This window comes from Ochotona princeps, chromosome X (genome assembly GCF_030435755.1).
Source record: "Ochotona princeps isolate mOchPri1 chromosome X, mOchPri1.hap1, whole genome shotgun sequence".
In the NCBI taxonomy this organism is placed as follows: Eukaryota; Metazoa; Chordata; class Mammalia; order Lagomorpha; family Ochotonidae; genus Ochotona; species Ochotona princeps.
In genome coordinates, this window is record NC_080865.1 from 55,734,117 (window position 1) to 55,806,205 (window position 72,089).

Below are 72,089 nucleotides of genomic sequence, written 5' to 3' on the forward strand. Positions count from 1 at the left end.
GGGACCCTGCACCCACATGGGAGACCCGGAAGTGCTCCTTGGCTTCTGGCTTCGGATTGGTACAGCACCAGTCATTGCAGTAACTTGCGGAGTGAACCATCGGAGGGAAAGATCTTCCTCTCTGTCTCTCCTCTTTTCTGTATATCTGCCTTTCCAAAATAAATAAACCTTCATAAAAAAGTAGCAAATGAAAATAAATATTCTTTGTTTCTTTGCAACTTCCCATACTCAGTTGGTTCCTTCAGCGGATGCAGTTAGGCTGCATTTTTTTGTTCCATGTATTGTTAGAGTCCCAACTTCTTCTGGTATGTGATTATTTTATATCTTTACAGCTTAATCAGTAGGAGAAAGATATTGAGCCTTCCAAAGATTAGATTTTGTTAAGAAAAAAAAGTGAATATGACATAAAAAAATATAACGTAGCTATTGTTTATTAAGGACTGTTTAGCGTAATACATAATATCATAAGTGTTATCTGAAAAAAAATATTTGTGCAGTGGGACTATTAGCCTGAGTAGTAGATAAGTCTGCCACTTACATATCCTCCCTTATATAATAACAGCATTTGCAATAATCATTGACCACAAAAGAACAGTGAAAATTTCTTGTGTTGAACTTTCTATATCTAATCATATAAATTGCAAGAATAAAAAGCAAAACATCTTTAGCTGTATGAAAATGAAAATAACAAGGATTATTAGCTTTTACTTATATTCATCATTATTATTTAATAAAAAGGAAAAAAGTCAATGTACTAGTGTATTGAAGTAATAGATAAAGCTAATTTTTGTTTTGATCAAAGGAAATCAATAAATAGTTTTGCTTATCTTCTACAGATATTCATGTTCAATATTTTAGTCAAATGCATCATTTTTCACACTCAAATAATGTCCTCTGTTCCTCTTCAAATTATGTATTTTGCATGAAGTCCCAGATAAACTTACAGCAATCATCTTAAACTATGAATAAATTTGGTAGAGATTCATGCAAATCTAATTTCACAAAAATATCAAGAATTATAAAAAAGATAGTGACTTTATTAAGGGTCAGTTCTAAAGGCTTTAAATGTTTCCTTAGAAAAATTTGATAAAATTGCTCTTAATTCTTCTTTAAATATTTGCTGTAATCCCTCAGTGAAACCATTTTGCCTCATCATTTTATCTACTGAGAAGTTTTAAATTACTAAATTAAACTCATTCAGTTATCTCTCTACCCATTTTCTGTTCCCTCATTAAGCCAATGTAACTTGTGTGCTTTTAGGAGTTTGCCCATTTCATCTACAATATCTAATTTGCTATCATAAAATTACTCATATTTATCTTTTATCAGTGTTTAATTGGCAAAGTTCCATTTTATTTCTGCTTTTTGTTTCTATCTGAGTGTTCTTTCTTTGTTTGCTACTCAATCTCGCAATAAGAATTTATCAATTTTGTTGATCTTTTCAAATAATCTACTGTTTTTTATTGCCATTTTCTTCTCTTTTTTGCTTTATCTCTGCTCCAATTTCTTCATTTTACTAAATTCCATTTTAATTTTATTCATCTTGCTTCTAGAGGTTTCATTTTAGAATATTTATTTGGAGCTCTTGTCATTTTTGTGATAAATATAGCTATGAATATTTCTTGAAACACTGTTCTCACCACATTCTTGTATTTACTTTTTTTTTTTTTTTTAAAGATTTTATTGTTATTGGAAAGCCGGATATACAAAGAGGAGGAGAGACAGAGAGGAAGATCTTCCATCCGATGTTTCACTCCCCAAGTGAGCCGCAACGGGCCGGTGCGCGCCAATCCGATGCCGGGACCAGGAACCTCTTCCAGGTCTCCCACGCTGGTGCAGTGTCCCAAAGCTTTGGGCCGTCCTCGACTGCTTTCCCAGGCCACAAGCAGGGAGCTGGATGGGAAGTGGAGCTGCCGGGATTAGAACCGGCAACCATATGGGATCCCGGGGCGTTGAAGGCGAGGACTTTAGCCGCTAGGCCATGCCGCCGGGCCCTCTTGTTTTTACTTTTCAATGGACTTGAAATAGTTCAACTTTTCTCTTGATTTTAGCTCCATGGAAGCATTATTAGCAGTTTAAGAGTATTGCTGGGGCACATTTCTGGCATAGTGTATACAGCCAAATCTTGGGACAGCTGTATCACATGTTTGAGCGTGAATTCAGGTCCAGCCTGTCTAAATGTCTTTTCCAGGTTCCTTCTGATGAATGTAGGGGGCAGCAGATGATGGTTCAGGTACATGTGTTCTCGCTACTCACACAGGAGACCTAGATGCCAACCATAGTGACTGTAGTGGGGTTTGGGGAACTGAACAGATGCCCTGGAAGATTTTTCTTTTTCTCTCTCCTCTCTATCATGCTGCCTTTCAATTACATAACACTTTACATTTCGAAGAGTGTATTATTTACTAGTGTAGCATGAATCCTAACTTATTCAGACATATGCCCTTCCTTATGTTAGTAGTTAATGAATTTATGTTACTGGCTGATGGTTTGAAAATAGACATTGCTCCTATTATAGTGTCTTGGAGGGGTTCTACTCAAGGGCCCTTGGGACATTGAGTACTGCCCTCAGAAGGTAGTTCTCATGAGAAAGCTGATATATGTATGTATGTATTTTTGAATTTTTGAATTATGTGTTACAATTTCATATAGACTGAGATTGCCCCCCAAACTCCCATCCCCGACAGATTTTCCCCATTTTACTACAGTCATATAATCCTTCATAAGGAATCATAATTCCGTCAGTCTCTTATTTAAGTGTATCCCAACATTGCTGGTACAGACAAAGTCAGAGAGTCCAGCATCCCATTGTCCATACATTTACAACAGGTTCATTGGGAATCCATCTTTCATCTGGAAGCAGAGATGCATGTTGCATTATACCCCCACATCTGGATATGGTAGACCCCAATACTCCATCATACACTTCCATAATTGAGAAGCCATGAAACAAGGTCAACCACTGGTATGAGTTAGAACAACAGCCTCAACAACAACAATGGAAACAACAACAACAAATTACAGCTCCATGAAAAAACACGCCACTGAGTAACCAACATATGGGTGACAAAAAGGAGATAGAAGAGTTTCTTGGGAAAAATGATGCCTCCATATAATCCATGAGAAAGTTGACTTTAAAATGCAAACATGGGGCCCGGCGGTGTGGTCTAGCGGCTAAAGTCCTCGCCTTCAACGCCCCGGGATCCCATATGGGAGCTGGTTCTAATCCCCGCAAATCCACTTCCCATCCAGCTCCCTGCTTGTGGCCTGGGAAAGCAGTCGAGGACGGCCCAAGGCTTTGGGCATTGGGACCCTGCACCCACGTGGGAGACCTGGAAGAGGTTCCTGGTTCCCAGCATCGGATCGGCGTGCACCAGCCCGTTGCGGCTCACTTGGGGAGTGAAACATCGGATGGAAGATCTTCCTCTCTGCCTCTCCTCCTCCTCTTTGTATATCTGGCTTTCCAATAATAATAAATCTTTAAAAAAAATAAATAAAATGTAAACATGATTCATGCTTTCCAAGTCAACCTGTAACTATGCCTCTGCATTCTGCCAGATTTCACGCTCATCAGATATCTGACCAATGGGGCTGCCAGATTTTGACCTGTGAATCTTCAAAACCAGGAACCAAGGAAATCTTGCATTTTATAAATTAGTTTCTCTTAGTTATCTCATTTAAAATAACAAAGTTAACAGAAAATTGTGATCATAGAAGAAAGGGTGTTGCTATTACTTGCTTCTATAAAATTGGCCTCCTGGAAAATTTTGAGAGTTTGATGGAGCTCTCCAGGGAAAGTTCAAGATGTTGGTAAGCAGAATATGTGTATGGTTCTGATGCAGATTCAGAATAACTGAACCCTTATATGAGTGTGGAGAGTAAAGGCCAGGCTGATGAGGTTTCAGAGGTAAATGGAAATTATGTTGGACTTCCACTAAAGGTCATCCTTGTTACATGGTGGCAGAGAACCTGGCTTTTTTTGTTACCCAGCCCTGAGCTTTTTGTGAGAGGTTAAAATGAAGCTGTAGATTACCTTTTATTTTCCATTGGCCAAGGAGATTTCCAAGCAGCAAAGCATTCAGGCTGCATCATGGGTGTGATTGGCTGTTATTTTGTAAGTTTTACAGTGAGAATCAAACGCAGAAAGGAGAAGAGCAGAAGGATTTGAAAATTTTACAGCCTTACACCAGAAGAAAGGTTTTGGAATGCCATGTGCTAAAGAAATTCTGATGAAAGAGATAAGCACAGGTGAAAGGGTGCCATGTTCTAATAGACAAAGCATTGGAACAAAGACCGTGAAGTCATTTCAGAGATCTTTGAGGCAGAGCCTCCCTTCTTAGCCTCTTCTGATGTTTAAAAGTTTTTAAAGAATTGTTTCAAAGGGTTCCCAAGACAGAAATCTTTTCTAGGATAGAGACCCTGTGCTCCTTGCTCACTTGGGACCAGCAACAAGTTCTAGCTTGCTGTGCTAGTGCTTAGAGGCCACCACAGCTTTCATTTAAGCAAATGTCCACATGATGCTAGTTTTGAAAGTGTATATAGATTGCAAAAGTTACGGGGTCATGAAATCTTCTATTACTGTTCCAAAGAAAACCTTAAAGGCTGTGCAGAGTAATGCTTCAAGGTTGGAGCCCCTTCACGGAACCTCTAATGAGGTTAATCATTGTGAGCTACGAAAATGAGAGCCAGAAAGCTAATTTCGGCAGTATGAGATACCTGCCAGGAAAAGTTCCAAGCAGTGTGCCAGGTATGTTTGGGAAAGCCTTAGACATGAGTATGTAACCTCAGAAAGCAGCCATGTGGACAAAGACCAACAGAGTCTTAGAGACATAGCAGCTACAAGCTAGATAACAAAGAATATACTAGAAAATATGAGTAACCAGGATTGGAGCCACTGCAGAGAGCCTCAACTAGGACAAAGCTAACTGGAATATATGTTGGAACTGCTGCAAGAGCCCCATTTGGGTGATGTGTATTAGAGTTGCAGAGAAGAGACTTCAGACTCTGAGAATTGATGTGCAGGCTGTGATAAGCAAAAACATAAGGGCAGGGCTTCTGTAACTGACACCATCAGAATGTGCCAGTATGCTGGATATGAAGCTTTAGGATTTAAATTTGCCCTGCTGGTTTTTATTTTTGCTTTGGTCCAAGTAACCTTTCTATGTCCATATTTCCCCTTTTGGATGGAAACATCTATCCTGTGCCCATCCCACCATTATATCTTGGAAGTATGTAACTTGTTTTGGATTGTGCTGCTGAACAAGTGAGAACATTGCTTTGAATTTAAGATTACACTTTGGATTTGTAAATTGATGTTGGACTCAGTTAAGACCTTGGAATTTTGGGGAACCAGAGAAGGAATGTTACAGATTGAACATGATTTGGCTTCCAAGTTTATGTAGACATTCAAACTCCCAAGTCTTATATCAATGGCTAGTAGAATAACATATTAGGGTATAATTAATTAATTATTGATTAATTATTAAGACTTGAGATGATGATGACGTCTGGCAGTTAGACGTAGTAGGAGGTTTTTAGGTCCTTGGGTGCTTGACTTGTAAAGTACTTCTCAAAAGATTTGGTTATTGAAGTCAAGTGTTCTCAGTGTGTTTGTGTTTCCTAGCTCTCCAGGTGATTGTTCCTCTGTTCACTGCCAGACTTTGCCCTCATTAGATTACAGACCAGTGGGAACACCCAAACATAGGTTGTGCACTTTCAAAACTATGAGCACAAGTATACTTCCTTCCTTCTAACTTAGTTTCTCAGAGGTACTTAACAGATGCGAATGCATCTAATTTCCGCGTATTTGTGTATTTTCCAGAGTTCCTTGCTGTGTTGATTTCTAGTTTTGCTTCACTCTGAGTAGAAAAGAGAACTTGAATGAGTTTTAATCTTATAAAATTTATCAAGACTTCCTTTATGATAATATATGGTATATCTTGGTGAATACATCTGAGAGAAAAAAAAATACTTTGCTAGTGTTGTGTTGGCATTCTCTTAGGTCAAGTAGGTCTGTAGTGTTCAAGAAGTCTTCTTTTTCTTTAGCATGTTTTTAAACAATTTATTTGAAATGCAGTTACATAGAGAGGAGAAAGCATGCATATCAGAGGCAGAGAGAGAATTTGAGACCCAGGCAAGCCTGAACTGTGTCCTTGTGCAGGCATGCATGTGGGCAGCTGGATGGCTTAAACCCAAGCTGGGTAGCCTGGGTGCCATTGATACCCAGACTAAGACCTCCTGGTAGAACATACTAACAATTTGGTGTGTGGGCTTACAAAGGGTCTAGGGGATGGTGAACATAGGGGCTAGTAGGGACCTGAGAGCTCATGTGTCGGTGAGGATGACTACTGAGGGACTTCTATAGACAAGGTCACTATACTTGCAGGTAAGTGAGGGGGATGAGACGATGGCTTGAAGGGGTAATGGGAGGAACCTTAAAAATCAAACTGAAAGAGGAGGAGTCAAGATGGCCGACATAGTTAGACTGATGTAACTGAGGGTCCTAAAAGTTAGGGATGGGAGCAGTCTGAAGTGAGCCTGAGAGGAAAAGAGCCATGGGGTACACTGTGGGAAATCCCCCAGTCTTGCCAAGACTGAGACAGGTGGCACACGGCAGCAAAACAAATGCGAAAGACTGGAACAGCAACCTGAGAAGGACAAAGAGGGAGCCCTGAGCTGCGGAGACTTGAGCGAAATTGGGCAAGTGAAATTTGGGGAGCAAACCTTGGTGAGCTACTAACACAGGGAAGTGCCCACCCTTAGCAGGAGGTGACGGGCAGGCAGACCTTGGCACAAAATGTGGTGAAAGGTGCTTTGGATCTGCTGGCTTGGATCTGGGCAGGCTTGGATCTGGGCAGGCTTGGATCTGGGCAGTTGGGCCAGAGAGGGCTGCTAGGCACAGAAACAAAGAGCCTGGGCGATCCTGGGAACTTGAGCTCCCCAGCACTGGGCAGTGCCAATTGCAGGGCCACGAGAACTCCACAGAAGGGATGCTCAAAAGCTACCATAAATATCGCCCGGTTTTAAAGAGCCCAAGAGACCGCAGACTGAAAAATTAGGGGGAGGGTAATCCAGGCCCCACAAAGAAGAAAAAAAAATCTAGGTCAGCAAGACCTCAGGTCACACACTAGGTGGCAGCAGAAGTCAAGGGTTTGAAGCCAGCAATACCTTATATCACATAGACATGGGGCGAGGTCACAGGAAAATAAATGAGTCATTGGCTCATTTCCCTTAGCATTATGGTTTCCAGTTTGGCCCATTTGGCTACAAAGAACTGCATTTTGTTTTCCCAAAAGGTTAAATACCACATGTTTGCCTTAATTTAAGATGACACGATGTTATGTATAACATGTTATGTTAGGTTTGTTATATGTTGTGTATAAACTAAAATTGAAATGTCAATGAGGTGGTCACAGAAGGTGGATAAGAACTCGCATTTACTTTTACCATATTGGTTACTCATTACTATGTCAATTCATTCCATAATGATGTAAATTTGTGCTGAAGGTATGTTGGAGCTTTTAATTGATCGGGATGATACTCTGCTGGCTCTGTCTTCAGACCAGAGAGGGTATACCTAAGAAGCCATTGAACCTGACTGGACAATAAGATGATGGACTCTATGTTTGGTATATGCTTGCAATGGGGGAATCTCAACTGAACTTGAACTGTGGTTATGCAACAAGGTGGAGGAATCCACCATGGTGGGAGGGTTTGGGGAGGGGTGGGGAGAATCCAAGTACCTATGAAACTGTGTTACATAATACAATGTAATTAATGAATTAAAAATAATAAAAAAAGAAACTATGAAAAAAAAAAGAAAAAAAGAAAATAAATGAGTCAGAGGAAGGAGCCAGTGCCACCCCAGAAGTCACCAAAAGGCCTGGTCAATCACAGAGATTACAGATGAAGAAATTGACGACCTATCACACAAGGAGTTCAGAAAAATATTTGTAAAACTCTTCAGAGACAACGAAAAATGTTTGGAGGAACTTAACGAATTCAAAAACCACATGATCACAGAAACAAAATTATTCAAAAATGAGATCCTTGACCTGAAGCACAGAGTTGAAAGTTTATCCAACAGAATTATTGCAGCAGAAGACAGGATATCCGAATTGGAAGATTCCCAGAATGAAAGCAGGCAGATTATTAATCAACTGTTAGAAAAATTTGAACAAAACCACCAAGGCTTTACAGGAAATGAACGACAACATGAAGAAGTCAAATATCAGAATTATAGGCCTTCCAGAAGGAGTGGAAAGACAGACAGGTATACAACCGATGCAAAAGGAAATTATACAGGAGAACTTCCAAAACACTTGGAACATGAGCCCAGTCCAAATCCAGGAAGGCCAGAGGATGCCCCACAGATTTGATCCCAAGAGATCTTCACCCAGACACGTGGTAATCAAGCTCCCCTCCAACGAATACAAAGAAAGATTCCTGAGGCTAGCACAAAGCATAGACAAGCTTACATTTAGAGGCAGGTCCATCAGGATCACTGCTGACTTCTCAGAACAGACACTCCAAGCAAGAAGGGAATGGAATAAACTTTTTCAAATACTGAAACAGAACAACTGTCAACCAAGAATAATGTACCCAGCAAAGATCTCATTTGTATTCGAGAATGAAATTAGATACTTTCATAGCAAGGAGAAACTAGAAGAATATGCCAGCACAAAACCAGCACTACGAAATCTCCTTAGAAATGTGCTACTCCCAGAGAAAAAGGAAGCAAACCATAAGCAAGGATGGCAAATGGGAAGACCTCCCCACTAGACCCACGCAAGGTAAGATAATCAGATACCAACACCCACAAAAACACACGCAGGCATGAAGGGACAAAATCACAATCTCAATATTAACCCTTAATACAAACGGCCTAAATTCATCAGTCAAAAGACATCGATTAACAGATTGATCAGCGAACAGGACCCAACTATCTGCTGCCTACAAGAGACACATCTAACCAGAAAAGATGCTAAGAAACTGAAAGTGCAAGGATGGAAAAAGATAATTCAAGCCAAAACACGAGAAAAAAAGGCTGGTGTAGTGTTGCTAATTTGAGATGATATAGACTTCAACATGACAAACATAAAAAAGGACACACAAGGATATTTTATATTGTTGGAAGGAATTATCCATCAGGAAGTGATTACCATCCTTAACATTTATGCTCCAAGTCCAGATGCACCCAGCTACGTGAAACAATTACTTATAGACTTAAAGGGAGATATAGATGAACATACGATAATCCTGGGAGATCTGAACACCCCATTAACACCAACAGATAGATTAATGAGACAAAAGCTCAACAGAGAAGCTACAGAGCTCACACAAACAATAGAACAGCTGGACTTAGTATACATATATAGAACATTTCATCCTAAGGCTGCAAATCATGCATTTTTTTTTCAGCAGTGCATGGCACTTTCTCCAGGATAAACTACATTATAGGGCACAAAGCAAGTCTAACTAACTTCAAAAAAATCAGAATCATACCATGTACCTTCTCAGACCACCACGGAATGAAACTGGAAATCAGCAATTCAAAATGCCCCAGGAAATATGTAAGCTCTTGGAGGTTGAACAATATGCTATTAAATGAACAATTGGTTAGAGAAGAAATTAAGGAGGAGATCAAAATATTTATGGAAACCAATGAACACTCAGATACAACAATCCAAAACTTGTGGGACACCGCCAAAGCAGGGTTATGTGGTAAGCTTATTGCAATTGGTGCTCATGTCAAGGCCCAAGAAAGGCATCAAATACAGGAGTTAAAGACACACCTCCAAGAATTGGAAAAACAGCAGCAAAATGACACCAAAAACAATAAGAAACAAGAAATTATCAAAACAAGGGAGGAAATAAATCATATAGAAATTAAAAAACTTCTACACAAAAATCAATGAGTCAAAAAGCTGGTTTCTTGAGAAGATAAACAAAATAGACACCTCACTAGCCCGCCTCACAAAAAAAAAAAAAAAAAAAAAAAAAAAACAAGAGAAAGTGAGAATTAACAGCATCAAAGATGAAAAAGGCAACATAACAACAGACACTGCAACCATCAAGAAAATAATTAGAAATTACTACAAAGAACTGTTCTCCAACAAATCAGAAAATCACCAGGAAATGGAAAGGTTCCTAGACTCCAACCACTTATCAAAACTTACCTCAGAGGCAACAGAAGACCTGAATAAACCCATAACCAAAGCAGAGATAGAGTCAGTAATTAAAGATCTCCCAAAAAGGAAAAGCCCAGGCCCAGGTGGCTTCACCGCAGAATTCTACAAAACATTCCAAACAGAGCTAACCCCATTCCTCTACAAGCTCTTAAAAACAATAGAAAAGGAAGCAACCCTCCCAAACACATTCTATGAAGCCAACATCACCTTAATCCCCAAACCGGATAGAGAATTAACAGAGAAGGAAAACTACAGACCTATCTCCCTGAGGAACATTGAGACTAAGATTCTCAACAAAATCCTAGCCAATAGAATTCAAAAAAACATCAGACAGATCATTCATCCCTACCAAGTAGGATTCATCCTTGGAATGCAGGGATCGTTCAACATATGGAAATCCACAAATGTGATACATCACATCCAAAAACTGAAAACAAAAAATCATGTAAATACTATCAATAGATGCAGAAAAAGCTTTTGACAAAATGCAACACCACTTCATGTTAAAAACCCTAACCAAGGTAGGCATAGAAGGAACAATCCACAACATAATCAAAGCAATATATGTAAAACCCAAAGCCAGCATCATACTGAATGGAGAAAAACTTGATCCCTTCCCACTGAGATCTGGAACAAGACAAGGCTGCCCACTATCACCACTGCTATTCAGCATAGTCCTAGAGGTGCTTGCAGAGGCCATAAGACAAGAGAAAGAAATTAAAGGAATTCAAATGGGAAATGAAGAATTCAAGCTTTCACTATACGCAGATGACATGATCCTTTACATAAAAGAACCAAGAGACTCAATACAGAGGCTGCTAGAATTTATATGAGAACTTGGGAGAGTGGTAGGGTACAAAATAAATGAACAAAAACCAACAGCTATAGTGTATGCAAACAGCCCCATGATGGAAAAAAGATCTAACCTGCAAGGTACCATCCAAAATAACAGAGAAAACTATGAAGTATCTAGGCATATATCTAACCAAAAATGTAGGAGACCTTTTTGAAGGAAACTACAAAATACTTTAAAAAAGGATTTGAAGGAGAGCTCAAAAGATGGAGCAACATCCCATGTTCCTGGACAGGCAAAATCAATATCATTAAAATGTATACTACCAAAAGCAATATATACATTGAATGCAATCCCATTCAAATTACCCGAAACATTCTTCATCGAACTGGAAAAAATGATACAAAGGTTCATTTGGAAACACAAAAAACCATGAATGGCTAGAACCATTCTGAAGAACAGGAAGTTTACAGGGGGAATCACTGTCACCGACCTCTGGACATACTATAGGACAGTGGTACTCAAAACAGTCTGGTACTGGCACAGTGAAAGACAGGAGAATCAATGGAGCTGAATAGAAACAACAGAAGGGAACCCACATAGATACAGCCAAATAATCTTTGACAAAAAGGTAGACGACAGTTCAAGCAAATGGGAAGGTCTCTTCAATAAATGCTGTTGGGACAACTGGTTGATAGCCTGCAGAAACAAGAAGATAGATCCACATCTTTCACCATACACTAAGACCAAATCAAAATGGATAAAAGACCCAAACCTACATCCAGAACCCTTCAAACATTTAGAAGAAAATGTTAGAAACACCCTGCAAGATTTAGGTGTTGGCCCTGACTTCCTAAAAAGGACACCAAAAGCACTAGTAATCCAGACCAAAATAAACAAATGGGACTTCACCAAACTAAGAAGCTTCTGTACAGCAAGGGAAACAATCAACAAAGTAAAAAAGCAACCCACAGAATGGGAGAAGATCTTTGCACACTGCGTAATTGATGAAGGCTAATCTCTAGAATATACAAAGAATTTCAGAATAACCAAAACACCAAAACAAACAAACCATTGAAGAAGTGGGCATGGGAAATGGGCAGACATTTCACAAAGGAACAAACCCAAAAGGCAAACAAACACATGAAAAAAAGCTCAAGTTCCCTGGCAATAAGGAAAATCCAAATTAAGACAACAATGAGGTACCACCTAACACCAGTAAGAATGGCCCACAAACAAAAAACTGTGAACAACACTCACTGGCAAGGATGTGGGGAAAAGGGAACCCTACTCCACTGCTGGTAGGACTGCATACTTGTACAGCCTCTATGGAACTCAGTATGGAGAACACTCAAACAAATGAAAACCTGCATACCATATGATCCAGCAATAGCACTCCGAGGAATATATCCAAAACACCTGTTTCATGAGAAACCAACATGCACTCCTATGTTCATAGCAGCACAATCAATAATTGTAAAAACTTGGAAGCAACCAAAATGCCCATCAACAGAAGACTGGATAAGAAAGCTATGGTTCATCTACTCCATGGAATACTACTCAGCTATTAAAAAAAATCAAAATGTATTTTTTTTTTTTTTTGTGGTCAAATGGACCCAACTGGAAACCATTATGCTAAGGGAAATGAGCCAATCCCAAAAGGTTAAATACCACATGTTTGCCTTAATATAAGATGAAATGATGTCATCCAGAAAACAGTACCTGTATATTGTAACATTATTTCAACCTCAAACAGCCTGTATCTAATTCAATAAGATAATGTGATGTAATCTATGAATCAACAATCAATGTGAGTCAGACTGCTTATGATCTACATCTAAGAACTGTAAAACTTAATATACTTTTAACACCCTATGTTATTCCGAATTGGGGAGGGAGAGCAGAGAAATCTCCCATTTCCATAGAATGTGTGAGGAAGACACGAAGTATAACCTATCAGGATCATAACTGGTAACTCATAGACAACAGACTCGAATCAGCATTAGACAATAGTAAAACTACAAAGGCATATGGGGGGAATCAGGAGCAATCCTGACAACCTCTTAACAGGAGGTCATATGCATAGACCGGGGGGGGAGGGACCCTAGAGCGGAGCAGGTAGACAAGAGGAGGCTTGTATCCCAACCCTGAAGACTCCTAGATCCTCACCAAGGACTATCAGTATGAGCGCTGAGTTCTACATCCCAACTGCCAAGGAGACCACGGGGAATTGGAGTGCCTTCGGAGGCCAAGAACTGTGAGGTCACCCACCCCCATTTGGATCTACCACATGGGATGGAAGAAGTCCAAATCCTGCTTTGCAGGATCCGTGTCATCGAAATGACAACCAGGAGCACTAAGCGGTCTGCAGAAACAGAAGAACAGTAAAGTTCGTCCGGGACTAGGGAGGGGAGCTTTCTCTGGTCCTTGCCTGGTTCTGACTTTGGGTCCACACCCTCTCTTGCAATGACCCTCAGGATCACTCCAGAAACCCCTCAAAACAAAGAAACAAGCAAAAAATCTAGACTAGATAGACAGAGAACAACAAGGAAAGCTTAGAATCAGACAGGAAACGGTCAGCGAGGATACACTTATGCCTCGCTGGGTGGGACACAAAGATTTTTTACTCCTCACTAGGGTATTGAAGATTTCTCTGTACACCCCTCCTAAAACTGTTCATCTAAACAGTTGACACATGTCTTGTTAGAGTTACAGAGTTAGACTACCCGAAAAACAGCCAGGTTCAGCAAAATCATGCTTCAACTCTATAAACTGCTAAATACTAAAATTAAAATAGACATGAGACAGCTGAATAGTAATCTATAGCCATTTTAAGGTGTATAGAACCTGGTTGTATATAAACTAATAATTGAAATATCAATGAAGAAGTCACAGGATGTGGTTCAGAACTTGCATTCTTTTTTTTTTTTTTTGACCTATTGGTTACTCAACACCATGTTAACTAATTCCATAGTGTAATAAATTGTTACTGATGTTATGTCGGGGCTTTTAATTGATTGGGATGATACTCTGCCGGCTCTACCTTCAGAACAGAGATGGTCTCACCAAGAAACCGTTGAACTTATCTGGACAATAAGATGCTGGACTTTATGCTTGGTAAATACCTCCAATGAAAAAATCTCAACTGAATTTGAACTGTGGTAATGCAACAAGGTGAAGGAATCCACAATTGGGGAAGGGTTTGGGGAGGGGTCGCGGAATCCCTATGCCTATAAAACTGTGTCACATAATGCAATGTAATCAATAAAAAAAAAGTCAAACTGAAACACCAGCATGTGTAGGAGACCTGAAATGGGATAGTTAGCATCAACTATCACTGAATACCATTCACTGCTGCACACTAAAGCTAGGGCTAGAAGCCTACCTTTTAGCAGTAGAACATAGTACCCACTGGTAAGAGTCTGAACAGGGAAAGGACAATGTTAGGCTGATCTGTGACACTAACCAGTATTCGTGAGAATCAGGTCTGAGGGCAGAATATGTGTGGCGGTATGTGGATTCACCCCTGTGGAACTGCAATCTCATTGGCATATGCAAGATCTGTGCCTGGAATAGGCTTGGATGGGAAGCTACGAGGGCACCCCAGTTTGGTTTGGATTTCTGCTGCTGAACGTGAGTGCCAGAAAGAGGCAGCAACCTGGGCTGGACATGGCTGCAGTTTCCCTCGGCATTGATGTGGACTGTGTCTGAGGAACATTAGACTGGGCCAGACTCCAGCACCCACTTTGGTGGTGTAGAATTGGCTGGATTAGGTCTCAGCTCCCACTGAACAACATGAGAGCTGTGTCTCAGCATGGACAAAGTATGGCTGGCCTGTAACACCAAATAGTAAGAATCAGAATGAGTTTGGACCAGCTGGTGAGGGATACTGTTCTTGCAAGGAAAAGAGATGGAGTAAGTCAACCGGGGACAAGGACCCACAAGTGTGAGTGAGATCTGACACTGGGAGGAGAACTGATAGAGGAGCTTGGGGAACTCCTTTGTCAGGAAACAGTCCCATTGGGTGAGCTCAAGAACAAAGCAAGGAGCAACCCAGAACAAGCCAGGTTACAGTATCCACCGTCATACATGTGGCTCAGGTCTGGGGATGGGCCTAGCTGGGTCAGTTCATAACAACCACTGGCAGATCTGAGAACCTGGACAGGGTGCAGGATGGGCTGGGTCAGGCTGCAATATCAGCCAATCCACATTAAGGCTGAGATTGGGGACTGGTTAGGCAAGGCTAACCTGCAGCACCCACCAGCAGGAGCTGGAACTAGGGGCAGGCTGGTCAGAGCTAGGCTGCAACACCCACTGGTAGATGCCTAGGTGAGATGAGCCATGCCAGTCTGAGCACGTTGGGTGTCAGATCCAGGAGCCCCACGGGGAACGGTGTCCTTGGGCTTCTGTAGAATGATTGCTGGGTCCATTAGTCCATGGGGGTGGGAGTAGAAGGGGGTGACCGGCGGTTCCCAGGTTACCAGTCGCAAGTACTCAGGCCCACCTGCATGATAGGTGCCAGATGTGTGAGCCCTGGGTGCAGGGAGTTGGGTGGGGTTTCTGTTGGGCAGTCCAGGGTACCAGTGGTGCTAGGGGAAGCTCACATGGTTGCCTGGTGGCAAGCTTATGGGAACTTGGAGTGTGGGCTTGCTGGCATCTGGGTATGGCATAGGTGGGGGCATGAGGGGGCCTGGGGTCCCATCTCCAGGATTTGTGATCTGAATGTGGAGTGCACGTGTCAGAACTGGGCTTCCTTTGTGTAAAAGAAGGAGCAATGGACATTTGGCCAAAATGCAATAAAGGATATTGCAGCCCATTAGGGCCAGCAGAAGACGTATGTTATCATAGCAGAACAATGAATAAATTGGACAACTACCCTAGCCAAGTGTTGACAATAAACATCTGGGCCAATAGAGACTTGACATTGGAAGGGATTCTTCATCCTTGGATTGACAAGATCAACAGCATTTCAGAATTTTCAAAATTACTTGGGCAGAACCGTTAGAACATGCATCATATTGGGTTCCTTGGGTTGATATCTGACTGTTTCCCATCCCTGGATACTGGGGTGATTGGGAGGCTGGGGATGGCTTTTCCCCTTTTATCCCCTCTCCTCTGAGAAATGGAAAGAAGAAATAGAAAAATTGAAAACAGTGATTACACCCACTTTTTCCCCAACCCTCAATCCTTCTCACACTAATCAACTATGTAAACATCATCAGAAATTTAAATAAAAAATAATAATAATAAAGAAGAAGAAAGTGAGAGAGATTGATTTTTTTTTCATCTGCTGGCTCACTTCCTAAATGGGTACAATCGCTAAGGCTGGGCCAGGTGAAATCCAGGAGTCAGAGAATCCATCCTGATCTCCCAGATCGGTGTCAAGATTCTAAGAATTGAATCATCTTCTTTTGCCTGCCAGGTGCATTACCAGGGAGCTGGATTGGATGTGGAACATTTGAGACTAAACTGGGGCTCATATGATATGCTAATGTCTTGGGTGGCAACTTAACCAACTACTCCACAACGCCAGCAGTAGTATTAAGTTGACTACTTTCCCTTTCATTTATTTCAGTGAATTCTTTCTTTATTTTGGATTTCTGCAGTCTGCACATGTACCTCAATCATGCTTGCTTGTTGAGGTGGCTTTTTTTTTTTTTAACAATTTTATTATTATTCTCATTTAATTGATATAGTTACTTGAATCCTATTTTGTGTGATTGTCAGTATAACTACTATAGCTTTCTTTTTGCTATTTGCATAGAATAATTTTGTACCATTTGAATTTTGATTGATTTTATTCCTTATATCTAAAGTCTTGTGATAAGTATAGAGTTGATACTTTTATGATTAATGAGTTTATCACATTTATTTTAAGCTAATTGCTCATATGAGATGGCTTGTTGTTGCCACTTTGTTATTAGTCATCTACATATTTTAAAGATATGAATACATTTGTTCCCTTTATTTCTCCTTTTGTGTCTACTTGATTTTGAACCGTGATTTTTATTTCCTTATTTCCTTTTATAAATGTCTAAATATTTTTGTGGTTACTATATGGATTTTATAAAATAAACTTTAAAAATTTAATTTTATACCAAATTAATTTGAGATTTATAAGGGGACTTCTGAAAATTAATGAAAAAAAGATTTTAAAAGTTTATTTTGATGCAATGGTGAAGTTGAAATCCACATGATAGAGGGTCTTCAAAAAATTTTAGAAAATGTATGGAGGTGCATAGCATTGGGAAGATGCCAAATATCTTATGGGGACGTTTTGGAAATTGAGAGACTTTGCATTATTTTTCATGTCACCGTAACTTTTATGAAAGTCTGAGAATCACAAATGTGATGACTTCAAAAAGTATTCAAACAAATTACAAGATAAACCGTTGTTTAAAACTTGACCAATATTATTTTTTCACTGAGCTTTATTGTTCATAGACAGTTTTTATATTTATAATTACATATGGCATTTTAAAAAGGATTTGAGTTTAATCATTTTTCTAATTTTAGAATAATCAAGAACAGATCCCTTTAATATCTGAATCCCAGTTTAACCTCACTTGCTTTTATTGCTATGTCATTATTTTGTGCATATTTTTCTGGCAACTTTTAAATAGTATATGACAAAAATCTACTTTCCTTCTTTCCTTTTTCTTTTTTCTTGAAATACCTCTTTAATAGAACTTATAGTCTCATAAATGTACATTTTGATACTTAATATTTCATTTTTTGAGTCTCAGGTTTCATTCCAGGTTGCAATAGATAAGTGTTTGCCCTTCAAAAATACATGCTTACATCTAAATGCCATTATTATAGCAGTAAGAACTAGGAATTTTTAGAGATAGTTGGGCCATAAAAGCTTCATTTTTATGAATCAGTTGATACCATTATAATGGGAGTAGATCATTAAAAAGAGTAATTTTGATTCCCATTTCTTTCTCTTTCTCACCATTGCCTTGCCCTTCTTCCGTATGACTTTTGCTATTATGAGGCAGCAAAACAATTTTGCCAAATGCTAACATTTACGCTAACATTTCTGTCTTGGACCTTATGACGTCCAGAACTGTAATAAGTAAACTTCTATTCATTTCATATATTCTAGTCTTAGGTGTTTCTGTTTCTTTACAAATACTAAATGAACTAAGACATGAATAAGAAGTAAGTCAATGTAGAAAAAGAAATCTTCAGGAAGTTCTGTAAAGTGATACCTTATATTGGTTTAAAAAAAAAAATTCCCTATCATTATTGCATTTATAAATTGAAATTAAACCATGATTAAGCTAGAAAATAAAGTAACCACTTTCCATTGACATATAACAAGGGGATTTTTATAAAAAAAGAGATGAAGCATTGGTCTTAGAACATAATCTATATGGGGTCGTCAGGTGAGAATTTGGTACAATATCAATGTTCCTAATTTAGTTCCATTCCCTTGATACTTTTGTGTCAAAAGCAAAAATTATACTAAAATACCATCAAATGGGATAACATTTTAAATTTTGAAATATGAAGTTGATTGCTACAGAAAATTGATTTTTTTTATCGGTTCACAATTGAGATTTTGTTGGTGTTGAGAATCAGTGAATGGACATTTCCATTGGTATACAATGCTTAACATATGTAGCAAGAGTCTAACAAGCCATGAATTGTCATTTTTGAAGTTATTCCAGTGACTTTCCATCTTCGGATTTGGAGGTAGCCCTTCTGGAAAAGGCTACCAAGTACCAGTGACTGTAGTGTTGCTGTCATGTGAACCGCACCCACTCAGACTTGAATATCACATACATGACATAAGCAAGTCTTCAGTCTTTCACAGCACGTTAAAGATTAGGAACCCTGGACTTCCAAATCCAAAGGTGTAACAGGGTGTGTACTGTTCTGACAGAGCAACAATGAATGGTTTGCTGTAGGAAACAGCTCTATTGACCAACACGGGAGAAGTAACTGAAAATTTCCACGACAGATGAAATGCACAGCTGTGACTCCAAGTTGCCATTTGGTACACAGTGTGTTATAGAATATAAAAACCACCCACCTAATTCAGTATCCCACTATTTTCTGGTTGTACCAAAAAAATAAACAACCAGCAATGATTTCACCTCTTAAACAAAATCATTTACACTTGAAAAATTGGGATGAGTGGGCTTCCCTCCTTCTTAAAAATGTTTCTAGTGCCACTAAAAATCTAGCATTTATAAAATAGTTGATAGAAATATTCCTCTGGATCGTACCAGAAGAGAGACAGGGAGCACTGGTAAGAGGTGGTGTGTGGTCTTATTCGGACTTGGCTTCCTTCTCTTCGGCTTGGTCAGAGGCGGGACTCTCCTTATTTTTAGTGTCTCCGTTTTCCCCGGGTACATCTTCCTTAGTTTCCTGGCTGGCCACCTCGGCCTGTTTGCCCTTTGCTCCTCTCCTGCCCTTGGCCTGCACCTTCTTGTCCGATGACTTCTCCTTGCCAGCTGCCTTCTTGAGCTTGGCGTCCACCTACGCAGGAGCCGGTTTAGACGACATCCTGGCCGATCTCCTCTTGGGCTCTTCCTTGGCCGCCCCTTCAGCAGAGCTGACCTTCCTCTTGGGCATCTTGGCAGAGGGAAGTGCGTGTGGCGGGGTGCTGTGGCGGGGTGCCTGCAGGCCAAGGCGCAGAGAGCCTTCGCAAAGCTGGACTGGCTTGGGCACTGCCACTCCTCCTGCCGCTGGAGCAGCTGGAACCCATTGCAGGGGGCGGTGGGAGAACCGGATGCAACCGGATCGGGAGCCCGCCCCCATTCTCCGCCCTCCCCCAGATAATTAAATTAGTACACATGCTAAATTAATAAATTTCTATAGTCCACACATTCACCACTTTTATTCTTGTCCATTTAATAAATAGCACATTGTGTACTTTTCTTATAGATGTCACATTAAGCCAAGCCAAAACATCAACTCACTTTTGTAACATAACATGGCTTTTTCTATTTATGCATATGTTTAGACTTCAGAATTTTGGAATTCCATAAACAAGGTTCTCACCCAATCTGTGAGAACCATCTGTTTTTATCATATATTTTTATAACTAGTGAATCAATGATCAATCCTTTTTGGAGAACAAGCAATATTGTATGTGTATGGAAGTGTGAGTGTGCAGTCTCTGCTTTCAATAATTTTAAGTCTTATTAAACAAGGAAAGACAAGTAATGAAAATGATTCATATTTGAAAATTAATTTGATATGAATGGAAATGAATTAAGGATGAGTTGGTCAGTCTACTGAAAGAATAAAGAAATAGACAATGCTTTGTTAATCAGACACTGTGAAGGAGGAGCATTATTATTATTTAAAAGAAAAAAAAAACTGGTATCCAAAGAATAAATGTGTAATGATTTTAATTCTAACATGAGGTACCAGATTGCTAATGGCCTGAAATCACTGTTGTGTTCATATGTCCAGGAAACTGTTATCAAAATGTTAGCTAGAGTTCTCTAGAAATCCATTTGGGTAAAGGTTCCAAGGATACATATTTTGAACACAGAACAAGCACATCTGACTATTTTGATCAAGTAGCAAGGCTATGATGTCACAGTTAGTGGAACATCATGAGGATATTGAATTATTTGCCAGTGGGTTTAGTTATTCTGTGCAACTCTCCTTTAAACCTCAGGAAATGTTCCACTGAGAATATGGATCTCCTAAGCCCCTTATTGATTCCTAATTGGTCTATGAAATACTGGGATACAAGTAGAAGCACTTCACTCCCTTGTATGCAGAAGGAGAAAAAGAGATATTCTTTCCTGTCAGGCATGGGACACTGCAGAATTTCCATGCCATAGATACCATTGCTTCTCATGCAGCAGGAGATAATTAGGACCAGAAGATAAATATTCAATATGAATAGGTTGATTAGGTGCACTATCCCATGAGACCAGTCATTCTTTTGTGTATATTAAACAATCCTTCAGACTATAAATATCTGTGGAACAAATAATAGGGGACCCACATCCTGTGAGAATAGATGAAATCAACAGCCAGTAAAATTTACAATTTTGTTTATAGTTCTTATTGTGGTCCTTGTGCATTTATTTATTTCTATTGTGCATATGTTTTTCTGAGGTTCAAGAAAGATTTGATCATGAAGAAATAGGAAACAATTTACTTGCCATGAGTAGGTATGTATGAATATGTGTATGAAGACAGTAACATAATATTGAATACCAGCAAGCACAGGATTAAATTCTAGAACCCAGAAGAGATTTAAAAAGGAGGAGGGGCTGGTCTTGTGGTGCAGTACGCTAAGCCTCTGTTTGTGGCACCAGCATACCATATAGACACTAGTTTGTGGCCCTACTGCTCCTCTTCCAATCTAGCTCTCTGCTTATAGCCTGGGAAAGCAGCAGACAACGAGTAAAGTCCTTGGGCTCCTGCATTCATGTGGAATAACTGGAGAAGACTGTTGGTTCGTAGCTGTAGATTGGCTTGGCGTGGCCTTTGTGGCCATTAGGGCAGTGAACCAATATCTATAAGATCTATCTTTGTCTCTCCTTCTCTCCATAAATTTCCCTTTAAACAAAAATAAATAAATCTTGAAAACAAAATATGTGGGCAAAATCCGGAGCTAGATTCTTAAAAGCCTTGCTTTGCAAAGTATGCATTTTAATTGGGCTGCATTAATTTAACATTAAAGCTTATTATGTATGTAAAATCTAGAAATTACATTCACATTCCTGAGTCAGAATCTGCATTTTGTCAAACTCTTAAGGTCACAAGTACAATTCTTAGAATTTGAAAATTGCTGAAAAGGTGCTGTAATTATTTCCACAAATTTGTATTTCATTAATATGAATGTGACCACAATTCAGACATATTTGGTCATCATGTCAAAGCAGTAAAAAATGGAATTACTCAGATAGTTGGACAATCATTAAAGAAAAATAATTTGTTATGCAAAAACCAATGAATATTTAAATGTCATTTTCTTATTCAATTTGCAATAATCTGAAATATGTGCACCATTATTTTTATGTGTGCATTTGGTGATTAGCTTTGATAAAAGCACAAGAAATTGGAGGAAATGCAACTAAATTTAATTAGGAATCACTGATCCTCACAGATTATAAAAGCCTGATTGTAGATAAAAACTACATTCAAATGAGGAAGCAAACTCAGAGTGAATTCTCTGGATTCTTTAGTAAATTTGGTCTATGTGACATTTTAGCCATCAGGACATTAAAGCGTTTTTCATTTACATTTCTCAAAAGAGTTGCTACATACTAGTTTAACAACTTCCTTTGAGTTATTCTCAATCTTTATTCTAGGAAACTGTATTCACTTTATTTAGAGGGGAAAAAGTGTGTATACACATACACTCAGAACACATGACATGGCTTTTCATTCATCTCTTCTAAAGTCTCAAACACTGAATACTGACTGAACTTCCCTCAAGAGAAAAATATCTTCACAAAATGACAGAATAGGATATTTCAGTTATCACTAAAGCCTGTCAAGAAATTATACTGTGACCATAGTTCTGTCTTAATTCTTTCACAAAAATATGACAGTTTTAGATAGCTCAATTTCTTGAATGTTACAGCTGTTAAATATGATTCATCCATTTACTGCCTCTTATGTTCTACTGATGCATTTCTGATTTTACTGATTGCATGTGTTTTATTGTTACTAGAATACAGACAGAAATAATCAGATAATAGTTTTAAAATAATGAGGAAACACACCTGTGCCATAATTAGCTTTGGAAACTATTTGTCATACTGATGACAAAGAACATGGGAAAAAGAAAAAAGTGAATTTGTTGTTAATTTAAAGTTTTATTTATAACAAAAAGAATATTTTCATTCTCTTCAATTAAGAATACTTTTACAGTCCACATCACTTGGCAGAGAAGAATTTGCCTATTAAAGATTTATCCGAAGCCATTTCAAAGACTCAATTTTTTTTATTTGAAAAGAAAACATTTCTTGTTTATTACAAGCTTCTGTTTATTGTAACCCCAGTGCTGTATTGCATTTTGCAATCCTTAGCATTTATGGCACCTTCAAATTCAAGGGCGTCCTGATCCCCTATCTTCACTCTGGCCTGATAATGACTCCACCAGCAGAAGTTGCTAATCTACATAGTACTTAAGAAAACAAAAGATAAATTCAAGCAAGTACAAAAATGTGCTACACTAATGTTTAAATTTTAACTAGATAATTATTCTTTTATCCTTAGGAAGTGGACCTTCCTTAACCAAAATAATTATTTTCCATTTACTTCCCTTGTTGTGAATACTTTTTTATATATAAAATTCTGATGTATTTTAAGTTGTAATTGAAATAAATAGTACATGTTAAAATGCTTTGTACATTTATTAGGGTGGCAGAGAGACAGAGACACAAAAGGATATACAAACACTGAAAGGTTTTAGTTGTCCGTTCACTCCCCAAATGCCTTCAACAGGTAAGACTGGGCTGGAGAAGAACAAAAGCTGGCATCTGAGAACTCAATCCAGGCTTCCTATGTGGGTGGCACGGCAAAGAACCCAGCCACAAAGACAATCAGGACTGTCTACAAGCACTGACATGAGCAGAGCCGTGGCATCAGAGTTGAAACAAGGATTCTGATGTAGGCACCCTGATACAAGGTGTGCATGTCTTGACTGCTAGGCTAAGTGCCGATCTTTAATATGTTTTGTTTTGTTTATTATTACAAATCTCTTTATATAAATGGAATGAATTTCACATATTCCATGACAGAGATTTAGAGACATAATGACATGTCCCAGGTACCCCACAGTCTCCCCTGATTTTTTTCCCTTAATTTTACAATGGCATATTTTCATTTTGTTTTACTAACATAAACTTAACCCTCCAATAGGTGAAGATATCAGCACATCACAACTACCAAAAAATATCTAATATTCCTCAGGAGTATAGACAAAGACTATAAAAACATAATTAAATCATAGGGTGTTAATTTTTCTCATAAAGATTAAATCTTTGGGGGATTAGTGTGTGGTGTAGCAGGCCAACATGGGCATTGGTTTGTGTCTGCACTGCTCTGTTTTAATCCAGCTCCTGCATAAGCAGGGAAAGCAGAGGAAAGTGATTCAAGTACTTGGGTTCCAGAACCCCTATCAGAAATCTAGAAGATTCCAGTTCTTGGTTTCACCCAGTGTCAATTCTGGTCATTGCAAGTAATTAGGGAGTAAATCCTCTCTGTAAAATTTTCCTTTCAAACTAAAAAAAAAAAAAAAAAAAAAAAAGAAGAAGAAGAAAAAACCAATAACAACAAAACACACCATGTTTTTGAGAAAATATATATTTGTCTTTTGGAGATTGATCTATTTTACTAATAATAATGGTTTCCAATTGTATACATTTAGTTGCAAAAGACAAGATTTCATTTTTTTATGGTTGAAGAGTACTTCATAGTATGTACATGTCACATTCTTTTTCCAGTCACCCATTTAGAAGTATCTGGATTGATTCCATTTCTTAGTGTGAATTGAGCTGCTTTAAACCAGGAGATACTAATAACTCTCTGAAATGTTGGTTTTGTTTCACTGAATAAATTTCAAGGGGTGAGATAGCTGGATCATATTATAGATTGATTTTTAGATATCTGAGGAATCATCATACTATCCTCTATGATGGTTGTACTAGTTAACATTACCACTAACAGTGGATTAGGGTGCCTTTTCCCCCATATCCTCTCCAGACTTTATTATTTTTGAATTTCTGGATGGTAGCTGTTCTAGTTGGAGTGAGGTGAAATCACATTGTAGTTTTTATTTGCATTTCCCTGATACCTAGTAAACCTGAGCATTTTTAATGTGTCTCCCTGTCAGTTGAATTTCAACTGCTGAAAATTCTGACCATGTCTTTTGTTCATTTCTTAACTAGATTCCTTCTTTAGTTGCCGTTAAGTTTCTTGAGTTATTTATAGACACTGGATAATAATCTTACATTACTTGTGTAGTTTGCAGATATTCTCTCCGCTTCTGCTGGCTGCCTCTATGTTGATGGTTTTCTTTACAGTGCAGAAGCTTCTTTGCTCGATATAATCCCATTTATTTAGCTTTAATTGCCTGTGCTTTTAGGTCTTTCTCAAGAAGGCCTTGCCTAAGCCTAGATTTCACAAAGTGTCCCCCGTGTTTTCCTCTAGTAATTTGAAGGTATCAAGTCATAGATTCTTGATCAATTTTGAGTTGATTTTCCAAAAAGATGTAAGGTAGAAGGTTATTATATTTTAATTAATTTATTTATAAGTTTTGATACATTTGCACACATAAATCAAATTTTCCCAGCACTATTTGTCAAAGATGGTGTGCTTTCTCCCTTGATTAAGTTCAGTTTCCTTATCAAAAATTAAATTACAGTAAATGTGTGGATTAACTTTTAAGATTTCTGTTATGTTGCATTGATCTTCATGTCTTCTTGTGTGCCAGTACTAGGCTATTTTGGCTGTAACTGTCTTGCATTATATCTTGAAGTCTGGCATTCTGATGCCTAAATCTTTTTGTTGTTATTTAAGTTGCCTTTAGGTATTCAGGATCTTTTATGTTCCCATATGATTCTTGGCATCACGTTTTTCTAAGAATGCCGTAAGTATTTTGATTGGATCACAATGAATCTATAAACTGCTTTTGGCAATATGGACAATATGATGATATTAATTCTACCATTCTATAATATTTGGCAATGTTTTGATGTCTTCTATGTCTTTCCCTGGCAGTGGAGAGCAGACTCATTCCCTGCACCAACCACTTATGAGTGCTCTGCCTTGGTTGCTTGATCCTCAGGCGTGTGTGCAGGGGTGAGAGTGTGCACTCCTTAGCATCTCAGACGCATGAGCTGCTCCCTGTTCTGCTGTCAGCCCAGACTCAAAGCCAGTGGAGAACACAAACCTACTTTCTTGACAGAACCAGCAAACTGGGCTTGCTCTACATGCTGCACATTTTCCCAAGAAACGCTAGGAGTGTGCCTCTGCTTTTCCAGCCATGTGATGAAGCCATTTCAGCTGTCACCCTAAGTCCTAATCATCCTAATGTGGAGAACTCTGCTTGCTGATCTGGGCCCAGAGCAAAATGACACCTTCTCCACTCTAGTCTGATTGTTCTGTAGGGGAATGGGGAGAATACTGGCATGCTACCACCGAGATAACCCTGGAGACCTCTTTCTTCCTTCTCCACTCCCAGAGGAACCTGGCATCAGTGTGGTCCCACACGATTCCACATCAGACAATGTTGCTAGCTACTCTGGTTGCTGCAGCAGGGTCTGACCTCTTTGTCATGTCCTGCAATTTCCCGTGGGGATCCTACCTGCTGCCACACAACCGGGTAGTCCTCTCTGCCTCATCGTGCCTTCTCACCTTCTATAGCATCTCCATAGCCGGTTTCTCTGCATCTCTACCCTAGGTGAGTACTCTGCTTCTCTTTTGTCGGCTCTCCCTAGGCAAGATCAATATGTCTTTGCTCCATTCACCCATCTTGGAATCCCTCAATATGTTTTACTTTTAAGTAGTGCAGAAAGATAACTAAATTGTCACTGAGTCTTAGATTCACCCTTGTGTACATTGTAGCCTGGTGTTGTGGATCCAGTTTGTAAACCATGCTTCCAAACTGCCAGTAAGAGCTGAGTGAGGTGCTGAAAGCCTAGAAGAGAAAGAAGACTCTCACTGTTTTGCTTCCAAACATTAGCAGCAGTGTTTGCTACTTTGGCAGGGGTATTGATTGTAGTCATGACACCTATTGGTTTTACTTTGCTGTTTTCTCATTCATACAACTATTCTCACTGAGCTCTTCTGAAGACTACGGCACCAGCCAAGGATTTACCCATTCCAAGCCTTTCGATCCCAACTTCATGGTTGCACTTTTCCAAGCCTTTATATTTTAGAAATTCCAAACCTTTCATTCCCTGGCCCAAGAAGTGGTAGCTTCTCTCCAACATTACTATCTCTGTGATACCTTACAATCTCCCTTTCACTTTTACAGTTTTCTAATCACTTCTGATAATTCTCTTTAGCATCTGTTAAAATGATTGGTGTAGTATATGCTTACTGACTAGACTCTGACCAATATTTAGAGACAGTATTCCAACATCGAGTCCCTTTTGGTAATTCATGTTCAAATAAAGAATACTCAATAAAATTTGAAGCTTTCAACAAGAATTTGTTGTTTGTTCTTCAAGTGAGATATGATGTCAGTTATTAGAGAAATTAATATCTTCATCAGTTTAGGATTAGTTGGCAAGAGGTACACTACAACATGGCATCTAACTTTGGAATCACAGAGACTAGATTATTCTCACTTCTACATGTATTTGCTGTAGTATTATCTTGCATATTTGTAATTTTTTTAAAAAAGACTTATTTATTTTTATTAGAAAGACAAATGTACAGATTCCTGCAACAACAGGAGTGAATCCGATCTGAAGCCAGGAACCTCCTCCAGGTATCCCAATCAGGTGCAACATTCCAAGGCTTTGGCCACCCCCTCTACTATTTTCCCAGGCAGCTGGGATGGAAGTAGAACAGTCAGAACATGAACTGGCACCACAGCTTGCAGGCAGAGGTTTAACCTGCTGAACTATTGTTTCAGCCCTATGTACTCATCACTTTTTAAAAGATGAGTAAGAGTGTTAGGCTATATATATATGTTTCTTCAGAAAGTTCATGGAAATACATACCATGGGAAAACAATATGTATTTAAAATTTTTACACCAACACCCTTATTTTCAAATGTGTATTTTTTATTTTTTTTTTATTTTTTTTTTTTTTTAGATTTATTCATTTTATTACAGCCAGATATACACAGAGGAGGAGAGACAGAGAGGAAGATCTTCCGTCCGATGATTCACTCCCCAAGTGAGCCACAACGGACCGATGCGCGCCGATCCGAAGCCGGGAACCTGGAACCTCTTCCGGGTCTCCCACGCGGGTGCAGTGTCCCAATGCATTGGGCCGTCCTCAGCTGCTTTCCCAGGCCACAAGCAGGGAGCTGGATGGGAAGTGGAGCTGCCGGGATTAGAACCGGCGCCCATATGGGATCCCGGGGCTTTCAAGGCGAGGACTTTAGCCGCTAGACCACGCCGCCGGGCCCGTATTTTTTATTTTTGTAAAATCATTTTGAAGTAGCCTCATGTGATTATGCAACTAAAGTAAAAAAAAAAAAAAGTATTGTAGGTACCTAAAAAAGAAAGAGGTCTGTGGAAAAGTGGCTTATTGATTCTGTGTCTTCCTTTCTCTGTAATGGAAGTATACATTTATACCATTGGACATATAACTTTATAGCACTCTGTTTTGGGTGGGGAATATTTCCTTAGCCCATTGTTGTTGAGCTTAGTTAAATAACTGGCATTTCCAGTAAGTGACTGTTGCAGAAGATGTGAAAAATCCTTACACATAATTATATCTTTTGCTGGCTTTCTTATGTTGTTTCCCTTTGCCATGGCTAGAGCATGTCCTGAATATTTGCTGATCCAAAGAAGTAAAATATACATCTTCCAGACCCAACATGGCTTTCTTATGTGAAGAACAGCCACTCAGTTGAGCTTAGCTGACATTCGTCAGAATTATGATCAAGAAAATAAATATTTGCAGCTGTAAGCCACTGTGTTTCTGCTGTATTGTTATTGCTTCAGAAATACTTAAGAATAAAAGCATCCTGTGTTATCAGAAATGTCACAAATGGTAGGATTAAATAAGTCAGTGAATTTCAGGTAGAAATACATATTTTCCTGTATACCTTTGTATCACTACTTAGTTAATAGTTCCCCTGTAGGGTTGGGCCTTTTTCTTACTCTTGTATGTTGGAGTTGGCTCCTAACTAATAATGAAGACAACTGGATGCCAGTAGCCTTTCAATGGACTTAATGTCTTTATTATCTGAAACAAGTAACTGAGTCACCCTGGGCTTATTTGATAACAGAATCCATATTGGAACTTTATTCATACTGGTTTCATTTCCTTTTTATAAAATCAACAACAAATACATTTTTAAAAGTAATTTTTTTCTCAAATAAAACATTTCTTGAATATTTAATGTTGAATAGATGAAAGAGTGGTGCTCTGATTGAAGCAGAGATGGAGGCTAGCACCAACAGAGACAAGGTTTTCAGAATGACACTCATGTTTTTTAATCTACAAGCACAGACAGACACAGGGAAGATGACGAAAAAAAAAAGATAAGGCCATCTCTACATGCTTGTTGTAGTCTCAGGGATACTTTAGATCCTGGTGTCCCACAAGAAATTCTCCCCCGTGCTTTTTCTGGATCTTTCATACCACTACTAATAAAACAAGACAAATGTTCCTGAAAAACTATGTCAAGAACAGGGTAATTATGGTACTAATGGTCGTTCCAATGTTAAGTGGAACACCATGTCAATTTACCTCTTTACCCTACAATACGAGAATTTCACAGGGCTCAAATTAAGGTAAGATTAAGAAGGCAGGATAACATGGTGGTGCAAAAAAAAATGTTCTGGTTCTGCATAAATCTATATGAGTAATGGCATAGGTGAATGATATTCATTTGCGTCAATATTTATTTTTATATTAAGAACAGGAAGAAACAGATACGGTAGTTTCAGAAAAATATTTCAGAATATCAAAAATTATGATTTTGAATATTGAAATCTGACCACCTGGAAACATTTTGTTTTGTTTTGCTTTATTTGCTTTTGCATAGAGAATAAGTTTTGAATGACCTATGATCACTCAAGTGAATTTTGTTCACATAAGATAAAATGTTTCTAGATTAGGGGTAGACAAGGAACAGATACAAAAAGAGTTCACTACATTGTTAATATTCTTTTTTAATGGTGTGTTTAATTTTTAAAGATTTATGTTACATTTTTAGATACATATATATATATATATATTATTTTCAATTTTTGGATTATGTGTTACAATTTCGTATAGTCTGGGATTTCCCCCCAAACTTCCATCTCCTGACAGATTTTCCCCATTTTCCTACAGTGGTATAATCCTTCATAAGGAATCATAATTCCATCAGTCTTTTATTTAACTGTACCTCAATATTGCTGGTACAAAGTCAGAAAGTCCAGCATCCCATTGTCTACACTTGTCCAACAGGTTCACTGGGAATCCATCTTTCATTTGGAAGCAGGAATGCATGTTGCATTATACCCCCACATGTGGATATGGTAGACCTCAGTACTCCATCATTATATATTTTCATATTTGAGAAGCCATGAAACACTGGTATGAGTTAGAACAACAGCCTCAACAACAACAATGAAAACAACAACAATAAATTACAGCACCATGAAAAAACATGCCACTGACTAACCAACTCATGGGTTACAAAAAGGAAATACAAAAGTCTCTTGGGAAAAATGATGCCACCAAATAATCCATGAGCCAGCAATGAATACGACAAGAGAAAAGAGAGTATTTGGAATAAATAAAACTGACACAAAAAACATCAAAACACATGGGATGCAGCCAAAAGAACACAAAACAAAACAAAAATATTCTTAATAAAAGTTGCAGTCACTCCCTGACTCCCTTCAGATAGTAGCATCAGAAGCCACTGATAGCTCTACTTTTAAAGAATAAGAAATTTGTATCTGAGTTTTGAGCAATACCTGTGAGAGTTTTTAAGTTTGTTAGAATCTCATCATGCACAGTAGAATAAGAAATAAGCTGAGTAGGAATGTCTTTGGAGCTTTGCTTAGTATAATGTGGCTTGGGGGGAAAAACTGACATTTTCCTTGAGTCTGACAAAATGAGTATCTAAAAACTTCCATGTTTCCTGTAAGAGAGGTGTTGCAATTACTTCACCAAGGAGGAAGAAAAGGGAAATGGTTATAGACATACTCAAGTATTTTACCAGCAATATGAGGAAACTAAAACATTCTAGATAGCTTTGCCTTAAAAAATAAACTCTTGACTACATACAGTTAATCACTGTAGCCCACTCACTGTCATTATGAATATCTTAATATATTGTTAGACATGAATTCTTAGATTTTAAATCGTTTTAATATCCAAAATATGCATATAACTTAAGGCATTTAACAGTCAATATTTTCCAGTTGTGATATAATAGTTGTCTGAGCTTGTGCTAATGTCTAGAAGCATCAGCCTCAACAACACATACAAAGTTAATGCCAAGGGGCTTGAAGATCATAGTGGGTTGTTTGTTTTGACTCCTAGAAGTACTTGATTTTGTGGGTGCAGTGGAAGAAGCTGTGTACCAGAAATACTTTGCAAACTTTCTTAAAATAAGAATCAATGTGTTATAACTATACATAATTTAAATCTGCTAAAGGAGCCCAACATTAATACCTATGATCATTTTATAAATTTCTCTAACAAATGTCGCATTAACAAAACTTTTGACAGCAAGAAGAACATAATACAAAAATCAATATATATATATATACATATATTGTGATGATTCTGAGATGAATGTAAATAAGAAGACTGGAGTTATGGAATATAAAATAGCTCTAGAATCACCATAACTAAATAATTTTGCTTTTATCTTGCTTCTCTGAACATGTGTAAGATTGATATATGACAAAAGCTATAATTAAGTCTAAATGTCTTTCTAACATAATTATTATATACTCTTTCTCTTTTTGTGTTTCTCTCTCTATTTTATAAAGGGTAATTTTCTTGGAAGTCAGAGAGAGAAAGAGAGAGAGAGACTTGACTGCACGTGAGAGAGACAAATCTCCCATCTGCTGGTTTATTCCTCAAATGGCCAGAATAGCTGTAGCTGTGGGAGCTTTTCAAAAGCTTCTTCCAGGTCCCCAATGTGGGTATAGGGGCCAGAGGATGTGGGTCATCTTGTACTGCTTTCCTAGCAGGGAACTAAATTGGAAATGCAGCAGCTGGAACTTGAACCGGTTCTTGTATAGGATGCTGGCACCACAGGCTGTTTACCTGCTATGCCAAAAACCAACCCCTATAATTTTTAAAGTCATAATGATGTATTAGTTAATTTCTCAGCATTTTTTACTTATTAATAGATACTTTAATAGAATATACTGACAATTTTTGGTATTTCAAATTTAAGAAGATATGGCAGATGTAACTCTTAGAGAAAATTAATAAATTAATGTTAAAAATTTGAATTGTCTTATTTACTCTGATTAAAATAAGATTCTGCTGCTAGGTGTTTTTCAAAATAGAATTGTTATCTGAAAATTAAACACTATTACATCACTTTAGTTAGCCAGTTGTTTAGTTGTTTCACATTAGCTACTCTTTGGTGTCCAAACAATTGATTTTCTGTGTACCACCAAATTGTTACCAACTATTCGATTCAATTATGTTAGTAACTAGTATTAGTGTAAGATTCTGCAGATGTAAGGGTACAGTCCCACAAATTGCCCTCACTTCTGAGGCTACTGACAAGTCACAGGAGCCTGCTTTTCTGGCCTAATGGATATAAGTGTGAGTATTCCTGCAGCTCCACTTGGGTTTAAGAATCCCCTATAATGACTCATAGAACTCAAACGTGTGCTGTCTTTTTTTCCTAAGAGCTGTCTTTCTGACTGTATTTTTATTATAAATGATAGAGCTCATAATCAGTCAAATTTGTTTCCTAGGGTAAACTATAAAGGACCATAGATCTTCCATTCCCTCTCCACAACCATGAACCTCCCCAAAGCTTGTTGAAGCCATTTTAATCACAGATATACTATACATCACCATGATTGATAAAATCATTCCCATTGTTGATTGAACTCAATCTCTACCTTTTTCAACCTAACATTAGTGAGCGATGCTTAAAGTTCCAGCCCTCAAAACATGGAGTTGGTTTTTCTGGAAAGCTACCTCCATCCTTAAAAACTAAAACAGTATTGACTTAGAAATGGTAGAATTTTCTAAAAGATTTGCTTTTATTGGAAAGGCAGATTTACAAAGAGAAGAAGAGACAAAGATTTTTCATCCATTGGCTCACCACACTAGCGTCCATAATGGACATAGCTAAGCAGATCGGAGACCAGCAGCAGGAAACAGGAACTTCTGTGTCTCCCACATGAGTAGCACGGGTCCAAGGCTTTGGACCATCCTCTACTGCTTTTCTAAGCCACAAGCTAAGAACTGGATGAGAAGTGCAGTTGTCAGGACAAGAACTAGTACACATTTGGGATGCTGGCACTTGCAAGGGGAGGATTAGCCAATAGGTCAGGGGGCCACTAGAAAGGTTTTATGAATGTCAAAAGAGAATTCTATTACTCAGAATAGCATTATAGCATTGCAAATTAAGCCTTTACCGGTGAGGTGATGGAAGATGAAAGAGTGCTCTCTCCCTGCTTTTCCTCTGCTCTTTGTAATACTGCCTTTCAAATAAATTGACTCAAAAAGTAAAAGTGCATATTTATGCATTTACTTGAAAGCTAATTATAAAGAGCGAGGGAAGGAGGGAGATGGGGAGAGAGAGAGCAAGAGAGAAAGAGAAAACTCGTTTATTGGTTCACTCTCCAAATGACTGAAATGCCCTTGGAATGGCTAGACCAAATCCAGGAGTCTAGAATCCATCTGGGACTCCAACTTTGGTGGCAGGGGTCTAAGCACTTGGGCCATCTTCCATTGCTTTCTTGTTAGCAGGCAGTTGGATTAGAAGGGGAGCAGTTGGGACCCCAAATGGCATTCATGTGAGATGCAGCCATCATAAGCGGTAGCTTAACATACATCCCCCACATTGCCAGGCTCAAAATTTATGTTATAAGCCCTGCTCAGTAGTCTAGTGGTTGAATTCCTCACCTTACATGTGCTGGAATCTTATATGGCCACTAGTTCTTGTCCTGGCAGCCTGCTTCCCATCCAGCTCCCTGCTTGTGGCCTGAGAAAGCAGTTGAGCATGGCCCAAAACCTTGGGAGCCTGCACCCATGTGGGAGAAGCAGAAGAGGCTTCAGGCGCCTGGCTTCGGATCAGCTCAGCTCTGGCAATTGCAGCCACTTGGGGAGTGAATCAGTGGATGGAAGATCTTTCTGTCTCTTTTCCTCCCTGTATATCTGGTTTTCCAATCAATAAATATTAAAAAAAAAAACTTATGTTAGAAGTCCATTTTATCAGTTTGTATGTGTGTATATAGATATAGATAATCTACATAGATACATATAAATTTGTGTGTCATTTCACAACTGTTGTCATCTTGGAGAAAGACAAAGAATGAGAAGAATTCTGGAGTATTTGGTATATCTTGAAGAGTATACCTCAGTGAGTATTACAGTAGAAGAAAGCAAAGTTCACTAGAGAGCCAGAAGTCATAATACCCACAAAGAAGCAGCAAAGTTAAAAATATCTTCAGAAAATGAAATTGATCAAGATTTAGTTAGTTTGAAATTTTACTAACATATACTAGCTGTTCATTATAAAGTGGCAAATTTTAACCATGCTATGACAAACAAAATTTATATTCTACAATATTTTTTATCACTAGCTTACTATATTAACTGGAATTTTTCACTATAGAGCCGTTCTTTCAGCTTTGTGGCATTTTTGATGTGCAAAAAAGAGATCTATCATAAGAAATGTGAATGAACATATCAAATTGCAAACATTAAGTTTTCAAATATTATTTAGGGACTTTCTAGAAGAAAAAACTGCCTAAGTTTCTAAATGGTCTGCTCTTCCAATACCCCAAAAAAGGGGTAATGCTTGTTTAAATTTATACTGTGAAATTTATTACACTTTGTGTAATATATGCATTCAAGAAAACCGAGGCTCAAGTTCTCATTGAAAGTTTAAAAATTTAAAAAGTCATTGGAATAGCTAATGTTCATTTTTCATTTGAAAATAAAATCTACACAGTATCCAAGATTTAATTTACCTTTCAAATTCTGTAAAGAATGATTTTCTCTCCCAAAAGCCTAGGTAGCTCAGTAGTCAGAATGGCAACAATATGACTCATGTAATCAGGTTTCTGTCATTCACATAAAAGAGCTGCATTGTGTTCCTGGCCCCTGGCTTGGGGTCAGCCCAGCATTGGAAATTAAGAGTATTTGAATATTGAAACAGTGGATGGAATCTTCCTCTCTATATCTATCTTCCTGTCTTTCTGAATTTCTGTGTTTCTCTGCCTCCCAAATACATATTTTTTTAATATTAAAAAGTTACTGAATGGATAAAGACCCAAGTACACTACCTAAGAAAGACTCACTTTCTCTAAAAGGATGCAAGTATGGAAAGTAAAAGTAAAATGAGTGAGTAGCTCTACTTAAATCACTTAAACCATAAACAGAAAACTACAGAAAGAAACAAATGTGATCAATTTATGATAAGGGAATACATTAATCAAAAGGATATAGTGATTATAAATATAATTAGCAGTCAGAATTAGAACTCCTAAATATATGAAGTATATATTAAATGATGGAAAGGGATACATATATTGCAATGCAATAATAGGAGAATTTAATACCTCAGTTTAACAAGGAATACATCTAACCGGAAAATCAATCAGGAAATATTGGACATAAGTTACATGCTAGACCAAACAAATCTAACATACCTGACACAAATAGAATATCTCATCTAACAGGAAGACATCACATATGCTTATCAAACACCCAAGGAATCCTTTGCAGAATAGCTCAAATAGTATACCATGGGGGGGAAAACCCTTCAATTTAGTAGGATTGAAATTATATCCAGCATTTTTATAAGTAGCATTAAAAATTTAAAGAAAACTATTTAGTTGAGAAACATGGAGACAGTAGGAGCTTGCTCCCATTTGTTGTTTATCCACACAAATGCTTGCAAGCAGAGAGGTAAAGCCAAAAGTTTGGAACCCGGTTTCCAACTCTCAATGGCTGACAGGAACCCCATTATTTGAGCTGTCATTGCTGACTCCCATCACTTGTGTCAGCTGGAAGCTGGAGTCAAAGGTGCAGACAGGTCTATAATTCAGGTATTTCAGCATGAGATATGGGCATTTTCACCAGAATTTTTACTAAACCCAACACCTGCACCTCAAGTACCTTTTTCCCTGATCACATTACCATGAAATTTGATAGCAAATACAGGAGAGATATTTACATTTTTACAGAAATGTGAAAATCAAGCAATAGATTCATAAGCAACCAATAGATCAAGAAAGAAAAAAGCAAGAGAATTTTTTTAAAAAGCTGTCTTGAGATAGACGAAAATGTACTGAAACTTATGATATATACCAAAAGTATTTCTAAACTGGAAGCTCATAAAAATAAACACATATTTTATGAGAAATACACCAAATAAATAATGATACCCTAAAGGGATCTTAAAAAGCATAAAATATGAGCTTAAACTAGCAAAATGAAGGAAATAGTAAAGATGGAAACAGAAACAAATGAAATGGAGTCTGGATAAATATGGAAAAATCCATTAATTGGTATTTCGTCTTATGGACGTAAAATATTAAAAACCAATTATCTAGATAAATGAAAGAAAGAAGACTGAAATTAATTAATTTACAAATAAAAGGGAAAGTATTATAAGCTGACAGTAATGAAATCACTAGGCTCATAAAGGTCTGCTATGAACAATGAACAATTATATGCCATGGACAATTATATTCTATCAAATTGGGCAACCTGCATGAAACAGGTAAATTCTTAGAAACATGACCTAACATGACAGAACTATATGGAAACAGACAACAAAAACAGAAAAAAAATCTGATCAGACAAATAATGAGGAAGCATATTGAAAAAGTAATTAAAATTCTGACAAAGAAAAAGGACATGACCAGAAGGCTTAACTGGTAAATTTCACTGAACATTTAAAGAGTTTATATAGACTTTTTCAAACTCTTTCAAAAGTTGAGGTAGAAAGAACACTTCCAAAGTCAGTTTAAGATGCCAGCAGTCCCTAATGCCAAAGCCAGACAATGATACAAGAATAGATAATCACAGACCAACATACTAAATTAAACTTAGAAGCAAATAATTTAAAGACAGTACCAGATAACTGCATTTAATAACATTTTAAAAGAAGAATTAATCTTCACAAAATAAGGATATCCCTGTGATGCTACAAAGCTTCAACATATACTAATGTGTAAATATGGTATACCACATTAACAGAATGAAGGATGCACCATAGTATCTTATCAATATATACAGATCATGCTTTTGGCAACATTAAACACCCTTTCATGGTAGAAAAGAAAAATTCAAAAAATCAAGTACACAAGGAATGAATTTCACTAATATGAAGATAATATATGATAGTCTTTTTTGCTAACATTATATCCGATGGTGAAAATTTCAATAATTTCTTTCCTCTAAAGTCAGAAAAAAATTATAAAACAGGCACTTTCTTACATTTTTCAACATACTGTCAAAAGTCATATTCAGAGCAGTTAGCCAAGAGGAAAAAAAAAAAAGAAAAGAAAAGAAAGAATGGCATCCTAATAAAAAAGGAAAATAAAATTGTCTCTGTTGGTGACAACATAATCACACACACACACACACACACACACACAAATACAAACACATGCATTTAAAACCATAAAGACAAAGGAAAAAATTGTAACTCACAAAGTTAGAAAAATTCAAAATATGAATAACATAGCAATTAGTAACAATAGCAATTAGTTTTTGTGTAAAACTGAGCTATTTGACAAATAGGAAAATGATCCCTTTTACAATAGCAACCTAAAATATTGGCGAGTAAATTTAATCAGAAAACAGAAGATAAGTGTGTATAAAAATACATTTAGATATATGTATATATGTACATATATATGTTTATATACACAAACATACATGTAAGGGGAATTTAAAATGTTGGCAAAAACAGTAAATTAGACGCAAATAATTTAAAATAAATGCTGTTTAAGCATTGTAAGAGTTAAATTTGTCAGGGTGTTCACACTACCTGAAACGATGAACAGATTCAGTGAAATTCCTATAAAAATTTCATGCTCAGCACTGAGGAAGACATCGAAAACATGGGGACACAGAATTCAGAAAACTCATTATAAAGCTTCTGAATAACAATGAGAAGCACATACAGGAGTTCAAGGAATTTGAAGAATATGTCACACAGGAAGTAGCAGCAAGGAATCAAATGAAAGCTGATATATTAGAAATTAAGAACACATGGGAGCAAATTAAAAAAAAAAAATACAGGGGAAAGTCTCCATAACAGGAGGAATGAAACAGAAGAAAGAATCTTAAAATTGGAAGACATTTCCTGTCACAATGGGGAAACAAATAAAAAGGTAGAAGCAGAGCTGTGTCAAGCTGAAAAAAAAAAGTGTCAAAACTCTTAAATGGCCCAATATAATAGTTATGGGAGTTCCAGAAGGCTCAGAAAGAGAAGCTGTGGTTAAATGTGTTTTCAATGAAATAATAAATGAAAATGTCCCAAATCAGGAGAAATAATTGGAAAACCAGATCCAGAAGGGACACATAACTCCCAACAGAGCTGATCAAAAGCAAGCTTCAACACAACACGTGATAATCAAGTTCTCTTCAGTCAAACATAAGGAAAATATCCTTAAATGTGCACATGAAAAAAATCAAAATGACCTATAGAGGAACCCAAATCAAACTCACAGCCTACCTCTCAGAGGAAATGCTAGAGTCCAGAACAGTCTGGAGTGACATATTCCATACTCTAAGAGGGAAATTTTTTTCTCAGCCCAGAATAATGTATTCAGCAAAGCTCTCCTTTGTCTTTTAAAATTAAATAAAATTCTTCCATGGTAAATGAAAACTCCAAGAATATTCCTCTTCTAAACCTACCCTTCAAATAATACTCAAAAATGTTCTCTTGAAAGAGAAGAGGACAGGGCCAAACTTCCACCTATCCATATTAACTCTGGATGTAAATGGTTTAAACAAATCAATTCAGCACCATATATTAGAGGACTGGATAAAAAAAAAAGAACCTCATCTATCTGCTGCTTACGGGAGACACACTTCTCCAACAAAAAGCAGAGGATACTGAAAGTGAAAGGATGGAAAAAGATATTTCAAGTGAATGGTAAGGAAAAATGAGTGGGTGTAGTCATTCTTACATCAGATGATATACATTAAAAGAGATGAAGAAGGACACCACATAATGATCAAAGTATCCATTCAGCAAGAAAAGATTATACTAATAAATTTATATGTACCAAATGCCAAGGTATCTACCTACATGTAATAAATATTAATGGATTTAAAGGGGAAACAGACTCCAATATAATAATAGTGGGGGGCCCGGGGGTGTGGCCTAGTGGCTAAAGTCCTCTCCTTGAAAGCCCCGGGATCCCATATGGGCACTGGTTCTAATCCCAGCAGCTCCACTTCCCATCCAGCTCCCTGCTTGTGGCCTGGGAAAGCAGTTGAGGATGGCCCAATGCTTTGGGACCCTGCACCCGCGTGGGAGACCCGGAAGAGGTTCCAGGTTCCCGGCTTCGGATCGGCGCCCACTGGCCCGTTGCGGCTCACTTGGGGAGTGAATCATCGGACGGAAGATCTTCCTCTCTGTCTCTCCTCCTCTGTGTATATCTGACTGTAATAAAATGAATAAATCTTTAAAAAAAAATAATAGTGGGGGACTTTTACACCCCTTTAACATCAATGGACAAACAAGACAGAAACCCAACAAAGAAGCTAAAGAACTACCCAGACCCTAGAGCAAATGGACTTATTTGCTATCTACCAACCCTTTCATCCTACACACAGAGATTGCACTTTTTCTTTTTCCATCAGTACATGGAATCTTCTCCAGAATAGAACATGTTATAACCACAAACAAGCCCTGGCAAATTTTTTAAAAATCAAAATTATACCATGTATCTTCTCGGACCATCATGGAGTAAAACTATAAACCAAAAAGACAAAACACACAGGAAGATTGCAAACACATGGAGGCTAAATAATATGTTATAAAATGAGCAATGGGTTAGAGAAGAAATCAAAGGGGAAGATAAAAAATTGTTTGAAATAAATGAAGGCATCAACACAACATATCAACATTTATAGGACACAATCAAGGCAATGTTAAGAGGAAAGTTCATCTCAATCATTAATTATGTTAAGGGACTAGAAAAGCATCAAGTAAATGAGCTAATCTTACAATTGAAGGATCTAGAAAAACATCAGAAAAGCAATCCCAAGGAAAAAAGGAATAACTGAAACAAGGGAGGAAATAAACCAAATAGAGATCAACAGGACAATAGATAAGATCAATGAATTCTCCACCACTCCAACTAATCAAAGAAAGGAGGGAGAATATACCCATCAATAGCATCAGAGACAAAAAAGAAATACAACAACAGATACCTTGGACATGCAGAGAATTAATAGGAATTATGAAAACAACTATACAAAAACAAATCAGAAACACACACACAAAAATGGATAGATTTTTGGACACATACTATCCACCGGAATTGGATGAAGAAGCAAGTAACAGTCTAAATTAACTTATAGCATGGACTGAAATTGAACTGGTAAACCCCTCCCAACCAAGAAAAGCCCTGGACCAGATGGCTTCACTGTTGAATTCTACCACATGTTTCAACAGGGACTCATTTCAATCCTTTGCAAACTTTTCCAAGCAATAAAAAGGGAGACAATCTTTCCAAACTCTTTCTATGAATTCAGTATCACCATAGTATCAAAGCCAGTTGACATATCTGAAAACCGAACTACAGAACAATATCCTTGATGAACATAGACACAAAGATCCTAAACAAAAATACTGCCCAACAGGAGCCAACAGTACATCAGGCAGATCATTTACTCAGACCAGGTGGGATTCATCCAAGGCATGTGAGGATGGTTCAACATTTCATTCAAAAATCAATAAATGTGGCACATCACGTCAACAAATTGAAAAATAAAAACCATATGATTATATCAATAGGTGAATAGATGATATTTCATAAAACCCAACACCACTTCATGATGAAAACCTTAAGCAAGACAGGCATAAAAAGAACATTCTGCCACACAATCAAAGCAATGTATGAAAAATCCAATGTCAAGATCATACTAAATGGGCAAAGATTGGAAGCTTTTCCATTAAATTCTGCAACCAGACAGGGATGTAGGCATACTCTAACCAGTACTCTTCAATATATTATTGGAAGTCCTTGCCAGAGCTTTTAACAAGAGAAAGAAATTAAAGGAATTCAAATTGAAAATGAAGAATCAAATGTATCTATATTTGCAGATGACATGATTCTCTACATAAGAGAACCAAAAGACTGCCAAGAGACTGTTGGCACTCATAAGAGACTGACAGGGTAGCAGGATACAAAATTAATTAACACAATTTGATGGCAGTGAAGTACAAAAAAAATCATGGCTGAGAAAGAAATTGAAGTACATTCCACTTTAAAATAGTGGAGAATAATCTTCGATATGTAGTAATTAAGCTAACTAAATATGTGGAAGAGCTCTATGATGAAAAGTGCAAAACATTAAAAAAAAAAAAGAAATAGAAGAAGACATTGAAAAATGGAGAAACTCACCATGTTTCTGGATCAGCAGCATCAACATCATCAAAATGTCCATATTACCAAAAGAAATATACAGATGCAATGAAATCCCAATGAAAACCACAATAACCTTGTTCTCAGAAATAGAAAAGAAGACACCAAAGATCACCTGGAAACACAAGAGACCACAAATAGCTGAAGTTATACAGAAGAATAAAAATCAAGCTGGAGGAATCACAATTTCAGACCTCAAGACAGAGCAGTGGCCATCAAAACAGTCTGTTACTGGTACAGAAACAGAGAAGATCAATGGAACAAAATAGAAACACCAGGTGAGAGATCACACATGAATAGTCAACTAATCTTTGACAAGAAAGCTGAAAACAATCCAGGGAAAAAGCCTGGTCTATTCAAGAAATGTTGGGACAACTGGATAGCAGCTTGAAGTATTAAGAAGCAAGATCCACACCTGTCACATTATATATATATAGCTCTAAATCAATCAAGGACATAAATCTACATCCAGAAACCATCAAATTATTAATTTTTTGAAGATTTATTTATTTTTATTACAAAGTCAGATATACAGAGAGGAGAGACAGAGAGGAAGATCTTCCATCCGATGATTCACTCCCCAAGTGAGCACAACAGCCGGTGCTGTGCCAATCCGAAGCCGGGAACCAGGAACCTCTTCCAGGTCTCCCACACTGGTGCAGGGTCCCAAAGCTTTGGGCATCCTCGACTGCTTTCCCAGGCCACAAGCAGGGAGCTGGATGGGAAGTGGAGCTGCTGGGATTAGAACCAGTGCCCATATGGGATCCCGGGGCTTTCAAGGCGAGGACTTAACTGCTAGGCCACGCCGCCGGGCCCGAAACCATCAAATTATTAAAGGAAAACTAAGGAAGCACTCTCCAACATATAGAAATGGGGAAAGACCTCTGGGAAAAGATGCCAAAAGCACAGGCAGTCAAAGACAAAATAAGCAAATGGGACTACATCAAACTAAAAAAGCTTTTATACATCAAAGGAGACAATTAACAAAGTGAAGAAGCATCCAACAGAATGGGAGAAAAATCTTTGCACAATACACAAGTGGTAGGGGACTAATGTCTAGGATTTACAAAGAGCTTCAGAAACCCAGGGACAGTACACACCACAAACCAAAAAACATCCAAGTGAAGGAATGGGTGAAGGAAATGAACACAGGTTTTTCAAAGGAATAGATTCAAATGGCTAATAGACATATGAAAAGATGTTCAGGCTCCCTATTCATCAGGGAGATAAACATGATAATCACATTGAGGTATCACTTAACTCCAGTGAGGTTGGCCTACATTTAGAACTCTACTAACAACACCTGCAGGCATGGATATGGGGATAAAGGTACCGTCCTTCACTGCTGCTGGTAGTGTAGGCTAACACAGCCAATGTGGAAATCAGTATGGAGAATGCTTAGAGAACTCCAAATAATCCTTCCATATGACCCAGCTATTCCGCTCCTACAAATATATCCAAAGGAAATGAAAACTGCATACCAGAAGGGGGCTGTAATCCTGTATTTATAGCAGCAAAAACTACAATAGCAAAGACATGGAAACAACCCAGATGCCCATCCAAAGAAGAGTGGTTAAATAAACTGCAGTATATCTATTCCATGCAATGTTACTCAGCCATTAAAAAGAATGAAATTATACATTTGCAACTAAATGGTCACAGCTAGAGACCATTATACTCAGTGAAATAAGTCAATCCCAAAAGGAAAAATTAGCATATGTTTTCTCTGATATAAGGCAGACTTCATGCGAACTGTAAGATCAATAATGCTTTCCATACTATTTTTGCTGCATCCTATGTGCTTTGGGTCTTTTTTGTTTTTATTTTCATTTCTCCCGAATAGTTTCTTTGCTGTTGTCAAATTCATTGCTGGCTCATGGTTCACACAGTGGCATATTACCCAAGAGGATTTTGTGTTTTCTTTTTAATTTGTTAAGCCTTGCGTTGGCTATTCAGTGGCTCATTTTTCAACTCCATGGTGTTGTAAATTCTTTATTATAATGTAATACTTTTATTGAATTTGTTTTGTGGTTTCTTATTTAGGAAAGATATAGTGATGGCATAATAGTGATTGCCATGTGAAGCTATAAGGCAGTATGCATCTCTACGTCCAAATTAAAGATGGATTCCCTATGAAACCGTTGGACTTATCTAGACAACAGGATGCTTGACTATCTGATGTTGTCTTTACCAGCAGTGTCAGGGCACACTTAAATAACAGACTGATGGACTTACGGTCGCTTATGAAGGACTATACTATTGTAATAATATGGGGGAAATCAGTAGAAGGATGGGAATTTAAGGAGGGGATAGGGAAATCTGAAACACTATGGAATTGTACCATAAAATTCAAAATTAAGAAAAAGAAAATTTAAAAATATATACAAGCAAACAACAACAAAATCTTAAATTGTTGAGACACAGCTATGTCAAATCTTTGTATCTTTTATTTTAACTTCTATTTATTTCTAGGAAAGAATAATACTATTTTCAGTCCTGAACTCACTTTTTGGTTATGTTACAAATGATCCTTTTAATAAGTAAAGAAATTAAGTAATACTGTAAGAACGAGGAGCAAAACTTGTTTATCTCAAAAGAACTTTTAGTGAAGCCGTTTTTCATTTCAGAATTTTTTGAGGTTGCAGGTTACATCTGTGAATGTTAAATCATTTCACTCTAATGTTAAAGAATACTTAAGTTGATAAGTCTAGGTGTAATTGACTGAAAAAAATAACCACTACCTTTGAACTTCTGAATCCTATTTTTTTTGTCAAATCAATAGAATGTTCTTACAAAGAACAAAAGGAAGTTTAAAACACATTTAGCTTTAAGGTCAAATTAAAATATTAACATTTCCTAATAATTGTTCTTAATAAACTTAATAAACTGTCTATTTATCTGATGTATTAGCCTTTATTGTAAATTATTGACAAATATATTGTAAAATAATGACAAATGCAATGAAAAATATGATTAAGGACAATTATTGATTTTAACATGCTTTAGAATTATTATGCATAGCAATGTATTACATTATAGAGTTACAATAAGTGGTCCCTAAATTTCATAAGAGACTGCGTTTTTTCATGCATGAATTTTTTATATATTTCATTTCTACTTTTGTTGTCAAATGGTTGAAAAAAAAAAAAAGGTTGAGGAACCACAACCTGTCAGTCTTTTCTAATCTTTTGTAACACTGCTTAGAATGTTAATGAGAATACCCAGTTTAACAAATGATGGCTCTACTGACTTCTCTGTTGTAGCAAAAAAGGTTGTCTTTTTATTTTTTTCAAATCATTTCTGCTGAGATTTTATGTGTTTAAGCTACTGTGACAGATTTCTTCTCTCCAATGAGAACAGCTTTGTGGCTTGATAATTTAGGAATTATGCATCAGTGTTGAAATTCCATGTGTCATTTTCCCCTCAAAACAAAACTCACAAGCATATAGTTTTAAAATCTCCTTAACTGAAATATATTATCCATAATCTCAAATGTGTGATTCATAAAATTACTATTCACACTCATTACCACCTCAGATGCATTAATGATTAAACATTTTTAACCAACCTTTAGAATTACTTCTAAAGCAAGAGATCCTCCAAATATCTGATATAATATTAATCTATTTCATTTATATGTAGGGCAATAAAAATTCCTATCTTGCTTTTGTGTTTTCCATTTAGAGGCACTTAATGAAGTCGTGAGTGCTCTATATCTTCTATCCAAAGTACTTACCGCCTAATACTTTTTTTAACATCAACAAAAATTTACAACATTATGGAATTATTAGACATGGTATTGAGTAACCAATATCTTACAACATGCAACTTCTTAACCACATCCTGTGACTACTTCATTGACATTTCAATTTTAGTTTATATACAATCAGCTTCTATACACCTTAAAATGGCTATAGGGTACTATTCAGCTGCCTCGTGTCTATTTTCATTTTAGTATTTAGCAGTTTATAGTGTTGAAGCATAATTTGGCTGAACTTGGAAGATTTTAGGATATTCTAAGCTGGCTTATAACTCTAATAAGGCTTATGTCAACAGTTGAAGTGCAGAACAGTTTTAGGAGGGGTGTGCAGAGAAATCTTTAGTACCTTAGTGAAGAGTAACTAATCTTTGTGTCCTATAGTAAGGTATGTGTGAGTCCACGCTGACTGTTTCCTGCCTGGTTCTAAGTTTTTCTTGTTATTCTCTATTCTAGTGTGTGTGTGTGTGTGTGTGTGTGTGTGTGTGTTGGAGTGGGGGCTCCGGAGCGACGCTGATGGTCATTGCAAGAGAGAGTGGGAATCCAAAGATGGAACCAGGCAAGAACCAGAGAAAGCTCCCCTCCCTAGTCCCGAAGTAAGCTTACTGTTCTTCTGTTTCTGAGGACTGCTCAGGGCTCCTGGCTGTTGTTCCAATGACCTTGGATCCTATGGGGAAGGATTTGGGCTTCTTCCATCCCATGTGGGAGATTCAATTGGGGGTGGGTGACCTCAGAGTTCTTGGCCTCTGAAGGCACTCCAATTCCCCATGGTCTCCTTGGCAATTGGGATGTAGTCCTTGGTGCCTATACTGATAGTCCTTGGTGAGGATCTGGGAGTCTCCAGAGTTGGGATACAAGCCTCCTTCTGCCCACCTGCTACACTCTGGGGTCCCCCCATGCTCTGAGCACGTGACCTCCTGTTAAGAGGTTGTCAGGATTGCTCCTGATTCCCCCCATATGCCTTTGTATTTTCTAATACTGATTCGAGTCTGTTGTCTATGAGTTACCTGTTACGTTCCCGATAGGTTATACTTCACGTGTTCCTTACTCCTACTAAGGGAGGGTGAAGATTTCTCTGCCCTCCCACACACTTTCCGAGTTGCTTAGGGTCTTTAGAATATATTAGGTTTTACAATTCTTTGATGCAGATCATAAGCAGTCTGACTCACAATGATTGTACGTTAAATTGGTGACATCACAACATCTTATTGAATGAGACACAGGCTGTTTGGTGTTGGAATAGCATTACAGTTTACAGGGACTATTTTTCCAGATTGACATCATTTCATCTTAAATTAAGGCAAACATGTGATATCTAACCTTTTGGGAGTGGCTCATTTCCCTTAGCATAATGGTTTCCAGTTGGGCCCATTTGGCCACAATAAACTGCATTTTAGTTTTTTTTTTTTAAATCGCTGAGTAGTATTTCATGGAGTAAATGAATCATAGCTTTCTTATCCAGTCTTCTGTTGACGGGCATTTTCGGTTGCTTCCAAGTTTTTGCAATTATTGATTGTGAGGCTATGAACATAGGGGTGCATGTTCGTTTCTTGTGTAACAGGTGTTTTGGATCTATTCCTAGGAGTGCTGTTGCTGGATCATATGGTATGCAGATTTTCAGTTGTTTGAGTGTTCTCCATACTGAGTTCCATAGAGGCTGTACAAATCTGCAATCCCACCAGCAGTGGAGCACCAGCAAGTGTTGTTGGTGGTTTTTTGTTTGTGTGCCATCTTTACTGGTGTTAGGTGGTACCTCATTGTTGTCTTAATTTGGATTTTCCTTATTGCCAGGGAACTTGAGCTTTTTTTCATGTGTTTGTTTGCCTTTTGGGTTTGTTCCTTTGTGAAATGTCTGCCCATTTCCCATGCCCACTTCTTCAGTGGTTTGTTTGTTTTGGTGTTTTGGTTATTCTGAAATTCTTTGTATATTCTGGAGATTACCCCCTATCAACTATATAATGTGCAAAGACTTTCTCCCATTCTGTGGGTTGCTTTTTTACTTTGTTGATTGTTTCCCTTGCTGTACAGAAGCTTCTTAGTTTGGTGAAGTCCCATTTGTTTATTTTGGTCTGGATTGCTAGTGCTTTTGGTGTCCTTTTTAGGAAGTCAGGGTCAACACCTAAATCTTGCAGGGTGTTTCCAACATTTTCTTCTAAACCTACATTCTGGATGTAGGTTTGGGTCTTTTAGTGTATGGTGAAAGATGTGGATCTATTTTCTTGTTTCTGCAGGCTACCAACCAGTTGTTCCAACAGCAATTATTGAAGAGACCTTCCCATTTGCTTGAACTGTTGTCTACCTTTTTGTCAAAGATTATTTGGCTGTATCTATGTGGGTTCCCTTCTGTTGTTTCTATTCGGCTCCATTGATTCTCCTGTCTCTCACTGTGCCAGTACCAGATTGTTTTGAGTACCACTGTCCTATAGTATGTCCAGAGGTCGGTGACAGTGATTCACCCTGTTAACTTCTTATTCTTCAGAATGGTTCTAGCTATTCATGGTTTTTGTGTTTCCAAATGAACCTTTGTATCATTTTTTCCAGTTCGATGAAGAATGTTTCGGGTAATTTGAATGGGATTGCGTTCAATGTATATATTGCTTTTGGTAGTATAAACATTTTAATGATATTGATTTTGCCTGTCCAGGAACATGGGATGTTGCTCCATCTTTTGAGCTCTCCTTCAATTCCTTTTTAAAGTATTTTGTAGTTTCCTTCAAAAAGGTCTCCTACATTTTTGGTTAGATATATGCCTAGATACTTCATAGTTTTCTCTGTTATTTTGGATGGTACCTTGCAGGTTAGATCTTTTTTCCATCATGGGGCTGTTTGCATACACTATAGCTGTTGGTTTTTGTTCATTTATTTTGTACCCTACCACTCTCCCAAATTCTCATATAAATTCTAGCAGCCTCTGTATTGTGTCTTTTGGTTCTTCTATTGAAAGGATCACGTAGTCTGTGAATAGTGAAGGCTTAACTTCTTCATTTCCCATTTGAATTCCTTTAATTTCTTTTTCTTGTCTTACGGCCTCTGCAAGTACCTCTAGAACTGGGTTGAATAGCAGTGGCGATAGTGGGCATCCTTGTCTTGTTCCGGATCTCAGTGGGAAGGGTTCCCGTTTTTCTCCATTCAGTATGATGCTGGCTTTGGGTTTTACATATATTGCTTTCATTATGTTGTGAATTGTTCCTTCTATGCCTACCTTGGTTAGGGTTTTTAACATGAAGTGGTGTTGCATTTTGTCAAAAGGTTTTTCTGCATGTATTGATACTATTTACATGATTTTTTGTTTTCAGTTTTTGGATGTGATGTATCACATTTATGGATTTGCGTATGTTGAACCATCCCTGCATTCCAAGGATGAATCCTACTTCGTCCGGATGAATGATCTGTCTGATGTTTTTTTGAATTCTATTGGCTAGGATTTTGTTGAGAATCTTAGTCTCAATGTTCCTCAGGGAGATAGGTCTGTAGTTTTCCTTCTCTGTTAATTCTCTATCCGGTTTGGGGATTAAGGTGGTGTTGGCTTCATAGAATGTGTTTGGGAGGGTTGTTTCCTTTTCTATTATTTTTAAGAGCTTGTAGAGGAATGGGGTTAGCTCTGTTTGGAATGTTTTGTAGAATTCTGTGGTGAAGCCACCTGGGCCTGGGCTTTTCCTTTTTGGGAGATCTTTAATTACTGACTCTATCTCTGCTTTGGTTATGGGTTTATTCAGGTCTTCTGTTGCCTCTGAGGTAAGTTTTGGTAAGTGATTGGAGTCTAGGAACCTTTCCATTTCCTGGTGATTTTCTGATTTGTTGGAGAACAGTTCTTTGTAGTAATTTCTAATTATTTTCTTGATGGTTGCAGTGTCTGTTGTTATGTTGCCTTTTTCATCTTTGATGCTGCTAATTCTTGCTTTCTTTTGTTTTTTTTTTTTTTCTTATTAGTCGGGCCAGTGGGGTGTCTATTTTGTTTATCTTCTCAAGAAACCAGCTTTTTGACTCATTGATTTTTGTGTATAGTGTTTCGCTTTTTTTTGATTAATTACATTTCATTATGTGACACAGTCTCATAGGTACTGGGATTCCCGCCACCCCTCCCCTTACCCTCCCCCAATGGTGTATTCCTCCAGCTTGTTGCACTACCCAAGTTCAAATTCACATGAGATTCTTTCATTACAAGCATATGCCAAGTATAAAGTCCAGCATCTTATTTTCCAGACAAACCCAATGGCTTGTTGGGGAGACCATCTCAGGTCTGAAAGTAGAGCCAGCAGAGTATCATCTCGATCAATTAATAGCCCCAACATAACATCCGCAACAATTTATAATGTTGTGGAATTAATTGACATAGTATTGAGTAACCAATATCGTAAAAAAAATGCAATTTCTGAACCACATGTTGTGACTCCCTTGTCGACATTTCAATTATTCATTTATTCCCCACCTAGGTTCTATACACCTTAAAATGGCTATAGATTACCATTCAGCTGTTGTGCCTATTTTCATTATAGCATTTAGCAATATATAGTGTTGAAGCATAATTTTGCTGAACTTGGCTTTTATTTCGAGTAGTCTAAACTGGCTTATAACTCCAACAAGATATATGTCAACAGTTTAGATGCAGAACATTTTTAGGAGGGGTATGTATAGTTTTTTTAAATTTCTATTTGGTTTATCTCCTACTTTGGTTTGATAATTTCTTTTTTCCTGTTTTGTTGGGGGTCATTTTGCTGCTGTTTTACCAGTCCCTGCAGGTGTGTGATTAATTTTTGTATTTGACGCCTTTCTTTGGCCTTGACATGAGCCCTAGTTGCAATGAGCTTACCACGTAACCCTGCTTTGGCGGTGTCCCACAGGTGTTAGACTGTTGCATCTGAGTTTTCATTGGTTTCCATAAATTTATTTATCTTCTCTTTAATTTCTTCTCTAACCAATTGTTCATTTAATAGCATATTGTTCAACCTCCAAGAACTTACATATTTCCTGGAGCATTTTGAATTGTTGATTTCCAGTTTCATTCCGTGGTGGTCTGAGAAGGTACATGGTATGATTCCAATTTTTTTGAAGTTAGTTAGACTTGCTTTGTGCCCTATCATGTGGTCTATCCTGGAGAAGGTGCCATGCACTGCTGAAAAAAATGCATAATCTGCGGCCTTAGGATGAAATGTTCTAGAAATATCTATTAAGTCCAGCTGTTCTAATGTTTGTATGAGGTCTCTAGCTTCTCTGTTGAGCTTTTGTCTCATTGATGTATCTATTGGTGTTAATGGGGTGTTCCGATCTCCCACGATTATTGTATGTTCATCTCTATCTCCCTTTAAGTCTATAAGTAGTTACTTCACATACCTGGGTGCATCTGAATTTGGGGCATAAATGTTAAAGATGGTAATGACTTCCTGATGGATCGTTCTTTTCAACAGTATAAAATGCCCTTCTGTGTCCTTTTTGGTGTCTGTCACATTGAAGTTTATATCATCTGAAATTAGGACCACCACACCAGCCTTTTATTCTCATGCACTGGCGTGGAATACCTTTTTCCAACCCTTCACTTTCAGTTTCTTAGCATCTTTTCTGGTTTAGATGCTTCACTTGTAGGCAACAGATAATTGGGTTTTGTTTGTTCACCCAATCTGTTAGTCAATGTCCTTTGACTGATGAATTTAGGCCATTTGTGTTAAGGGTTAATATTGAGAAGTTACGATTTTGCCCTGCCATGCGAGTGTGTTTTTGTGCGTGTTGGTATCTGTTTAATTGCCCCTCCTTGTGTTGACTTTAGTGAGGAGACTTTCCTGTTTGCCATCTTTGCTTATGGTTTGCCTCCTTTTTCTCTGGGAGTAGCATATTTCTAAGGAGATTTTATAGGGCCGGTTTTGTGTTGGCATAATCTTCTAGTTTTTCCTTGCTATGTAACAATCTGATTTCATTCTCGAATACAAATGAGATCTTTACTTGTTACATCATTCTTGACTGACAATTGTTCTGTTTCAGGATTTGGAAGATTTTACACCATTCTCTTCTTGCCTGGAGCGTTTCTTCAGAGAAGTCAGCAGTGATCTTGACTGGTTTTCCCCTAAATGTAAGTTTGTCCTTGCTTCGTACTAGTCTCAGAATTCTTTCCTTGTATTCCTTAGAGGGGAGCTTGAGTATCACATGTCTGGGTGAGGATCTATTTGTGTCGAATCTGTTGGAGGTTCTCTGTCCGTCCTGGATTTGGGCAGGGTTCATGTTCCAAGTGTTTTGGAAGTTCTCCTGTATAATTTCATTGATCACCGGATGCATACCTGTCCCTCTTTCAACTCCTTCAGGAAGGTCTATAATTCTGATATTCGACTTTTTGAGGTTGTCTTTCAATTCCTGTATGGTCTTGTTGGCTTTGTTCAGGCTCTGTTTAGTACTTTAAAAAAGAAATTCTTAAGAAACAAAATCAGTCATTATTTAAGCTATGTCTTATGCGGCAATTAGAGAAATAATATTTTCCACTGCAGTAATAGGAATTTTTATAAAACTTCAAGTGTGAGATGAAAATGAATTTATCTCATATATTTTGAACTAATAATAAATCAAAAATATATAGGAATCTGAAGATCAGAAGGTATACGCTTTTGAAAAATAGCTTTATTTTGAAGCCAACTACAATTTAAATTTATTTTGGCCATTTTTTTCTAAAAATTAAAATCAAGTGCAAGTCCTATTTTCAATGGCTGTTTGTCTTCATAATCAGTAAGACAGCAGACTGCATTTTGGCCACAGAGAAAGACACAAACAAAAAATTCTTCCAAGCAAGCAGGATCAATTTCTGTGTGACAATGAGCGAGCTAATACAGTTTCCAAATGCACTGTTACAGACTGCCTAGAACAAACTTGCAGATGTGAAGTGCGAACTTCAAATTGTAGATTTTCCTGGTTCGTGTATGTGTGCTTGAGCATTTTTAGTAGAGTCTCACTTCTGACTTGGGTAACTAAGATAACATTACCTTCCCAATACCCTGCCAACATACAAGACACAGGAATTAGAAGCTTATCATTTGTATAATTTTATGTGGTACTTTTTGAAGGAAAAGAAATCAACTTATAGTACAATTAAAAACATTATCTTTTTGCAAGTAGGGATCCTATTCTTAGTTTTGAGGAGATCAATTGATGTAAAAACTTTGTAGAAATGGAGTTAAATGTTAATCGTTCATAAAAGTTAAAATATAAATATGTTATGAATTGTATTAAGGAAAGTAATTACAAACTGAAGGAAGAAAAATCAGACAATTACTTCTAAAAATCACGTATAATAATTTCTTGTTTTAGATGACAGCAACAAAGGGTAACTACTAGGTGTGGAGAGTCAGAAAGCTAATGTGGTCTTATCTATGTGCAGGAGAAAATGATTGTCCCCATACAAGAGATTGCTTGTAGAAGGTCTACCAGCTTATGTCATTTTCATACATAACCAATTTAGGTACCTAACAGCCTTTAATTTAGTGTCCAATGAAAGATCAAGGGTTAAAAGGAAATTTATTCCACATAAGCTATGGTTGAGGTTATTATACTGAAATGTTTAACAAGAGGAAATGGTCCAGTTGCCTTATCATTATCCAATGAACTCTGGCAAATCACTTTAAACTCTCTGGCCTGAAAATTTTCCTTTTTTTTTAAGATTTATTTTTATTGGAAAGGAAGATAAACAGAGAGGAGGAGAGACAGAGAGGAAGATCTTCCATTCAATAATTCACTCCCCAAGTGGTTGCAGTGGCTGGAGCTGAGCCAACTCAAAGCCAGGATCCAGGAGCTTCTTCTGGGTCTTCCATGCGGGTGCAGGGTCCCAAGGCTTTTTTTTTTGGGGGGGGGGGTCATTCTCGACTGCTTTCCCAGGCCACAAACAGGGAGCTGGATGTGAAGTGAGGCTTCTGGGATTAGAACCATCGCCCATATAGGATCCTGGCACGTTTAAGATGAGGACTTTAGCCACTATGCTATCATGCCGGGCCCTGGGCTGAGAATTTTCAGCACAAACAATTTAGTTAAGAGTCGTGTGCCCTCTTTCATACTGGAATGCCATGGTTTGTATAAATGTAGGGTGACTTTTATTATATCCTAAAGATAATGGATACAGATATGAACATGAGTGCTTTCCTATGAGTAAATACACATAAATGTACATGAACTCACACACACACACATGCCAATGCCTTACACATTATGAATTAAGTTCAAATATTGAAAAGTGAAGACAACCAAGAACTGTTTTTTAAAATGTGTCTGCATTCCTTGTGAATAATTTTTTTTTACTCTTTGATTCCTTACTCCTATAGTAACCTATGTGAGAATTGTTCAGCACACATATGTTTGGAGTTAGTTATCAAAAATGGGAGGAAAGGAAGAGAAGTGCCAAAAATTCATGCAAAGACTGGTATGTGTGTGTATGTATCTGATTGTGTTTGATTAAATCAAGCAATTGTATTTCAAACGGTCCTCATGCATTTCACATCGAAGTATCTATAATGCTGACTTGGCTCTCCTCAGCAATGTTCAGCATTTGCACTTCCTCTTTCCCTTTATAAAAAAGAGTTCTGAATTTCTTTTTGAGACTAAGATCTTCATTAACATGCATCTTGTAAAGCAGTTACTGAGGGGAAGAATAAGAAAAAAAATCTTCCATGATGAAATACTACTCAGAAGTTCCAAACAAAAACAGAAAAAATAAAATGAAACTGTTTTTAGCAGCAAAGTGAATGTATCTGCTTATGCTTGGTAAAATAAGCCAGTCCAAGGAGACAAATGTCCTGTTTTGGCTGATTTTCAGTGATTAATTTACAGACTAGGAAAAAAAATGTAAGGTCTATGAATGAAATTAACATTTTAAGACTTGATTAGTGTTTACAGCCTTTACCTATACTCTTGAGGCACAGTGTTTTTTTAACTTAATATTTGTTAAATTCTTGATTTAGTGAAAGGTTAAGCTTGTGATTCTAAAGAAAATTGAAAATATGTAATTGTAAAACTTAAATATGAAGAGAAGGAAGGGTAACAATGAGAGAGGAGAGAGGAAGAGATAGAGGGGTATACTCTTAAAACTGTGCCTAGGAAACACATGAAGTTTACATACTTTTTATAAATAAGAAAAAATTAAATAAATTAAAAATGAAAATGCAAAAATCTTCTTCCAGCTGCTTTATTCTTAAAATGGCCACAAAGACCAAGGCCATGACCTTGGAACGCTATACCAGTCCTGCACATGGGCAGTAGTTGACAAAGCACCTAGGCCAAAGTCTACTGCTTTTCTAGTTACCTTACAAGGGTGCTGTATCATAAGAAAGCAGAACAGCTGGCACTTCGATGATATGCCAGCATTACTGAGCCACGAAACTGGCCCTACTACATGATTTTCTGACCTGAAATTTTATTTTTTGGCTTTAATTTTTTCTTTAAGTATTACTTTTCTTGGGACAAGTACTGTAGTGTTTGTTTAACAATACTAAATCACATATTTTTATTGCTATGAAAATATCAATGAAATCTCTGCAACTTGTTCTGGTCTGAAATGGGCATATGAATACTAACACGCATGAAACTTAAAAAATAATTTAAAATTTTTGATATAATTTTACAGTCTTGGAAACACAAATAAGTTTAGATTCCAGTTAGTACCTCTCAAGGGTTGGTTTCATATGGTACATGAAAAAATCAGATCCCTATTATTTTTTTAAATATTATTTTTATTTGAAAGACAGATTTATAGAAAGTAGAGACACAGAGAGAGGTGTTTAATATGCTGGCTCACTCCCCAAATGGCCACAATGGCCAGAGCTCAGCTTGTCTGAAGCTGGGAACCAGGAGTTTCTTCCAGGTCTCCTATGCAGGTTCCAGAACCCAAGGACTTGAGTAATCCTTTGCTCCTTTCCCAGGACATAAGCAAAGACCCAGAACAGGACATGGCGTCACAGGAAGGAGGATTAGCATATTGACACACCCTGCTGGTCCCTAAGTTCGCCATCTCAAAGCTTTTAAGAATCAAGGGATTAAATATATAACTTTATTTATGTGATTTATAGTCACAGGTTTTGAATTATTGCACCATGGCCCTAAGAAATTAAGATACTAGATATGATTAATGATTTTGATTTTGTCAACTAATAGATTATATGATTCTTGTGTCTTTAGTATGAAGATCTTAGACAATATTTCTGAGTATGTTCTAGTGAAAAATCTATCACTATGCAAAATGGTTTTTTTTTTCATTTTATCTAAACTATGATTAGTCCACTGACCTTCTCATGAATTCCCCATTTCACAGGAAGCATTTAGCCTAGAGGGATGGTTATTAAAATCCTACATCTCACATCAAAGTACTTGGCTTGGTTTCTCAGTTCTAGCTCTTGACTACAACTTTCTACCAATACAAATTCTGTGATTCAGATTTCATATCTCTAGCAATTGTGTTCCTGAAACCCATGTGGATCTATCTCACGAGCTGGATAATTTTCAGTTATTGTCAATGGCTGTGTCCCCCACATGGTCCGCATTATCCTGAGTAGTTGCTAGATTCTGAAACAGATCATTTTAATCAGTATGAGTAAAATTGGAATAAAACAAATAAATGCTCTAAGGCCTGTCAGTTATCCAGATATAACTGTTTTAGACAAGAGTGTCCACAGATTTGAGTGCTTGCTGCAAACCTGGCCTTTCCCCATTTGCAAGACTCTGGTTAAAGCAGTTAATTTCAGGCTGAGCTTCTGTTACCTGGGTAAAGTCCACAATGCTATAACCTGCCTTTCTGATTCCCTCCCTTAATGTAACTACTACTATCAGTAAATCATTTAACATCTGGATTCTCTAGAGGTTAATCCTGTAGATGTGATGTTTGAACCTCAAGTGGCTGACCTTGGCAGCCTTGTGACTTTCTCCATCAGGAGTGCTGTAGCAGCAACTGCTCCTAAGTATACAGGCCACCTGTAGCCACTAAATTTATTCAGTTAGAACAACAGACCACTGGTTATGGAAGAACACTCAACTTCTGAGTCAATAATCCTAGATCACATGTTCTGAAAACATAACAATTGAGTTAGAATTAGGGGAAATTAGAGAATTACAAAGGATAGCAAATCTCTTCAAGGTAAAGGAACTAAATATTCAGACATAACCAAAACTACTAAGATAACTCTTAATGCACTACAACACAGTAAGATTTACTATTAATTCTAACAATGCAACTCTGAAGATACAGGTCCTTCATGGCAAGCCAGCGCACAGTAACTCTTGCGAATTTAATAGATTAACTCTTCTTTGTGTGATGTCAGTGATGGCCTAAGGCTCTTGATGCATGCCTAGACAAGCCCAGACACAAAGTGTAAGTTCTCTCTTCCATTCAGAGAAGAGCACAACCCTCTCTGATTACTGCTTCTTTGTATTGGGCATGACCCGTCACAGAGGGACACTCTTTGCAGCAGTGTCCTGGCTTTCCATACCTGATATGCTCTCTTGTCGGCTTTCCTGCCAGACCACAATGCTTTTTGGGCTGTTTCTGAGGCCACTGAGTGCTTCTCAAGATTGCCAGTCTGAGTCTTCTATAAGAAATGCTTCCCATGTTGGAGCATTTTAACATTCCTTGACATCTGAATTATCATTAAACACTCACATATGTATACTTTTACCATCTAGCTCATGGGGATTTGAAATCCCATGACCAGTTTTGAAAGTGTACTGTTAGAAGTAGGTCCATTTGAATACATGTAGAACTATACAGCAGACCAGACTTTGTAGGGCCTGAGAAAAAGTAGATGACTCTCTATGAGCCTAATCATGCATCTATATATTACATTTGAATTCATTGTATCAGCTATAATTTTAACACCTTAACTTTTCCTTTTTGTGCACAAACTGGGGTCCACTATTTCACCCAACCTGCTAAGGGTTTCCCCTTGCAGATTAACTACTATCCAATGCCCTCATTATGTAAAAAGCCACCATGCCTGGGATGCACACTACCATGACAAAATGCCAGTATGCTTGAAAAGACATACACATGTATATGACTGGAGCTTTAACACAACAGCTTAAACAAGTTTTGACTGTTAACACCATCACTGGAAATAGACATCCAGGAGGTTTGAATTTCTGAGTGGTAAAATCAACTGGTGGAATTTTAAGTGAATCCCATGGCTCCTGGACCCTCAAAATTTTCAGGGAGCTTAACTTTCCACACATAAAGACTGTGATCTTAGGAGGCCTTGCCACCACTGTGATCTGAGTGACCCACAGGGAACATTGAAAGATGAAGACCAGATTCCTGAGAGATGTCTTTTAGAGTCTTATGAATGTCTCACACCATTGAGGGCCTTATTGCCTCCTCACAGAATATGAGATGGCCAAGTCTCATCCCTAGAACTCATCCTGGGTGACAACCAGACCAACATATAATGAGCCAAAAGCTGTAATACTGCTGACCAGAACTGAAGTTCTGAGGATTTTATAATTATTTTCTCTCTCCTGAGTTCTGGAATTTATCTAGTTCACTAACCTTAAAGCTGCCACAGACCTGTATTCAGGAACATTTCTCTTCATAAATCTAAATGTAAACATTTCAGAGAATATTTATCCACTTTCCTGTAACCCTTGACCCTTTGTGCCCTAATCAACTATGTAAAGATTATCAAAATAAAATAATAATGATAATAATTTAAAAGAATAGCTGCACTTGTTAGAAGGTACCAAAGGATTAAAAACTACTCAGAGTCTTAATGGCGTTATCAAATTTTTTGTTGTTTTTTTTTTCAATGACAATGATTTCTTATTCATTGCAGTGAAAAACATTTTGTTGTAAAATTTTATTCACTATTTCATGTTCTGTATATATTCACTAAACTGCATATACTGTATTTCTCAAAAAAACTACACATATTTAAGGAAATAATGATAATAAATATCGCTTTTAGAAATGAAAAAAAAAAAACCTGGATGACAAGAGACTTTAAATGATTTATACTCATTAACTGGCAAAGGAAGCCATTTATACTCAGTCCACAGAGCATTCTGAAAGCATCTGAAGGATTTTACAAAACTTGTCCCTTTTTTCAGCAACATAATAATCATGACTGTTAATAACACAATCATTAACTTTCCCAACCTTTAAGGACATTCATAACATAGCAGCCAAAACAGTTTTTACATTTATTAAAAGAAAGACCCAGCTTTCTTTCTGGCTGTTTTATTCTTTTCACTTTGAGACCTCCAGGGAATCATGTGGAAATCTCAAAATTACAGGAATCAAACCTATCAAATGTTCCAAGAGACGTGAACAATATCCAATCAAAATAAGATTTCCCGTCATCACAAAATAATATCTATCCATTTATTCAGCTTAAACATTGCAGTTATAATTTGCAAGTTACAGATCAGATTTTCACACTTATAAGGTGATTAGTCAAATTATTTCAAAGAAAGTATATATCCAAAAAGAACTATTACATTTTTAAAAACTCATATCTTCCCAAATAATCAGAACGTGACAGTTTCATCTTATTGTTTTAATAATTAAAAAAATTTTAAAAGAGATGAGGATACAAGTTACTGGAGCTGGCTAGGAAATCAACAGTTATCAAATAAACAGAAACTATCAAAAGGAGACATTTTAGTTTTTTTTTTTTCTCCAACAGATCTATTTGCAGATCTGTACTACCATACTTACATGTTTGCAATTCAAAAAGACTTTTTTGCAAACAGATTCAACTAATTCAGGTATTATCGCATCAGTAAGACTCATTCCTCAAATCTGGACTTCCCCAGCCTTCCATTCCAGGGTAATGTAGCCACTCTAATGTAGCCATTCTCCTGCAGGAAAAGTATTTTATAAGAAACCCCCACATTTTCTTTCTTTCTGAGCCCCTTTTAATCACTGATGACATTTTCAGGTTCGTAATCATATTCCATCCACCAATGTCCTTGATTTATAATCTGAAGCAATCCTTCTAAATACGAGTATGCCAAATTTAACATAGCATCTGAAACAAATCAGAATAATCTTTTACCTTTGCTGAATTTATACTTATAAACTGTACCTAGATGACCAAGAAAATATACACACATCAGACAAGCACATCTACCCTTTTAAATATTTTTTTTTCTGTTACAGAAAACTCTAAAAGCTACTTCAGAGTAAGTAAAAGATACTAGCACTTTTCGATCAACAAACACAGGCAATAATTCATGCTAACGATTTTGACATTTTCCTAAAGCAACTCAAGCTGGAAAAGAGTGGTATAATAAGATTACAAGGCCATTCCTCCTTCAGTTTTAGGAAACCATGAGATCAAGAAGTGTTACTGTAAAACACCACCTTTTCTTTTGCAAAATACACGAATACTAATTAGTAGTTATTATCTTGGCACCTCATCTGTAGAACAAACAGTTTATAAAAAATAGTCATTAACACAGACAGGTGGCTGCATACTCCAGTAACTAGACTGACTTTGGAAACTTAAAATCCAGGGACCCAAACCTGATAGGCTGTGAGGAAGGCATGGCTTCAGCTCATGACCGTGAACTAGCTGCTGAGCCCACAGCAGCCCAGCCTCAGCTGTGGTAGACATCTTGAAGATTCAACCAGTCAATCAATGCTGCCTTCCTGTGTCCCGCCTTCTTCCCCTCTCTGCCTCTGAAATACCTAAAAAGAAATCTATATATTATATTATATTACATTATATTATATTATATATAAATATGCAATGTATAATATTATATACTACATACATATAATATATTAAGTTTATATATGTTTATATATTATGTTTATATTATATGTATATTGTAAATAATATTTTATATTTGTTGTCAGCCTCTTTCATGACTTCTGCCCGACTAGTGCTGTTTCTGTTTCTTCTGTGGAGTATAGATGCATTGATGGAGTAAGGGACCTGTTGCACCATTTCTGTTCACCTTGGGTGGGGCACTGACAACACTGAGGAGAAGGGTATACTGCACAGCATCTCAGGGAGAGGCGAAGCAGTCACCAGCCTGATCCTTGGCTCAGCCCACAATTCACTGGAGTCTTCTCGCTTACCCCAAATGCAGCTGCTAAGTACATTTGTGCAGGGTCTGGTGGGGGGGGGCAGGCTACAGTTTTTGGGAAGGTGCCCATCCACCACCGGAGGCTTTTTTCTCACTCCCAGTCAGATCTTCTATCAGCTTCTTGCATTATTTCCTGATTCAGTGGGTATGTTATGAAGGAGGCAGACAGCTACCATTTTTTAAACAGATCCTTTTCATGCTGTGTCAGATTGCTAGAAGATCATACAATATTAATTTTTCTCTGCTTCCTTACTAACATATATCCTGGGGGAAGTAGTAGTGAATTTTGTATGAGTAAAGTTAGGAAACTTAAGAATCTGTGGCTTATGCAATTGTAGTGTCTGTATAAATTCAGAGTAATTGAGCTCTAGCAGGTTATTTATTCCTGAATTTCCATTATTTTGGATGAGAAATATAAGATGGATAGATCTGCTTAACTTTGTCTTAATTTGTCTGATAATTGCTCTATTGGATGTTATAATTATTCTAGCATTATCTATATGACCTGTTAAAAAGTGACACATGTGTCAGTGTATTATTAATTTCTAAATCCCAAAAAACTTGTTAGTGAGAAGATTCCCATTATTATATACATGTGAAGAAATACATACAGATTTGCTTCTCTAATGCAAAAACAAAACAGGAAAAAATTGTGGCACACTGTATTATCTGAGTGTGTGTGAGTGTATGAAGGCAACTTTAAAAATTTGTGAGAAATTTTTAAAAGATGTTTTATTAGTGCAAATAATTTAAAAACTTAGGCATATGAAGAGTCTTCAGAAGTCTATGAAAAAAGTACTTTTTCATACCATGCATCTTAGATAATATATATCTTTATCAGACATTTATCTTACTGATTTTCATACAAATTCATATAATCAAAAGTATTGTCATCCTTCCAACCCATTTAACTTAGGAGTCTCAGAAATAAATGTTTCTCATCTTTTTTGTGACTTGCTTATCAACCTATCAGTAGAATCTAAGTTATTTTTAAATATATAAAGTAAAAGTGTATGTTATACACCAATTAATTTCAGCTCCACAGTCAAGGGTGAAAAGAGGTTGAGTGCGTGGGGGCTCCTCAATACTATTCTCTCATTAATCTTCTCAGTTGTCAAAATAAAGTAAAAATAAATACTACAGTGCTAATTATGCACCAATGAAATAAAATTATACAATGGACAGTGTATTTCTCTGGGGCTAAAAAGTTTAACAGCATCTACTTCCTGCTTCCTGGTGAACTCTTTGTCAAGGCTTCAGGATATTTTTCATATAACAAAAGAAAAGAAGACTCTGCACTGGTCTTTGCAAACCATAATCAACATAAAATGGTTATAGAGATAAAATTCATCTGCCATGCTCCCATATAAAGAATTTTTCAGAGAATGCATCTTAGCTGAGCTTAGAAATCCTCTGATTTGCATAAAGATCTTGCCAAACAGATGAATTGTATATGGTTATCAGATGTAATTTCTATGATTGCTAGCCTGTAACATAATCATATACTAGAACACCTGGGTCTCAGGATAATTTCACATCTATTATCTAACTTGATATGATGGAAATGTGCAGGAATATGGGTTGAAATTCTGCATAATCTTTTTTTGATGCAATACAGAATGTTAACTTTAACAGATCAGTTCCACACAGGAGCAATTGCTTTAGTGTTAACTTAGCTTGAGTTTCATGGACAGTTTCATGCTATCTCAATGATAGTCTGAAAACAGCTACAATATAGTTCGAAAGTAGATTTATAAGAACTTGATATGAAAGTTCATGATGTTAAACCAAACAAATTCTCATTTTCCTGTCTTTTTAGCCTGTGTTTTGGGTACTTTGAGCATTGCTGTGAACACTTATAATTATTAAAATTTTATTGAAGCATAATATATATTCACAGAGCCATACATATACATGAATGTTTATGCAGTGATCCCTAGAATGATACCCCCAAGAAATTAAGAAATCTGTAACATTCCATTACCCTCACTCTTCTACCCAAACATATTCCCTGGTTCTGACACACATACTTACACCCCAAAGGGAAGACTATCCTGACTTTAATCTTGCACATGATTATTCAAAAAAAAAAACTTTTTTGAAACGCACACATATAGACATGCAGACTTTCCATTTGCTGATTCATTTCCTGAATGCTCAGAAAAGCCAAGTCTGGACCAGGACAAACCAGCAAATTTAGTCTATAGGACTTCCATGTAGGTTGCAGAAACCCAAACTACATGAGCTTTTATCTACTTTTACCTACTACTTGCCAACTTGAGCATTATCAGGAAGCTGGAATTGAAGGGGACCTAGGATTTAAACTCAAGTGCTTGAATATGGGTTGCTGGCATCCTAAATTGTATCCTTAAATGCTCCACCAACAACTGGGTCCTAACTTTTGACTTTAAATGCTTGTACCCTATGTGCTATTTTGTCTCCATCTTCTTTTAATTTATACTGATGTTACTACATTTAACCATGTTGTTTCAAGTAGCAGTATTTTATTTATTTGTTTGATTTTATTACATTCTGTGCTGATTTGTAACCATTTATACATTCATTCTTATTAAAAACTTTATTTTGTTTGGCATTTAATTTGCAAAGGGCAGAGAGTGTTAGAGAGAGATATCTTCCACCCACTGTTTAACACTGTAAGTGCCCCACAATAGCCATGTACGTGTCAGAACAAAGCCCAGAGCCAAGAACGCCATCTGAATCTCCCATGGGAGTGCTAGGGGTCCATGTATCACCTCCAAGAGGTGGCATTATCAAAAGCTGGTGTCAGGAGCTGAGGAGTCAGGACACTAGGCGTTACAATGTGGGATGTGACTTTGCCAAACAACAATGTAACCGTTGTGCCAAAAACTTGCATACTATATGTGCATCCTTTTAATGGTCATTTGTTTCCACTTTTTACAATTATAAATAGTGTTGATATAAAATTCTTGTAAATAAATTACAGTATGTATGTGCATGTACATCTGTTGGGCCTAAGTCAAGGAGTGGATTAGTTCAATCATGAGGTTGTTGTCTATGTCCTCACTTTATTTGAGGCTGTCAAGCACTTTTTACATATGATTGCACTACTTTACGCTTCAAGGCCGAATAGTGTGTGGTTCATTTCACATCCTCTTAAAACTTGATATTAGCTGTCTTTTTCATTTTATGAATTATTATACAATAGTGACTGTGACTGTGCTTTGAATTCCCTAGTGAAACCATTCATCCTTTCATTTTTTTTTTCTGGTCATCTGACATTTTTCTTTTTCCCAAGAAACTTTTTGATTTTGATTCTTCCTCTTTTTTTTTTTTTTTTTTTTTTTTTTTGGTGGGAGAAATATATTGCATGCCATTTTCTTGTTGATTTCTAGGAGTTCATCATGTGTTTTAGACGTGAAGCATTTGTCAAGTGTATGTATTTAAAAAGTATATTTATTCTCCACTCTGATTTGTTTACAGTATTTTTCTGCTGTTTTTAATTCAAGTAAATTATTTTCTGTTTATCCAAAAGGGAGAGATTGGACAAAAAAGAATGACAGGCAGGGAGGAGAGATCTTTCCAACATTTACTGGTTTGCTTTCAAATTGTCTGCAACAGCTGAGGTGGCATCAGACAGAATGAGGAAATCAGAACTTACTCTTAATCATCCATATGAGTGGCAGGGATTTGGCTGTTGCAGGCATCATCTGTAGTCTCCCAGGATGCATATTAGCAGGAATCTGGGCTTGGGAGTGGAGCTGGCAGTTGAATCCAGACGCTAATATAGGCTGCAGATGTGCCAAGTGGCATGTTATCCATTCCACTGAACATTTGCCCTGATTACCAGAATTGGAGCCCCAGTGGGCATGCCCTCTTCTCAACTATGTAAACTGTTTTAAAAATAAAAATAAGAATAAAATAAAAAAACAACGTTTAAAAATGTAAAACATCTCCATGTTTGATGAAATTAATCATGATTTCTTCAACAAAGAATAGTACTAATCAAAGTTAGACTTCTCTTAATAGAAAGCTTCCATCTGACAAATTGTATGTTTTAAAATTTTCTAGTAGTTTATCACAAATATAATATCTCACTTCATAGGTAAGATAAATTGAACAAAAAATTGATGTAAAGACTTGATATGTATTGTTGAATTTTTCCAGAGTGAATGTCATGTTTTCCAAAGCTCCTAAATCTGTGATAGGAACCTGCATGGCAGATGGAGATAGTCCTTTTCTAATGCTCATTGAAAATGGTAGCTTATACTACATTCATAAGGAAAATAACAAAAACACAGCAAATGCCTTTTGAGAATGCATTATTGATGCTCAGAGTTAGTGTGTATGAATTGACTAGTTTTATGGAAGTTCCTTTTTAAAGAAGACTGTTTTAAAAGATCACTGTAGTAGTTATATTCATTCAAAATTATTCAAATCACTTATTACATTTAAAAAAGTACATATAAGTTGAGCTTGTAGGTGCTACATCACAGGATTTGACTAACAAATCCTCACTCCACAAAATCTAGCAAAAAATGGAAGTTTTAGATAAACACTACCGTTCTACAGTTTTATTTGTCTTGATCTTTATCTGATAATTTTTTTCAAGTTAAAATTTTGGAAAATATAACACCACCAAAAGAATCAAAATCAATTGATTTTCATTGTAGCTTCATTGACAGTGAATATCTGGCCCTTACCCAAAAACTGATTATATATTCTTAACCGGAAGAGAAAAGTTTTCCAGGGGGTTAAAGTGCTAAGTGAAATACTAACTTTGATTAGTATTATTCATCCTCTTGATGGCATGCCTGTCTACTTGAGGACATCAGTATCCCCATAGAACATCAAGTCTGCCTATTCCAAAGCCAAAGTGAACACTACCACACACAGCTGAACTTTTTGCTCTTTAATACTCATTTACTACATGTCTTTCCTGGTTCTGAATATAAGCAAGTGTATTATGTTTTTGCAAGGATAAGCATGAATGGAAGTGTGAAACATATTACAATTATAAAAGCTTGGATGTCAAACAAAAACTCAACAGCTTAATTGTCATTTGATGAAGAGACATACATTAGGACATTTTATTTTTAATGACCCAGATTTACACAATAAATCACTATTTTGAAATATACTCCACAAGGCTCAACTATAACAAGCATAAAATCAGTAACTGGAGAATTCAATTGCTCAGCAAATTTGATCAATAAGGACAATGTTACCTTACAGTTTCAAGCTGAAGATGAAAAAACAAACCTGGAAAATAGAAGATTCACTTATCACTATTACTATCTAAATGTGACTGAAATGTATAAAAGTAATAAGCAGTAGATACTCAAATTTGGCGAAGGGGGTGGCTTGCACAGTGGCTTATCAGGCTATTCTTCCAACTGCGGCATTGGCATCCTCTCTGGGCTCTGGCTGTAGTCCTAGAAGCTCTGCTTCCAATGCAGTTCCTTGCTAATAATGTGGAAAGCAGCAGAGAATGGATCAATCTCTCAGAACCCTGCACAAATGTAAGAGACCCAGAAGAAGCTCGGGGTTCCTCGTTTCACATCAGTGCAACTCTGGCCATTGCAGCCATTGGGGGAGTGGAATAGTAGATGGAAGATCTCTCTGTCTCTCTCTCTCTCTCTTTGGAACGCTGATGTTTTCATAATCCCGAAGCATAGAATTGGGAAGGAGGATAACTGCGGGGGTCTCGGCGGAAGGTAAGTGCAGTCCTGGTTCCCCCTCCTATCGGTAGGACAGTGGCTGGGAGCGGTGAACAGACTGCCCACCAACCCAGCCTCCGTCGAGTGAGAGACAATCAGACATGGCAAGGGTTCCGGCAACACAGCTCCACTTTATTAAAAAAAACAGCACACTCTTATAGGGGATAGTAAGAAAATTCTCTCTGGGGAATTTCCAAGGGGGAACTACAAGGGGCCAATCATAGTAAAGGTCACAAATGTGGAATCGGCTTCAGCCAATCAGTATCTTTTCAAAACAACCTAGTTGTTTTTTTTTGTTGTTTTTTTTTTTTTTTTTTTTTGCCAAATCCATGCCCAGAGCTCTTCTGCTGGGCGCCATCTTTACTTGACACGTGGATATTGCCTGTCCTAGAGCTCCTCAGATAATAATGAAATCTTAGTCAGTTTTTCTTTCTTGAGGTTGCTTGTCCACAATAACTAAAATGTTCACTTAACTTCTTACTTATTAATTAGTATTGGCTACTTCTATTTGATTGTAAGCAAGTATGTGGTCAGGAATAGAATTAGTCATGTTGTTGTAAGATTGACTTGCCACATAAAATATATGATTCCCATTTCAACTTAAATTTAAAAAAAACCCAATTATGAATATTTTGGCATAGGTATGCTTTTGCATTCTTTGGAACGTGGTTATACAATAAAACATTATTCATGTGAAACTTGAATTTAACTGCGTATTCAGTGTTTTACTTTGTTACATGGCAATCCTATTGTACCTGGCATTATCTGCTGGCCTGTTCATGTGGATGACATGTTTCAATTAGTAGTGGCAGCAATGTATAAGGTAGAGCAAAATGTTCAAGTCTACATGTGTATCTAGTCTTGATTGCTTTGATAGCAGGCAAAGTGTATAACCTCCCAAACCTTCCACTCCTGACCTGGAAAATGAGGTTAGTAATTCTTGTCACTTGTACCCCAGTTTTTGTAGGGTACAAATAAAATAATGTATAGAAAATCTAACTGGAAACTAAGGACGATCAAGACTGACATATAGAATTCTATAACCTCATTTCAGAGTTCAGCTATAATGGGATATGTAGATTTTTAGGAACCTGGGGTAAGCAGCCGTTCTGTCAGATGTCTGTTATCCTTTATCACGAAGGCCACTATTATTAGCATACAGTGTCTCTTTTCACTCTGTCATTCATTTTTTATGACACTTAAAGCAGTCATGCCTCTGAGTCATAAATTCGCCCCCACACACAGATGGGAATTCATAATATACACAAGCATATGCCCATATGCATGTACATTTGTATCGGGGTCTCCCGGACCCTCAGGAGAAATCACCGGACACTCGCAACCTTTTTCAAGCGTTTTATTCTCCTCTCTAATCAGGCAGGATCCTCCTCTTCGATTCTGACTCTCCGTTTTAAAAAACCTTCTCTCCTCTGCTCAGCTCAGCTTTTATCGGCTACCTATATAATTCACCTGCTGGCAACACCAGCTCTCATTGTTTCTCCACTTTGCAGAGCAACTGCCGGCCCTGGGTTGCCCAGGCACGCGGTGAGTAGTGCCGAGAGATTGGCCGCAGCTGCCACCACGGGGCTTTCTTCGGCAACCCGCTCCCCACACATCTGCATGCATGTGTAGACACAAACATGAATGTCTACATACAGTGTGTGTATGTGTGTGTGTGTCCATTTACTCCTATGTTTCTGTCGTGAACTGTCATTTAAATACTGATCAGCTGTATTTAGTACATATTTTGACAATGCAAATTATAGAACAATTAAACATATTTGAGGGAAAAGGAACTTTAGAGTTAATCATTACATTGCTTTTTCAATAAAACTAGGTGGAGATATAAAGCTCGTTGTTCCCTGAACTTACCCATGCTATCCTTTTTCACTTTCCTGTAGCAGAGACTATGAGCTGTCTATCAAAATTCATTTGTCTCCTAGACTTTCAGAATTTAACTGAGTACTTGGCTGCTTATTCAGATACCTCATTTCTCAGCTTTCTTTGAAGTTTGCTCTAGCCCTGTAACTATGCTATGTCTAATGGAATGTGAGAAGAATCAGTACATGTCACTTCTGGGCTCCTGCCTTAGGAATAAACAGTGCCTCTTCTACATGATCTTACCCTCTTCTACATGATCTTTACATGCATATCCCAAATATCAATAACTAGAAAGTCTTGGGAAGTTCATATACACCACAGTGGAGAGCTGCATTCAGTTGGACTCCTGAATGGCTGAATGCAGCCGAATGCCCTTCTGTCCTCAGATAGGCCCCTTTGATTGCTATCTAAAAGATCGATGGACTTCTTGTTCCTGAGCTAGTGAATTTTTGGTGCGTATTTGTTATAATAGCTTAGTTTGCCCAGCTTATAAAGTATATATAGTGTATTTTATCCTACTGTTTCTTGATTTATCAGCTTTAGACTTTGTTTATTGATTTCCTGCTATAAAGAGAGAAAAAATAGTTTGCTCTCTCTTTCTGTGTGTGTGTGTTTATTTGTTTATTTTACTACAGGGTTGTTTTCATGTTTTGAGGGGAGAAGAGTCTGTTGATTTCCTGAGGTGTGCTTGGGGTTGAGGGATGAAGTGATGGTGATCTCATTGCCCCCATTAACTCAGGCAAAGTGAAAACCCTAAGGCTTGTAAGACTTTTTTGTGTTCAGCGTTGTTTGTTTTCTGGTTAATGCCTCCTTCCTGATTTTTTACAATTCTGAGTTTCTGTTCAGTTAACTCCACCGACTATACTGTAGCTTCCTGCCTCAGCTAAGGCCACTGACCATAGGCATTGTGTGAGTGCAAGTTGATTTTCAACTCCTCTCTTTTTGGTTCTTTGACTAATTTTCTCTCTCTTCTCTTCCAGGGCCTCCAACTCGGGTGTAATGCAAGGTTTACTGGGCAAATGCCAACTTCTTTCTCAAATAACCTTAAAGTTGTGACTTCCTCAATTTTGTTCACTTAAGCTGTTACCACTTTACCAACTCTTTTCCATTTCACATTTCTCATGTTATGATATTTCTTCTCTTACTGCTTTTTCTGTGAGTGCTTTTTTATCTTTTCCCTCCTAAATTCTCATTTTATTGGCATGTACACAGAAAGAGGAGATAAATAGATGTAGTTTTCTACCTTTTAAGTAAAAGTCTGGTTTCTCTCTTTTGTTCTCTGATTCCTAGACTTTAACAGATACTAGTTTTAATGTAATGACATGTTTTTCTTTTCAAATTGACTCCTGAATTTTATTTGTTTTCCTTATGTAACACTACCCTGGCAAGTGATTTGATGTAAGTAATCAAAATGTTTTTGAATGTTCACACAGTATAGACTCATACACTTAGTGAGTTGCTGACAGATTTAGAAAAAGCGAAGCTGTGAAAAGAATGAAAAGATTTTATGCACATGTCAGGCTGAGCTGCATCATAGCTCCAAAATGTTGGAGATTGGCAGCACACACACGCACACACACACACACAAATATTTTTTCAGGCATTCAGCTAGTTGTGTGACTGAGAAGGCTCAGTATACAGAGTAAAAATACCAACTCATCATTTCTGTTACTTAGATTTTTATTTTATTACTCACATGTAGGATGTGGGATTATTTTTTCAATTTTAGTAATATAAACAGAGCAGATTTCATATTTCTAATAGGAGTACATAGTATAGTGCCTTAAAATATAACAGATTCTTTATAAATGTTTGCGTGATGAATAAGAGCCAAAATGAAATCGGGAAACTACATAAAGCCTTTTATCATTAGTATTTCCAGTAATCTACTTATCTTCTGTTGGAACTCATTTATCCTTAATAATCATAAAATATTGCACTATTATTAGTTTTAAAAGAGATTCCTACTGAGCTATTGAATAGAAGATACCACATTGCATATTTTATTTTCTTTTGAATCCAAGATCCCTTTCAACTCATTAGCTTACACGTTAAGAGAGCTATCAAGCTAATTTGTTTTGGTTCAGGATTTTATTGTCTTTTGTCACTTTACATCAACACTATAAATCAGTTCTCTTTGTTACTTTGGATTATAATTTTGTGTTTCATGTTTGGTTTCTATGGTAGATTAAGAGTAGCTGAAAAAGAGCTGTATTTATCTAAATGGGGAGTATGTCATTTTATGATGATTTGATTTCCATTATAATCATACATTAATCAGGTTTAGGTTGTAAAATTCATCATTCATAATTATGATGATCAGGCCCAGCATGATCTAATCCCAATAGCCCTACTTCCCATACAACTCCCTGCTTTTGGATTGGGAGAACAGTCAAGGACAGCCTAAAATCTTGGGACTCTATACCTACATGGAGAACCAGAAGAGACCCTGAGCTCATGGCTTCATATCAGCCCAGCTCTAGCCATTATGGCTGCTTGGGGGAATCTCTCCTCCTATCTGTATACTTGACTTTCCAATAAAAATGTAAATAAATAAATATATAAGTAAGTAAATAAACCTTTAAAAAATTATGATGAACATTTACTCCATGCCATTCATGGTTTAACATACATATGTTGCTAGACCTATTCTAAACTAAGAATCTGTTTTTCATTTTTGTTCCCATTAAGTACATAATTAATCACATCAGCATTTCCACCGTGATGTACAGATGGTGAATATTGACTTTTCTAAAATTTGTTGAAGATAGCTAAACACAGCCATTATAAAATTTTTTTATTATTTATTATTTTTAATTCATTAATTACATTGTATTATGTGACACAGTTACATAGATACTTGGGTTCTCCCCACCCCTCCCCAAACCCTCCCACCATGGTGGATTCCTCCACCTTGTTGCATAACCACAGCTCAAGTTCAGTTGAGATTCCCCCATTGCAAGCGTATACCAAATGTAGAGTCCAGCATATAATATCGGAAATAAAGACATATATACTAAAAACAAAGGTGACACATACTGAAAACCCATCCTATCTAAATTATTTTCCTATAAGTTCCCTGCTTATTTTATCTGCATACTGGAAATATTATATAATGGTGTACCACCACACATCTCTTCCTAACTCCATATTCATTGAAATAAGTTAATAAATTGGTCATGGTTTACTAAACAGTTTACTAATTTTTTTTTTGAAAAAAGCTCAGAGGGCCCGGCGGCGTGGCCTAGCGGCTAAAGTCCTCGCCTTGAAAAGCCCCGGGATCCCATATGGGCGCCAGTTCTAATCCCGGCAGCTCCACTTCCCATCCAGCTCCCTGCTTGTGGCCTGGGAAAGCAGTTGAGGACGGCCCAATGCATTGGGACACTGCACCCGCGTGGGAGACCCGGAAGAGGTTCCAGGTTCCTGGCTTCGGATCGGCGCGCACCGGCCCGTTGCGGCTCACTTGGGGAGTGAATCATCGGACGGAAGATCTTCCTCTCTGTCTCTCCTCTGTATATATCTGGCTGTAATAAAATGAATAAATCTTTAAAAAAAAAAAAAAAAGAAAAAAGCTCAGAGCATCATATATTATTTTGTTCATTTACTGCAATAGAAGTTGGTTTTTTCCCCTAGAGGACAAGATAGTGAATATATTAGACTTTGTGTGTTATGAGGGCCTGCAAAAAATCATAAATATAAAAACAAAATGAGTGCATCTATGTTTTAATGCAATTCTATAAAATGGGTAGTTGTGAGAAATTTGACTATACAGTTTCAGAATCTAGCTGTAAGAAAGCTGTGATGAAGATACTAATAATACAAAGCCAATTCAAATATGCTGTACTTTTTCATATTTCAGGTTATTTACTTAACCAAGAATAAGCTCTATCAAAGAACTTACTCAAAAGAGTCCTTAAGTAGAACACAAGGAAAGCACTATGCAAATTAAAGAATGACTTTAAAAAATTATTCCCATCCCCACCCTGGTTCCCATTTTGTGGACTCAAGTTTGATTGCCAAATTTGGCTACCTTGGAATACAACCTTTGTCTAAAGGATGAATCATAGTCCTATGGGTAATTGAAACAATCAGGTAAGTATGCTGTGTCTTTAGTCACATTATTTTAATAACAGAAAATTGAAGACACATTCCTCTAGAATTGAAGACTTTCATCCAATCCAGACAGAATATTTTTATGCATCTTCACTCATTGAAGAAGGTGAGTGAGGTTCTAATGTATGCATTCATTGTTTTATTTTTCTTCTATTCATCAGCCAAAACAAAAA

At 37.2% G+C, this 72,089-nt stretch overlaps 1 pseudogene across 1 annotated transcript; it reads right to left on the minus strand.

Moving 5' to 3' along the window:
- Positions 1 to 19,031: 19,031 nt before the first annotated feature.
- LOC101534994 (non-histone chromosomal protein HMG-14-like) lies at positions 19,032 to 19,569 on the minus strand (annotated as a pseudogene). Its single transcript, XR_192180.2, has one exon. The product of XR_192180.2 is annotated as a non-histone chromosomal protein HMG-14-like (transcript).
- Positions 19,570 to 72,089: the final 52,520 nt, after the last annotated feature.